We start from the raw sequence: 72089 nt of genomic DNA, 5'->3' as shown, positions 1-72089 counted from the left end.
GTAAAACTTAAGTATCATCATTTATAAATTATTATACAAGTTCTTTGATGTTTGGGCATGTAGTAACCACTCTTGATCTTATTCCGAGACGGAAACCAAACGAAAATGAACTAAACCTATTTCACTCGCTTAAGACACACAAGTGTGTTTCTAGCTATCAACACTTGTATATTTCTTTAAAAATACTTTATAAACAGATTTTAATTATTTTCTTAAAGTACTTCGAATGTTGAATCTAACTTTATCTTATAACAAAGTTTGGACCGACAAAACCGAACACCCGCTTAATGGACGTTAGTTCTAAAACAATCGAACTACATACTTGGTTAAGTCTTCTTAAATTTTATTGAGTTATCTCATAACATTCATTATTTTGGAAAGTTGACTTTGGGTTGACCAATTATCAACAAACAATCAAACTAAATGTTTTATACTTGAGTCTTAAACAACAAACTTTATTGTATACTTTACTTAATTAAATGCTCGCTTTGGTGTTATATGCTTACATGCATAAATGCTAATGTGTTTACCTCTTTTGGTTGGTTGATTCATAAATCCGAGTATATTTGGCATCCCCTTATAGAAAGGTGTCGTTAATGTATTCTTATTAACGATTTCATATAAATCCGAGGCTATTTGACATTCTCTTATAGCAAGGTGTCGTTAATGTATTCTTATTTACGATTTCATTATCTAAATTGTTATTATTTATTTTTTTGTATACAAGTTGTGGAATTTCCTATTATATACATATTGTTAAATACTATGAAATTTCTCACCAACGTTTGTGTTGACAAATTCTATTTTATGCAATATTACAGGTTTGAATTTAGGTTGACTCGAGGCTTGAAGAACAACGTAATCAAGACCATTAGGTTATTAGCAAAATGAACAATATATTATTTACTATATTCGAATTTGGTTATTGTATGAACATGTTATGTGACTCCTTGTGATTTTGTGAAATTAAAGGAGTTGATTAAATATTGTCACTTTAATAGTGTCTTGTGTTTTAGGCAATCGGTTGCACCCTGGCATGTTCTGCCGCCTTTGGTCGGGATGTGACAGATTGGTATCTGAGCTATAAGACTATAAGATATGTGGTTAGACGTAACGACCTAGTAAAGTTTTTGCTTTAGGTTCCTTATACGTGCTACTTATACGTGTTTACTCTACTCGATTGTTCATTACGCTTTTTTATTTTTAAACTTATTTATTTCAACAAAATCATAAATGTACACATACACACACTTTCGTAGTACCTCAAGGTATCCTTACCTTAAAACGTAAAAATATAGATTTTTATTGTGTTTTATGGATTGCAAGCTTAACTTGGATCTCGTTATTTAAGATATCTTAGAGAGTGCATTTATATCGGGTTTGTAGCCATCATAGAGAGCGAAACACTATGAAACGACCATTTGACAAAAATATTCCAAGAATCAAAGGTGATTTACTAACCTGGGATGGTTGAATTGTAGTGATCGTTTTCTAGGCCAACGAACCGTGTTATACAAATTTATGGTGTTGAAAGAATAGAGCCACTGTGATACGTGGACTAGTATTTCGACATGACGTTGTATTCCGATTTATTATGTCATTATCGCTATTTGAGGCGAAAACATGAAAAAGACGCGGTGATACGTGCACATGTTTAGACTCCAACATGATGTTTTATAAAAATTTTAGTGTTGGAATATCAAATCATGGTGGTTCATGTACAACTTTCCGACTCAACAAATCTCAAAATTTTCAAGCTAAAACCTCTCAAAATCATTTACGTTTTGTTTACGAATTGCTATTTATATACAATGTTTTATATTTTTTTAACACTAACATCTCCTCCTCACTAACTTTAGGAATTCACAATCAAACTTAAAATTTTATTTTTATACACCCTCATATTCATTCTTATTTACCTCAAACTTATATCATTTCTTTATAACACTAAGATGCCAACCGGGCAAGAACTCCAACCGACGAATGGCTGCTTTTGTCGTCAAACAAATGGCCGCGATGATTCCCAAACTTTTAACCAAATACAAGCTACTCAACCCGTTGTCGCGCACGTTGAACCTAACCCCGCATTCTACTCTTATAAACAATTTACTAGTGCTTACCCAACTGAGTTCTTTGGAACAAACTGTGCGACTACCTTGTTGCAATGGTATGAAACGATGGAGAGTGTGTTTCAACATAGCCAGTGCCCCGATGCCAAAAAGACAAATTTCTCTTCGAGCATTTTTAAGAAAACTTCTCTTACATGGTGGGGTAGTGTTATGCACCTCCAAGGGACGGATACGGATACGGCGCTCCCATGGTCTGAACTAAAGGAACTCGTGACGAAAACGTTTTGTCCCAAACACGAGCTCCAAAAGCTCGAGGAGGAATTTTGGAACTTGAAACTAGAAAGTGGTGATAATGCCGCCTACTCGCTCCGTTTTCATGAATTGAGCATCCTCGTCCCTCACTTGGTTACCCCGTCTGAACGGGAACTTGACAAATACATCGGGGGTTTACCTATGCAAATATGGGACTCGGTAATGAGTAGCAAACCCGCGAACCTTGAGGACACTATTACTCTGGCCGGTGCGCTATCTGAGAAAGATGTCAAGGCGGGTACCCTAACCCTCAAGAAAAAAAGTGAGACAAGCAAAGCTGAACCCGCACCACAAGACAAAATTGACCCACCACCTCAAGCCATCAACTATTCAAACTCTTCCCACTACAACAACAAAAAGAAACCCAAAGCTAATCACCGAAACTATGACATGACCCAACCACAACCCCAATAACAACCCCAAGCTCCCCCACAAAATCGAAAACCCTATACCGGTACCTTCCCACTATGCAACAATTATCAACTTCACCACCCGTCTCACTTGCCTTGTCGCCATTTCACTCTTTGCAACCGTTTCGGTCATCTGAACACCACATGTCGATCCGCACAACCTAATCAACCCAATCAACCAAGAACCACTCCCATAATTCCCAAAATCCTTTTGCACCGTACCCACAAAACCCTCCTCAACAACCCCGAGCTTGATTCATCTATGGATATCCCAATCATTTCCGCAACAATTTCCCTCGCCTTGCTAATGCTAACCAAGCTCAAACCTTAGCCATACCCTACTATCAAACCCAAGCCTACTAAGTTTAAACCTACCAACCACAACTTCCCCAACTAAATGCACCACTCATCCAACCCATGCAATCCATCCAAGCACCACCTCCTCCTCCCCCTCAAATACCTTAAGGAAACCCCGGTAATCAAGGACGAGCTTTTATGATGAATGCTAATCAAGCTCAAGTGGCAAACGATGTTGTTAACGGTATGTTTTTAGTGAACCAACATTTGGCTTCTATTTTATTTGATACGGGTGCCGATGAAAGTTTTATTTCTTTGAAATTTGAGTCTAAACTTGTCGTGTCTCGAACCAAGCTTTCTCGACCATTTTCCGTCGAAGTCACCAATGGAAATTCCATCATCATCAACTCCGTCGTCCGTGATTGTACGCTCATTCTCTCTAATCATAAATTCTCCATCGATCTCATCCCGATTCAAATGAGAAGCTTTGATGTCATAGTAGGCATGGATTGGTTATCTTTGCACCATGCCGAAGTCGTTTGCTTCGATAAATTCATTCGAATTCCGCTCGTCAAAAATAAAGTTCTCAAAGTCTTCGGCAAAACAACTTCTAAAAGGCTAAATCTCATGTCGTGCTCTCAATCGCAAAAATACGTACGCCAAAAGTATGTTCCATTCCTAGCTCACGCGGTGGTAAAAGACAAAAGGAAAGAATAATTCAAGATATCTCCATTGTTTGTGATTTTCTCGACGTCTTTCCCGATAATGTCACCGGTCTTCCACCCATCCGTCCGATTGAATTTCGAATCGATCTTGTGCATGGCACAATGCCCGTGGCCAAGGCTCCTTATCGTTTAGCCCCATCGGAAATGCAAGAATTATCAAACCAACTCGAAGAACTTTCCAATAAAGGCTTCATTCGTCCAAGCTCTTCTCCTTGGGGCACTCCCGTCCTCTTCGTGAAAAAGAAAGATGGTTCGTTTGGCATGTGCATCGATATTGTTAACCTTGCCACGAATCGACGATCTCTTCGACAAACTTCAACGCGCAACTTGTTTCTCGAAAATTGATCTTCGATCGGGTTATCATCAACTGCGTGTTTGCGAAGAAGACATTCTGAAAACCGCTTTTTGTACTCGATATGGAAACTTTGAATTTTTTGTTATGCCCTTCGGGTTAACCATTGCACCCGCGGTGTTTATGGATCTCATGAACCGCGTTTGCAAAGCATTTCTTGATAAATTCGTTATCGTCTTTATTGATGGCATCCTTATATTTTCCAAAACCAAAGCCAAACATGAACATCACTTGTGTTCCATTCTCGAGCTCCTTAGAAACGAACGACTTTACGCCAAATTCTCCAAGTGTGAATTTTGGCTAGAGGAAGTTCAACTTTTGGGACATATCGTAAACGAAAAAGGTATTCATGTTGATCCCGCTAAAATTGAGGCCATTAAGGATTGGAAAACTCCAACGACTCCCACGATAATTCGATCCTTGCTAGGTTTGGCCGGATATTATCGACGATTCATTCGAAAATTTTCCAAAATCTCTTTACCCCTCACCTCCCTCACTCATAAAGTAAAACCATTCAATTGGGGATCAAAACAAGAAGAAGCCTTTCTTACTCTCAAGGAAATGCTTTGCAATGCTCCCGTTCTAACCCTTCCCGATGGAAACAACGATTTTGTTGTATTTTGCGATGCATCTCATCAAGGTCTTGGTTGTGTTCTCATGCAACGAGGTCAAGTCATCGCTTACGCATCAAGGCAACTTAAGGTCAACGAGAAGAATTATACGAATCATGATCTCGAACTTGGTGCCGTCATTTTCGCTCTCAAAATCTAGAGACATTACCTTTAGGGTACAAAATGTGATGTGTTTACCGGCCATAAAAGCCTTCAACATATATTTGACCAAAAAATATCTCAACATGAGACATCGACGATGGGCCGAATTACTTAGTGATTACGATTGCGAGATTCGCTACCACCCCGATAAAGTAAATGTTGTCTTTGACGCCCTAAGTCGAAAGGTTAATGTTAAATCTGTTTTCCTTTTAAGCGTTGTTGTTCAAGCCGATCTTCAAATCCGTGTCTTTCAAGCTCAACGTACCTCCGTTGAAGAAGGTAACATGTACGACGAAATGTCATGTGGAAACGAGCTTCAACTCGAAACTAAGCCCGATGGTCTTTTGTATTTTCTCAATCGTTTGTGGACTCCAATCCCGATGACCTTCGTACTTGTATACTCGACGAAGCTCAAAAGTCCCGGTATTCCGTTTCTAAATGTCATACTTGCTCAATAGTCAAAGCCAAACATCAAAGACCTTTTGGTCTACTCGAGCAACCACCGATTCCCATTTGGAAATCGGAAGACATTGCTATGGACTTTATCACTAAACTACCCAACACCCAAAAAGGAAACAATAGTATTTGGGTGACCATCGATCGTTTAACCAAGTCCGCTCATTTCGGTATGATCCACGAGAGGTATTCTGTCGAGAAAATTGCTCAAATCTATGTTCGAGAAATCGTGTGCCTACACGGTTTACCATTGACTATCATCTCCGATCGAGATGCTTGTTTTACTTCTCATTTTTGGCGATCACTTCAAGAAACCTTGGGAACACGTCTCGATATTAGCACTTCTTATCATCCTCAAATGGACGGACAATCCGAACGTACAATTCAAACACTCGAGGATATGCTACGTGCATGTGTTCTTGATTTCGGTGGGAATTGGGATTCTCACATTCCTTTCATTGAGTTTTCTTATAATAACATATTCCATTCTAGCATTGGTATGGCTCCTTTCTAAGCTCTTTATGATCGTAAATGTCGTTCTCCGATTAGTTGGAACGAAATCGGTGAAGCTTAAATCACGGGACCTGAAATGGTCCAAGAAGCCACTGAAGTTATCGATCAAATCCGTAAGAACCTCCTAGCCACTAGAAGTCGTTAAAAGAGTTACGCCGACAAACGGAGAAAACCGATCGAATTTGATGTTAATGATCTTTTCCTTCTAAAAGTATCTCCTTGGAAGGGGGTATTCTGTTTTGGAAAGAAGGGAAAACTAGCTCCTCGTTTCGTAGGACCTTTCAAGATCCTTGAAAGGGTTGGGAAAGTAGCTTGTCGACTCGAACCACTGGCGGACCTTACCGGTGTTCATCCGACTTGTGTGTTTCAAATCTTAAAAAGTGCTTAGCCGAGGGTAATCTCCATATACCTGTCGACGAAGTACATATCGATGACTCGATGATCATGGTTGAACGACCCGTTGAGATCATGGATCGCAATGAAAAGAAAACCAAACGTAATCGTATTTGGTTAGTCAAAGTTCGATGGGAATCACGGTGTGGCACGGAGTTCACTTGGGAACGAGAAGACACAATGAAGGACAAGTATCCACACTTGTTTGCACCATCATCTTCATCTTAATTTTGGGACGAAATTTCCTATAGTAGGGGATACTGTGACATTCATCAATTTCGGGTCCTATTTGTATTCGTTTATCATGTAAATCGACCCGTTTAGTAAATCGAAACCTACGATATAATCAAAATGATGGAGTTCATGTTACATAATTGTTTTATAATTGTCGGGTCTCAAAAACATCCTTTTTGGTCGTTAAAATGCCTTAAAAACACTTTAAAACAACTCCAGGGGCCAAAACTGTGTTTTATCAAAGTTTGAATATGTTATCCGCCCACCCCATCACGCTACGCGATGGGTGAAGCCCTATAGGGGTCGCGTATCGCGATACCCTTCAGGTGCAGCAACCATTTGGTTTGTTGTTTGTGCTTTACACTCTATTATCCAAATCCGATTTTTATACATTAGATCACTTGCATAACCCCTTCAATATTATCCTATATATACAAGACCCTCTTCTCCATTAATCCCTGCTCATACAGCATTTTCTTTCTCAAAATTCAAGTTCTACAAGGTTGTTTTTCATTGTTCTTGAAGGTTTGACTTCCAGAAAGTCAAACTGATCAAGTCTTTCTTTTTTAAGTAAATTATTAAGTCTTATTATTAATTGAAGCTTGTTATAAAACATATATATAATATACACCCCTTGTTACCTTTGGTGGTCACTTCTCCAGTCTCCGTCGGTGGAGTGTCGGGCCTCGTAAGGCAAGGCTTCATGGAGGACTTACGTAGTCCTTGATATATATATAATTATATAACGTGTTTATGCTTATTTACCATGCTTAAATTTAGCTCATTTTAGTTTGTATATCATATTTATGAAGTTCCGTGGTTATGGGTTTGTAGAGACTAGCCTTGGTTTAACCGTAAATAGCTCTAAAACGTAAACCGAACTTTGTTTACTGTTTTGTTAAATAATTGTATAAACATTTTTTATGTAAGATTTAAGTTTCTAAAATCATTTTTATGAGTTCCATGGTTATGGGCTTGTAGAATCTAACCTCGGTCTTAACCCGAAACAAGATCCGAACCGAAAACCGAACTTTAGTTTAAAGACTTTATTGTTAACTTTTTGGTTGTAAACCTTAAGTATCATCATTTATAAATTATTATACAAGTTATTTGATGTTTGGGCATGTAGTAACCATTCTTTATCTTATTCCGAGATGGAAACCGAACCAAAACGAACTAAACCGTTTTCACTCGCGTAAGACACACAAGTGTGTTTCTAGTTATCAAGACTTGTGTATTTCTTTAAAAATACTTTATAAACTGATTTTAATTATTTTCTTAAAGTACTTGGAATGTTGAATCCAACTTGATCTTATAACAAAGTTTTGACCGACAAAACCGAACACCCACTTAACGGACGTTGTTAGTTCAAAAACAATCGAACTACATACTTGGTTAAGTCTTCTTAAATTTTATTAAGTTATCTCATAACATTCAGTATTTTGGAAAGCTGACTTTGGGTTAGACCAATTATCAAGTCCTGAACCAACAACCCGAACACTCGTTAAAACCCGTTTTAGTATCTATATTATAAAGGGACTTGCATTCTTGCATTTTTACCCACCTTATTACTTAACATAGGTTGAGTAATATTAAGGGCTAGATACTTTAACCCGGTTTCGAGCAAATTATATTTTAGAAGACTATTATTATAATTACTTAAATATTTACATTTTAAACCTTAAACTTTAAATTGTTTGCATTTCTTATCATTTACTTTATTTTAAGACTTCCACGACAACTTTTCTAATACAAGACTTCTTTTTTTTTAGGATTCATTCGTTAAATCCGTCGTTCCGGTTAATCTCCAAATCATCGATCTTTTAAGTTTATTACTTGAACGTGAGTACTTTCATCCCCCATTTTCCATCTTTCGTTTTGTGGGTGATATTGCATACTTATTCAAACTAAATGTTTTATACTTGAGTCTTAAACAACAAACTTTATTGTATACTTTACTTAAATAAATGCTAGATATGGTGTTATACGCTTACATGCTTAAATGCTAATGTGTTTACCGCTTTTGGTTGGTTGATTCATAAATCCGAGTATATTTGGCATCCCCTTATAGAAAGGTGTCGTTAATGTATTCTTATTAACGATTTCATATAAATCCGAGGCTATTTGGCATTCTCTTATAACAAGGTGTCGTTAATGTATTCTTATTAACGATTTCATTATCTAAATTGTTATTATTCATTTTTTTGTATACAAGTTGTGGAATTTCCTGTTATATACATATTGTTTAAAACTATGAAATTGCTCCCCAACCTTTGTGTTGAAAAATTATATTTTATGCAATGTTACAGGTCTGAATTTAGGTTAACTCGAGGCTTGAAGAATAACGTAATCAAGACCATTAGGTTATTAGCAAAATGAACAATATATTATTTGCTATATTTGAATTTGGTTATTGGATGAACATGTTATGTGACTCCTTATGATTTTTTGAAATTAAATGAGTTGATTAAATATTGTCACTTTAATAGTGTCTTGTGTTTTGGGCAATCAGTTGCACCCCGGCATGTTCCGCCGCCTTTGGTCGGGGTGTGACACACGCTGCTCATCATCTATCCGTATATCGGGTTTTTGTAATTGACATCTGTGATTTCTTGTGGTTGATCCTCACACCACTTGAAGTTGTAAAGGTATAAGTTTGTTCTAGAATGATAGATCTGGAGTGTTTATTGTTGATGAACAGTGCCAAATTGGACCTAATTAGACTTGATTGTGAACTGTGGACAAAGGGTTTTGATTTATAATGTTTAACCATGTTATTCCGAACCCAAGGGACCAAGTTGATTTAATTTACATTTTTTAATCATTACAGATTATTCTTGACCTAGTTTTAAAGTTTGAACGCATCAAGTTTGGAACTTATACGGCGTATAATTCTCCTAACTTATACGGCATATAAGCACTAAAGTCTTATACGTTTAAATTTTACATGTGAACTTATCCGTTGACTGAGCTTACACATTTATATGTACTTATCCGTTTTGAGCTTATACGGATACATAGCTATACATTTCAGTTTACACGTTTATAGACATGCTGATTAGATCTTATACGTAAAATGGACTTATACGTGTATCTGGTTATACGCTGACATGAGTTTATCCGTTTATATAAAATTACACGTATATACTTATACGGTATTAGAATTTTCAAATTTTAATAAAATCTTTCTAACACGATAATTTGTTTGTTGTGTGTGCAGATGGTAAAAATAAAGGATTTTGATGCTAATCATAATATATGTGCTTTGTTGGATGGATCGGATGTCAATATGGAACTGTTTCGTGTTATATCACCGTATTTTGAAAGATTGAGGATCTTTAAAGCAATTACAGAAAACACGCTAATAATCAAGAAGCTTGTTAAGGAGTTCTGATAGAACGCAAAGTTAGAAGGAGAATGCATCTAGTTGGTGGTGAAAAAGAAGGAGATCATTATTTCAGAACAAGTGTTAAGAGATGTGTTAGTATTGGGTGATGAATCTTCTGATCCTACTTCTCTAGACGAGAGAATGGTGAAAGGATGTTTATTGAGAATGGGCTACAAGAATGATTTGGACCGAGGATTCTTGAAAACTGGTTTGTCAAGGCCGTAAAAGTTTTTGGTGCACGTGATTGTACATTGCTTTAGACATCGAAAAGGGGGATATGAAGAGATTCTTGATTATCACATGTGCATGATAACAGCTTTATGCTTGAACCTGAAGTATAACTTTTCTAAAGTTATATTCGAGCATATGAAGCTATACTTTGAAAACAAGTGGCTGATGTATCCGAGGTTTGTGCTGCTGATTATTGATCATCAATTTCCAAATATTGACAAGTTGGGTGAGGAGATGAAACTGGCGCACATGTCTGTTACTGGCTGTGCTAAGCTTAAATCTTACAGGAATAAAACTAAGGAAGATTCCTAAGTTCCGAGTTTTATTTGGACATCTACTTAATCCTGATTATATTGCTCCGACGAATAATCAGTGGAGGTAAGAGGAAAGTGATTCGGATAGAAAGAATGTTAGAATGCAGAGTTATGTGCCTCTGGGTGGTAAATGGTTTGTTAAAGCTGAGAATGAAGAGGCTGAAGGTTCATAGAAAGCAAAAAAAGAAACGAAAACGTGTTATAAAAGCTGAACCTACAACCCCTCTTGCTCCTAAGTTTGTTGAACCAACTGCTGCTGAACCAGATAGAGAGGAAACTGAGTCTGACTCTGAGACTCGTAGGAAAGTCTTAGCTGATTCTCGTGCGATGTATGAGATGAAAAAGAAACAGCGATCCAAGAAAAGGTTTGATGACAAAAATGAAACTTAAGTTTCTGAAATTAGTAAGCCTGAGAGAAGGAGAGTAAAGCACATGGTAAAAATATCTGTGATTGATTCGTTCTTAGTTGATGAACCTGAAGATGTTGAAGTTACTCAAGAAACATCAGTTGATAAGACTCCAGAGGTTTCCTAGGAATCTGAAGCTGAAAAGACACATGTTTTTAGGTGAATTAGGACGATGCTATTGACAAGTTGATGAAAACTCCAAAGGGTCAGACATTTGCTTCAAAGACTACTCCAATTATTAATGATCCTGTGCGTCAAGATACTCCAAAAGCCTCTCAACAATCTTTCTCTGATATTTTTTTACAATTAGATGGACCTAACAAGCGAAGATTTTGATCAGTTGAAAGATAAAGTAACTAATCAAGATGTTAAGATTACAAGTCTTGTCGAAGAAAATGATCGTTTAAATGCTGATAATGTTGAGATGAAAAAGAGGTTGGATGAGAGTGAAAGTAAAAGGAAGTTGGCTGATGATATACTTGTTGAGCATATGAAATACTTTGTTATCAACGAGCAGAAGTTGGGCATTCGATTTAACTCAGAGGTTGACAGAGCTGAAGCCAGTAGCACCGTGTATGAGAGAGTATATGGTGGTGATATTGGTGTGGCTGAAGCTTCTTTTCGTATTGATCATGATGTTGAAAGGGCTGCTGAAAAAGGTAAGTCTAAAATCGAAGAGCCTATTATTAGTGAGGATGCGGTTGAAGCTTCTATGCAAGCTGGTGAATCTAGTCATGATAATATACAGGTTACTGAACCTGTTATAGAACGATGTGATTGAACATGTTCAAGTTGTGGATGATATAAATGTTGTTGAGGAGAAAGTAGAAGAACAAGAAGATGAGGACATGGTAGCTTTTGGTGATTCAGATAATGGTGATTTTGATGATCTTGATGATGATGATACACCTCATGGTGGTGCATGTACGGTTGCTGGCAAGTCTGATAAAAAATTTGATTCCGTTGGTGGTGATGTTCAACAAGATGAACTACAACAGGAATCAGAATCTAAGAGTGCACTGGGCGATAAGCCTTTGGAGGAATTAGAAGAGTTAATTACTTTTAATTTTCGTGTTTCTAACATGGTGGATGATCTGGAGGAAGGAGAGATTCCTATGGATAAGTCTGAATTGGCAAAGATGTTGGATGTCTCTGTTGATGATTTAACATTTGATTTTGAGAAGGATATTCCAAAACCTGAAATTCATGAAGACTGATTAAATTCTGATGTGGAATTTATTGATAAACCATAAGCGTTCAAGTATGTTGGAGAAAACGAAGAATTTGATGTGTTTGACGAGGTCTTTAATGAGGAAATTGAGATGGAACCGAATCCTTATAGACAATCAAAGAAGTTTAGTAAAGATGAAATGAAGGATTGGTTTCAAGATCGAGTTAATATTCCCAAACAAGTTTACCTGAATCCTGTGAAGTATTATCAGAAAACTCAGAAGGATGTTGCATTGGGGAAGTGTTTGAGTATAGCTTATCTGAGTAAGATTCGAATGATCGGGATACATAGACTATTTGGGGTACAATACTTCAATACTTTAATATAATTGAAGAGTTTGCCATGGTTTGATGCATATGATATTTGTATGTACTATGATCTGATGTATAAACCAAGGTACGGTCCTGTGAAGGATATCTGGGAGTTTATGGTTCGTGAGACTAAACATGGTTTCAAGTAATGGACACCTTAGTTGCCTAAGGTGTTCAAGTCAAGAAATCGTAAGAATCCAGAAAGTGAGCTGACAAGGATGTTGAGATATACAAGACCAGATTCGCTACGCGTGATACCGTTGTACCCAATTGAACAAGATTTTCATCCTTACTTCCTTTTTTGGTCGTATTTAGCATTGACTGGTGAAGCGAGTATTTACTTGGATCGGGAGAATGAAAAGTATGATGTTATTTGAGTGTATGATCCAATGTGGTTGGTGAACTGTTCATCGAAAGACATAGAGGTATTACATGTGAACAGGATACAATGCAATGATAAGAAAGTCATGTCACAAACCAACCAGCTCTAGAAAGTTGTGGATTTATGCTTTGATAAGAAGATACATTCTGGTAAGGCTTAGGAAACAAACTGGAAGACGATTAGTGAAGAACAAAAAATATTGGAGGCTGAGTTGGATGCTGAATGTCAGGACCAAGTTACTCAGGCATCGTGGAACAGATTTTAATTAATGCGACTGGAGTATCTCGTCCAACATCACAGCGAAGATCGACAAAGCCGTATTTTGAAGAATCTAAAAAAGAATATCGTAATAGAGTTTTTGGTATGGATTGAAGGTAAAGACCTAGCAATATCCAATGGGGACTTTGTTAGAGCATTAATGTCTAATGCTAGGTCATGTAGGCTAAATATGTCATTTATATAGTTAAAGGGGCTGAATATGTCATTATTAGATACATGTTAAGGGCATATAAGTCAAAACCAGCGTATAAAGCTTATACATGGCGTATAAGTCTTATACGCCAGAGAGACTTACACGTGCCACAGCGTTGTGTATATATAGCTTCATCATGTCATTATTTTGGAACAGTTTTGGACATTTTGTACTCTCATTGTTATATCAATATATTGGAGCTTATGAGTGACTGTGTTGTTATTAATTTATGATATAATTCCGTGATATCGTATAGTATAGCAGATACATGTTAATTGATCCGTATCATAACGTTTACACGTACATGATGTTATGCATGATGAGGATCATGATCTTTCAATGGTCAACAAACTCACCCTTACTGATCTCGTCAGCATTAGAAGTACCCATCACCACACCCTTATTTTAATCCATAAATAATATAGTGTTGGCTTTGATCGACTCGATAGGCTTGAAATTAGTAGTATCTTGATTAACTACTATTTATCTGTCATTGTCCTAACCACAACCATTACTAGTACCTGGAGTAAATGAACCATGAACTTGGTTCGGATAACTGCCAATTGCACCAGTAGCATCAGGATCCTTATCAGTATCATCATTCTTTAGCTTCTTTAACGCGTCTTTTTTACATGTCACTAAATAATGATATCCTCATGTTCTGTTATTTTCTCCCCTTGAGACGTAACAATCTCACGGAATTCCTTCGTCTACTTCTGTCAATAAGAGATAAAACTCATAAGTCTTCATTGTTTCATCAACATCTAAACCTGTTGTTGATGATTAGCTGCCATTTGATTCTCGTAGAAGTGAATTAAGTTGAGAAGCACGTCCATCTGCTGAGCTTGCGTTAAGACATGAAAGTTTTGCGGAACAGGCTACATCGGGCCTTGTGGAAGAGTAACTCTTATAAATAATAAGGCCGAAGGTTTTTTCGGCCTCATTGTAGTAACAGGAGAAGTTACCATTGATGTCATAGGAGGTGTACGCAAAGGAGATAGCATCGATTGAGAAATCGAGCCAAACCGCGGATCTGATGAAGTTGTCGTCATAAGAGTGATTGTCGGGGTGCTAACAGTAAGCGACACCACCGGCCTTTGTAGCACAAACAACTTAGGCAAATGTGGACCTATCTCAACACCCGAACCATGCCATATCTGACGCTTAGGCGGTTGATCTTGAAGCTTTTCCTTGCCCTTGCGTTTACGTTGAGCAGCATATGAACTAGTTGCTTCAGCTTCAGCATGTTGTCCATCACCCTCATTTTCACTGTCTCCACCATCATCATCATTTCCACCATCACCACCGTTCCCAGCTGGTCCCTCTGGGATCCAACGATCATTATAAAGACATACATAATCAGGATTCACCAAATGACCAATTAGGAGTTTGGTCCTTGGACGATCCTCAAGCGACTGTTGCCTATAAGTCTTCATCCTTTTCATTGTATCGGCCTTCATGTGTTCGAGCTTCAACACATCATCTTTCAAAGTCTAATTGATTACAAGATCAAGAAGTAGATCTTGTATAATCAGCTGTACAAATCACGGATACATTAAGAACTCGTTACGGCGATTATTAACCAGACACTTCTCCTTCAAATGGTTGAATATGAGCTCGGAGAAATTGAACGGTTTGTTTAATATAAGAGTTATGAAAGCGGATTGGAGCATTATTCGACATTCATCATAACCACATTTTCGTCCCCAAGGAAATGGATCAAGACGTGTAGTAAGTACTTGTAAGGAGTACACAAGTACGCCTTGTTATATTGGGACCGATCAAGGTCTCTAGTATAAAACAACCTCTGAAATAACCTATGTATCAATGCCTTATCGAATTCAAATGGAAGATCCATGTTATCAGAAAATCTCAGCACCCGACGTTTCACACCAAGATTGATTGTGATAGTCGTCTTGTTGATATCGACAACGATGTGGTTCTCGGACACTACATACTTAGCTAAATCCTATAAAGGATGGATTACGCTAAACTGTATAGGAACATTAGCAGTTATAGCGTCGTAGATCCGGGATCGGCGTAAAAATGCGATAATATCTCCAAAAGCATCTTGATCCACAAAGTTCTTCTGTACGTATGCACAAATGTGCTTCTTGTCATACGATAACGCATAAGCAGCTTGAACTTCTTGTTGTTGTGCTGGAGGCTGCACCTGTTGTATATAAGGTTGTGGATCAACAACTGGTACATCATGGATCATTTCGCCAGCCACTATTGTAGTCACAAAAACACGAGTATTAGTAATATCGAACTTAGTTTTAATTTTAATCAAATTTCAACTTATTCTTAATGATATTGACATCTGTTTAAAATTACAAGCATTATTCGCTATGTCATTCGTTATGACGAATGGTGTCATTCGTTATAAATAATGACTTGAGTCGTTGTCATCACACTACCTAATGAGTGAATAACAATTGTATATGAACGAATGAGTCCATTCGTCAATTATGTATAGCGAATGAGTGTTAGTTCGTTACACAATGACATGAATGTAGCTTATTCGTTATGAGCGTTCAACGAATGTGTTCATTCGTTTCTTTCAAACATGAATGACCATCTATTCGTTGTCCATAACGAATAGGTACCAATAATTATCCAAATTTGACTATATTCGTCAAATTCGAAATTGATTGAACCTCAATGGTCAAACATGAAAACTGATGATCAATTAAACCATAAACAACGATGAATGTACACAAAACTTATATTATTAGACTCGGAATAGTATTGTTGATCACAACCTCAATCAACAAATATTACAATCAATCAAGTTTAATAGGTTCATTGATTAATACATAATACCGGTTAAAGAATCAACTAATTAACCTATCTAAACTTGATGATTTTTGACGAATATCATTGCGGTATACGCGTCAATACCATAAGAATCTTAAACAATCAACAAAAACGTGTCTGGTTATGGTCGAGATCTCCGAAAAACTTTTGCAAGAGTTTCTTTTAGGTGAACATGAAAATCAAGGTGAAATAATGAGCGATTCGTTAACCCGCTGTTTAATATATAGTACAGATTTGCACGCAATCCAAGACACAAATAAACCCATTCGTTAATTCAAACTTAATGAATGGTTCAAAATCGTTGACTCATTTGTTAACAAAGGTAACGAATTAATCACAAGTTAAATTGCATAACGAATCAACCAAGATTCGTTCTTCATTCGTTATCATTATTAATTACGAATGAGGTCATACATTATCAGTGTAGCGGAAGCGGATGATGATAACGAATACGCTTATTCGTTATACAATTAAAAGATGAATGACCTTCATTCATTATCAATGTAGATAGCGAATGGACTCTATTCGTTATGATTACTCATAGAGAATAGGGATTAAATAAACAATTAAAAAATGAACACTTTCTTTTTCAAATTTTTAGAATTAAATAATGCATCGAAAACTCATGTCCCGATGAACTTTACCTTAAGATTCTTACCACTCGGAGTAAGATGCAATACCTTAACGTTCTACGCGTTCAAAACACATAAGCTAAACCAATTACCTTAAAGCCGATTTACTTAAAACAATTAAATAAAAGAATTAAATAAAAACGTGGGAAAATCTTTTTGGTATTTTCTTTTTCAAATTTGTATCATTTAGCTCGAAAATCAAAATAAAGCAGAAAATAAAATAAAAACACAATATTTTTACATTTTTGAATATTTTTGAATAAAAACAAATAAAACAAAAACAAATATGAAAACTATTCTAAGAAAGCAATACATATTTTTGTGAGTTAAGCAGAGAATCATATTGACGAAATCGCTCTTCCGTCTCATTTTTATATTTTGGTGCTATTATGACTGGCGTTAAGTCAATCATTGTAATTGTTGTCCACTTAAATCTTATAACAAACCTTTTAATATTATTGTGATATGATTTAATTTTCAATTAAGGGACAGAATATTAGAAACTATCAGCCACTAATCTCGGTTCAAGCCTAATTTGACTTTTACCATATCACCCCAACTTGACTTAAACTATTATGTTGCTGCTCAAAATATAGGTTTTATAGATTTATAAGCATTCTAAGTTCATAATCCCCACTACAAGATATACCCCCGTTATCAAGCAATACACCAAGCTTCCTTTACAGTGAGTGAGTATGCACGATCCATTTGTATGCTTACAGACATTGTATCCCCTGTGTCCGTTTCTTACTGGTATTAAGACGCACGCAAGGGAGGAACAATGTATGACTAACAACGGATTTTGATCAAGTCAGTAATGAGTTTGTATGATGTAAAACAGTGATCAAGTTTAATGACTTTGGTTTGCTCTAAAAGCATTTGAAATATTCATGTTCATGAATACCCAGATAATAAGCCGCATAAAAACTCACATTGTCCAGAAACCGGATGCATCCCATTAATACAGGATTTGAGTTCATAAGACCATACACCATTGAAGTGTTAACCATAAACTAGATGCATTTTATTTAGAATTTTGTTTTTGGTGATCAAACAAACAATAAGCCTTGAGTATAACAGGCTATTACATTTCTGCCTTCATTACCAAAACTTTTGGAAGAGACTAACACCTCTTTCAGTTTGGTAGTTCTTTATGTTTATAACACATATTTTACCTTAATAGTTTGTTTAAGACCTATCAATGCACTAATGCAATTAAGCACTTAGCCTTTTAAGCTTATTTCTTTCAAGATATGGGATTAGATGATAATGTACTATCATTTTCTCTTTTTGCTTCAAAACTCACTTTTTAGGAGCATTTTTTAATGTTTTTGAATTTTTGAGATATTTGAATGTTTTATGTTTTTCTTTATGCGAAACAGAAAATCACAATATTTTTGTATTTTTCCAATTTTCTCCCCCCAAAACCAAAATATTAAAATAACCCAAATAATATAACTTTACAAACAGAAAAATATTATCCAAGCTTAAGGATATTGGCAAGATTTTTCAATCGATTTAAACCAAGCAAAAAAGTTAAAGAGAGTTTTATCAAAAGATTTGGTAAACAGACCAGCTTTCTGAAAATCCGTGTGCACCTTCTCTAGATCGATTAATTTCTTTTCAAAACTATCACGGATAAAATGATATCAAATTTCGATATGCTTTGGCTTAGAGGGGTGCACGGGGTTCTTCGTGATACATATAGCAGCTGAGTTATCAATAAATATGCCGGATCCAAAGAACCTGTGAACAGCAACTCGAGGCTGCCACATACGCTACTTCGGCGGTTGAAGTGGAGACCGTTATCTACTTCTTACACTGCCAGGAAACAAGCTGGCTTCCTAGAAATTGACAACCGGTTGTAGTTGACTTGAAATTGATCTTGCATCCTCCATAGTTCGAATCGGAAAACGCAGTGAGATCAAACCTATCATCCTTGGGATACCCTAACCCGGTGTCAGGATTACCCCTCAGATAGTGAAGTACAAGCTTAACCACCGCCAGATGAGTCACTTGGGGACCCGATTAATAACTAGCACAAAAACAAACAGCAAACATGATATCAGGACGAGAAGCTGTTAGATACATAAAGAACCTAACATTTCTCGGTACAGGGTCGGATCTACGGTATCCTCCAATTCATCCGGTGACAAATTGTGACCCATGGGAAGAGGCGTCGAATGGATTTTTCCGGCAGTTATCTTGAATCGGCTCAAGATGTCGTTCACATAGTTCGTCGTATGAATGAAAATTCTAGCATCAGACTGATGAACCTACAACCCTAAGAAGAAATTCATCTCACCCATCGAGATCATTTTGAATTTCATCTGCATAGACTTCTCAAAATTCTTACACAGCTTGTCGTTCGTAGAACCAAATATGATGTCCTCGATATATATCTGGACGAGGAGCAAATCTTCTCCATAGTCTTATAAAATAGAGTACAATCCACAGTCCCTCGTTTGAAGCCACTATCAGTCATATGGTTAGCAGGTGTGTCGTACCAAGCTCTCGGGGCTTGGTGTAGACCATAAAGTGCCTTGTTCAATCGGTAAACACGGTCAGGATAGTCTGGATCTTCAAAACCAGGAGGTTGCTTCAAGAACACCTCTTCATGAAGTTCCCAATTGAGAAATGTACTCTTGACATCCATTTGATAAACTTTAATATTCTTGAAAGCTGCATCGGCCAAAAATATTTGTATAGCCTCCACTTGTGCAACCGGAGCATATATTTTCGTGTAGTCTATGCCTTCTTGCTGATAAAATTCTTGCACTACCAAACGTGCTTTATTTCTGAAGATGATCCTGTAACACCCCGCAACCGCAGCGGAAACGTAAACGGGATGCGACAGACACCTCTGATATCAACCACATTGTTTATAAAGAAAACTGAATGCATTAATATACTTCAAAATTACATTATCTCATCTTTCATTACCGTCTAGGTGATACACACATCATACAATACGATTCATAATTCTATCTGTTATAATGTATTCTAACATCCCGCACACAAATCTTACACACATCAAGCACTTAGCACGTAAGCAAACCCTTCATCTAAATTGTACCTGAAAAGCATGTGAGAAAACGGGTCAACTACGAATAGTTGGTGAGTTTCACAATTTTAGTAAACCATGATAAATCCATATCATAATATAATATTATCTGGGGACACTGTTAACCCAGTACTGTACTCACTCCGGGGACACTGTTAACCCAGAAACACATCCAATAACCTCTGGGGACACTGTTAACCCATAGACACATCAAATAACCTCTGGGGACACTGTTAACCCAGAACACTGTTTCGGGCCTTACAATGTTAGCAACTCAGACAATTACCATCTTAATACATTACCGTACGATTCCCGTACAATAAACATTATATAAATACATTCATCTTCATGCGATCAGCATGTACTTAAACATTTTGATAGAAACATGCTTTCCGCCCCGTGAAAATATTTAAAACAGTTCAGTAAAAAGGGGCTCGTGAAACTCACCTTAGCACATGCAAGCAGGTAACAACAATCATTATCAGTTAACACGTCCAATCTGTAATATGATCCCTACGATCGTTACTATACGCTTATTATTAATATAACTTTAACCAAGTTAACCGGTACATCTGGGGGCACTGTTAACCCAGCACTGTACCCGTTCTAGGGGCAAGGTTAACCCATAAACACTTCTCCGGACTCAGATTGTGATATCGTTTAGAGTTCCATGGTCATAATTACTATTAGTTGTTTTTCTCGTTTTGCGTGCCTAGCACGGTTATTTGTTTTTACGTTCCAAAAATGAGTTTGGTCACACACGACCCGAAAATAGTCGTTGACTGATCATTTAATTAAAGTGGTGAAATTAGAGCTCGGTTTAGACGCCCCGTTTGGCCGCGGGACCCGTTTCCGTCTTTAGCGTACCAGAAACTTGTTAAAATAGGTTAAAATTACTCAAATCATCCGAATTATTTTCGGATGATTTATTTTTACTTGTTTAACTCATTTATATGAAAATAGTTCATTTTTTAAGGTTTTTATTCACCAGTCAGCTCGCTTAAGCGAACTTCACTGGTTTACGCGTTTTAACTTTAAAAGTTTGATAATTAGCACAAATAATTATCCGTTTACTCTCGGATCTTGAAATTTTGCGCAAATCACTTTTTAACAGTGGGGAATTTTATAAAAATATTTCCAGAATTAATTTCTATATTAAAATTTATTTATCTATTTTTAAACACCATTTAAACACTAAATATGTCGTAAATACCAAACGATCTTAGAAAAATCCCAAATTTTTCCTGGATGTCCCCTGCCATCAACATAGTCCCCTGTAATTTTTCCAGAACCAAAATCTTCTTTTACATGCTCTTTTTACTAAGACCGAGCTAGAAATCCCTTGAACTCGTTTAACCAAAAAGCCTACTTAGACTTCTCCAACGGACCTCAAATTTTGTGTGTGACTTATACATGATATGAAAAGCTTATCTGCAATTTTCCAGAATTTTTCATGATATTTAACTATTTTCACCATTTTTGGCCAAAACCAAGCATTAAATTCACCAAATATTCATTCTTTATCCAAAAATTACCAAAAATTCATAGAACTCATATTTTCATGTGTTTAACACCTCTGTAAAATTTCATGACCTAACTCTAAACGACCAACAATCTGTCCAAAAACACATACACCGACATAAACCGAATATACCTTTCGTTTTCCGCCACTACAAGCTACAAACTCGTCTTTCCGCCTTATCTACCACTAAACACAGAGCCTGCAAACAACATACCACAATACCAAGCAAGTTACACTCACGATCAAGCCTCTTACACTATAGTTTCGGTTATTGCTTTAAAAACAAAGATTTAACCGTAAAAATTCGTTTTTGGTTCGTTTAACTCCTTTCTTGGACCAAGATCCCTTGTATAACCCGTATACATCACTTGATCATGCAAGAATCGGTTTTCATCATTGAAACCTCATTTTCTTGCAAATAACTCGAGAAAGGTAGATGAAAACGACTATAATTCGATCTTTACCTCGTTGTTCTTGCTTCAAACCTCGGGTTTTAGCTCAAGAGATTGAGAGAGAATGATGAAGGTTGAATGTGGTGTTTAAAAAAAATGATAAAGCAAAAGGGGGGTTACACCTTATTGCGACCGGAGTGAGAGGGAGGTGGGGTGGGACCCACCTCTCCATTTCTAACCACACATTTGGATATCGGAGATCTGGATAATGTTTTGGATAATCTGGTTCAGTTCGTTTTTCGGTTAAACGTTTAATTCGGCTTAAAACGAGGCTAAAACGGTAGTTTTTCGGCTTAAAAATGAAATTTATATAAAACCGATTTAAAAACTTCAAAAACTTAAACCATGACTTTCACATCATATTATTAATGATTGTGCATCTTTTTCGGCTTGATCGATCGTCTCTTGCTCGGTTTGGTATTAAAGGTTTCGTTTAACGTACCGACGTATCATTAAATCGAAATCCTTTTTCTGTGCTTTAATTCACTCATCCCGAAGCTTTAATACTTCGTAAACATCAATAAATATCATATATCCCGTCTATAATGTATCCCTGATACGTTCGGGCTTCAATAACCGTTAATCAGTTAATCGTATTTCTAATACGATTAACTGTATAATCGAGTATAATTCATACTGTGAATCATACATACTCGTATAAACACATTATAATTCATATATTCAGTATTAAATAACTCATAAATAGTATATACCGGTTAGGGTATACCTGATTTGCCGGAATCGTTACATTCTCCCCCCGTAAAAGAAATTTCGTCCTCGAAATTTTTACGCGTCGACTACCCCCTTTCGAGAGAAAGGTGGGGGGTTTTTTCTTCAGAATTCACCCTCGCGTTACTAGGTATAATCTTGTCCTCGCTGTGAATTCCACTTAATCTTAATCAATAAAGCTTGGTATGTCCAAACTGTTTAGTTTTCCCGTCTACTATCTCTACGGAATTAGTTATGATATCAAGCATGTCTTCTATGAATACCTCTATTACTAGTACTTTCGTTGCCTCATCGCTTAGGCACTTTTCAATCCGTAAACATGGAAAAATATCATGTATAGTACTTTGCCCCTAGAGTACTTTAACCGATAAACTAAATGACCAACCATGGAGATAGTTCTCACGGGGTCCAATTTATTAAGAAGCTATTTTCGGTTTTGCCAAACCTCATATCACCTTTCTCTAAGGTGATGCCTTAAAATGCCTTGTCACCTCTATTCTGGGACAATGGTTTCCTTTGAACGTTGGCATAAACCCTTTGCCAATCACGCGCTGGTTTCAACTTGTCTTAAATATTATAAATCCGATTGGTTGTTTCTCGAATCAATTCAAATTTTATGTCCTGACTGACGCCCATTTTCGATTTGACAAATTGGTGATAACTACTTCACCCATAGAAAACTTCAAGCTCTCGATGCTTCCTTCCCCTCCTTCCAATAATGGAAGTATGATGACTATTTCGATCTGAGGTCATTGAAAATGGTACTCCACGACGAGATACCATTTCATCATCATGAATTTGGGCGAGAATTCATTGTGGTAATCGTCATAGATTGGGATGAAATGCGAGGATTGGTTAATCGATCCGCGATTACCTAATTTACCTCATGCTTTTGATATATCATGGGAATTTGCGTCCCGAAATCCATTGTAATTTATTCCCACTATCATTGGCGAATTTTCTGTCATTGTGGCGTTCCCTAGGGTTTTCGGTGTGCAGCCTTATCTCTTGCATAACTCAATATTCACCAACACACGTAACCATATCTTTCTCCAAACTCGACCATTAATAAAAATCCTTTCAGGTATCCGTATCATCAATAGTCAAATCCGATCCCGGATGTATGGATTATTTCGATCTATGCGCTTCGTCAATGATTAATTCACGAAGGTCATGGAGGGTCGGGATCCAACCCGATTTTTGAAGTAGAGAATTTAGTCCACGCGCTGTTCGAAATTCACCTCATTGCCGTAAGATTCCTTCTTTTCCAATTGTTCCTCTTTCAACGCCTCACGTTGAGCGACTCGAATCAGGTTCGAAGGTTCGACTGGACTATCATCCCTAGCGCTCGCACTCGCAATGGCTTAACCCGACCTTTCCTACTCAAAGCATCGGCTACGACGTTGGCCTTGCCGGGGTGATAACGGATGTCACAGTCATAATCGTTTAACAACTCGACCCATCTTCATCGCCTTATATTCAGTTCTTTCTGATCGAATATGTGCTGCAAACTTTTATGATCGGCGAAGATGGTGCCCTTCGTACCGTAGAGATAATGTCTCCAGATTTTAAGTGCGAAGATAACCGCTCCCAGTTCTAAGTCGTGAGTAGTGTAATTTTTCTCGTGTACTTTTAACTGTCTGGAAGCATAGGCTATAACCTTATTATACTGCGTCAACACGCATCCTAACCCCTTACGCTATGCGTCACAATACGCGACAAAACCATCGTCTCCATCGGGGAGACTTAAAATCGGCGCTTGGCACAATTTTAATGGTTTCTATCTTATTTGGATCTTTGTGAAATCTTTGTTGCTTTACAACATGACCAAGGGATTATACCTTCTTTATTCAAAATCACATTTCGAAAACTTCACGTACAACTCCTCTTGCTTTAACACTTCCACAATTTTCCTTAACCGTCGTTCGTGCTCTTCTTTACGTTGCGAATATATCAAAATATCATCAATGAATGCCATGACACGTTTGTCAAAATAAAGTTTACAGACTCGGTTCATGAGGTCCATGAATACTGCCGGCGCATTTGTTAGCCCGAAAGGCATAACTAAGAATTCATAATGGCCGTAACGAGTCCGAAACGCTGTTGTTGCAACGTCCTCCTCTTGGATTTTTCATTTGGTGATAACTATATCTAAGATCAATTTTCTAAAAATAAATCGCCCCTTGCAGTTGGTTAAATAGATCATTTACTTCGAAGAAGTGAATACCTATTCTTGATCGTCATTTTATTCAATTCTCCCTAATCAATACATATCCTAACACTTCAGTCCTTCATTTCCCAAATAACACTGGTGCACCCCATGGTGACTAACTAGGTCGTATGAAACCTTATCCAATAATTCTTGCATTTCAGTTGGTGCAAGTCGGTAAGATGCTTTAGCAACAGGGCCAGCTTGAGGTATTAAATCGATTCTAAATTCGACCTGTCGGGTTGGCGGTAATCCAGGAAGTTCTTCTGGGAAAACTTGTGGAAATTCGCGTACCATTGGGATATCTTCTATATGTTTTCTTTTAAATACTTTGGCAATCGCGTTTGTTAAATACACCACGTCTTCTTGTCGTAAATATTATAACATCTCAAGATGAGATTAGAGTGGTAACATAATACCGTACACTTTTCTCTGTATTTAATCGCTTCATCGTCCGAAAGAGAGCTTCTAATCATCTTCTTTTCATATTTGATTTCAGCTTCATGTTGAGTTAGCCAATCCATGTTAACTATTACGTCAAAACTTCTTAACTTTACTGGTCGTAGATCAATAAGGAAATGATTAATCGTTCAGAGTAATAGGACAATTCCGAACAATTTAATTAACCATTAGGGATTTACCGTTAGCGATTCTACCGTACGGGGTTCTATAGTTTCACTAATCGGTATCTTTCCAAATGATAGGAGGTTAGCAGGAACTAACTTCTATCGACGACCGTAAAAATATCGCTGAAGCCCATTGATTTAAAACTACAACGTACTTAATACCACCTTTGGATCATGACGTACTTTATTCAAATTACTCCCATAAGTACGGCTCCTTGCTTGATCAGAGGTTGATGCTTGTCATGAGGTTCGTCTTCCAACGACACCTTGGTTCAACCTTGGGCAATTTCTCTTGGAACGTTCTGTATTGCCACATTCATAGCAAGTACCACTGTTTGGCATCCTTTGATTTCTTTGGATGGATTGTTATTGAAGCTGTTGGGTTCGGAGTGGTTGTACACGAATGGGTTGGGGTCGCCGGTTCACATGGCTTCAATTGGTTCTACAATTGGGGTATTACGTCCATCTTTACCACACCTGTGGCCTACTATCACTCGACATTCTTCTTCCTGCCGATAACCATATTTTCCACATTTAGGGAAGGACCTTTCATGCGGTTCATGTTTTCACACCAGAACTAGTCTTAGTATAATTCTGGGTTGTAGGACATACTTACTTATTCAAAATCCCATCTTGCACTATACCTTTATCATTTCTCTTTTTCAACACTCGACGTCTCACCTAACGTCCTTCCAGTCCGCTGCCCATAGAGTCAAATATATCAATGCTGGCTTGTGACACAACCCTTCCGAAGGTTGTATGTTTTACAGGATTGACTATACTCGTTATCGATGGAGTTAGTCCCCGATATAGTGCTCACTTTGCTTAGTTTCAGGAGTAATTAGCCATGTTATCCGACATGACAATTTCTTCAAACGATTAGCGTGTTCTAAGTGATCAGCACACAACATTTCTATCTTCCATAGCTCAGTTTCCAACTCTGAACTCAATTACTCGAATAAAAGTGCTCTAGCACAAGAATTTTAAATTCTGACCATATCATCTGAGTAAAAATTTTCTAACTATAATTTTGTACCATCGTGTTCCATCACGACACAACATAATCTACCAACATATCTGTAGCATATTTCACTACACAATGTTTTAGACTCTTACCAATATCCTTAACCATTTCGATCTTTTCTATCCACTCGCTAATCTATTCCTCCCTTTACCATCAATAACTATTAATGATTTCCTTACCACAAACAACAACATATCCTTCATACCGGATCTAATTCATTACGACTACTATTCATGTTTAGTTTATAACTAATACTTGTAGTCACAATAGTATCCGGTGGGACATTATCACTCTTAGTAATAACACTAAGAATTGAAATATTCATAATCATGTGATTGCTCGATCTATAAGTCTGCGATCACATTTGCATCAACACTAGCAGTGATCTGTGATACAACATTCGGTATCATCATCTGCTATCTTTGAGCAATCAACTGAATCATATCAAGCTCCATCATTGGAGTTACTCTTTTTATGTCATTCTGCCGTACTCATCCCGTACGCAGTAATCAATACTAATCTCACCATATAACTCGTTACCAGCTCAATCATAACAACAGGTACACATACACACCAAATATTATCATATATATTACACATACCGGTATCTAGTATATATGTCCCACAAATATAATAACATATAGACTTAACCTGACGTCGGTTAACGTCTAAATATGGTTCATAACCCTTGTCACCACCTGACATATAGATCTTTCTCAACAAAAATCAATGTTTAATATTCATGATTTCAATATCCTTCTGCATGTCAGCATAACCGATACATGCTCACCGTGAGCACCAAATGATTACGTACCACGGAGTTATAATATCCGTGTCTATTTGTATATCCGGCATACACGGTATACCATCTACGAACGAACAGCCAACTATGCTATAATGACTCCAACACCTCTTTGTGTATGGGTAATCATTCTATTCGAGCATACATGGGCGTAGGCATCTAACGGATATAAAGATAACATAGGGAGTTGCAAGGTTCAAGGTAATCGCGCAACATGGGTTGCCTTCAAATATTATTAATTACTATTATGGGAAATTCTATCACTTGCTCAGTCAATGTCCTCAGGCGTTCTAGGTTCGTTAAAATCGGTAATTCTCGATTTGGAAGTGGTATGACTCATATGTTTAAGAGTGAGAAATACATATATATTTCTATATATTATTTTTATTTGCTGATTTATTATCAAATTTATTATTACTATTATTTTATGTATTTATCTACCTTAATGGAATAAGAATGGGTTCAGGTACGGATTCATCCGTACGTGAGGGTCGACGGTTCGGGTGAACATCTGGGGTTATTAGGATATACGGTACCGGTGTTGGTAGGGTAAGGGATTCATCAATTTTGGTTGGGAGTGACGGTTACTAGATATTTCTGGTTAATGTCAAACGGGAGATCTAACTTGGTACTATCATAATTATGACCCGATAAGTCAGACTCATCATCAACCGATGCTCTTAGAAATTTCGGCATCCTCGGTACTTTTATTATTTCATCCCCCGGTTCCTTATCCGAGTCCCATTTCTCAATACATGTACCCACAAGATATGCACGTATATATATATATATATACACATTAGCACACATAAATAGTATTATATACTTTACACATATGTTGCCATTTTTACCTATCAATGTACCCCGTGACTTCCTCTGAATTCGCTCGTGCGGACAAGTCGGTTATTATGTTCCGGACCATAACAACTCACTTGTCCATCCAAGTTCATCCAGACCTCGTCACTATAAATTATTAGTTGATATTCAGATCCTATAATACTTGAGCTACTGGTTATATTTTAGGTATCTTTTAAAGACATCCTAATTCTTTTATAACCAATGGCTCTGATACCAAGTTCTGTAACACCCCGCAACCGCAGCGGAAACGTAAACGGAATGCGACAGACACCTCTGATATCAACCACATTGTTTATAAAGAAAACTGAATGCATTAATATACTTCAAAATTACATTATCTCATCTTTCATTACCGTCTAGGTGATACACACATCATACAATACGATTCATAATTCTATCTGTTATAATGTATTCTAACATCCCGCACACAAATCTTACACACATCAAGCACTTAGCACGTAAGCAAACCCTTCATCTAAATTGTACCTGAAAAGCATGTGAGAAAACGGGTCAACTACGAATAGTTGGTGAGTTTCACAATTTTAGTAAACCATGATAAATCCATATCATAATATAATATTATCTGGGGACACTGTTAACCCAGTACTGTACTCACTCCGGGGACACTGTTAACCCAGAAACACATCCAATAACCTCTGGGGACACTGTTAACCCATAGACACATCAAATAACCTCTGGGGACACTGTTAACCCAGAACACTGTTTCGGGCCTTACAATGTTAGCAACTCAGACAATTACCATCTTAATACATTACCGTACGATTCCCGTACAATAAACATTATATAAATACATTCATCTTCATGCGATCAGCATGTACTTAAACATTTTGATAGAAACATGCTTTCCGCCCCGTGAAAATATTTAAAACAGTTCAGTAAAAAGGGGCTCGTGAAACTCACCTTAGCACATGCAAGCAGGTAACAACAATCATTATCAGTTAACACGTCCAATCTGTAATATGATCCCTACGATCGTTACTATACGCTTATTATTAATATAACTTTAACCAAGTTAACCGGTACATCTGGGGGCACTGTTAACCCAGCACTGTACCCGTTCTAGGGGCAAGGTTAACCCATAAACACTTCTCCGGACTCAGATTGTGATATCGTTTAGAGTTCCATGGTCATAATTACTATTAGTTGTTTTTCTCGTTTTGCGTGCCTAGCACGGTTATTTGTTTTTACGTTCCAAAAATGAGTTTGGTCACACACGACCCGAAAATAGTCGTTGACTGATCATTTAATTAAAGTGGTGAAATTAGAGCTCGGTTTAGACGCCCCGTTTGGCCGCGGGACCCGTTTCCGTCTTTAGCGTACCAGAAACTTGTTAAAATAGGTTAAAATTACTCAAATCATCCGAATTATTTTCGGATGATTTATTTTTACTTGTTTAACTCATTTATATGAAAATAGTTCATTTTTTAAGGTTTTTATTCACCAGTCAGCTCGCTTAAGCGAACTTCACTGGTTTACGCGTTTTAACTTTAAAAGTTTGATAATTAGCACAAATAATTATCCGTTTACTCTCGGATCTTGAAATTTTGCGCAAATCACTTTTTAACAGTGGGGAATTTTATAAAAATATTTCCAGAATTAATTTCTATATTAAAATTTATTTATCTATTTTTAAACACCATTTAAACACTAAATATGTCGTAAATACCAAACGATCTTAGAAAAATCCCAAATTTTTCCTGGATGTCCCCTGCCATCAACATAGTCCCCTGTAATTTTTCCAGAACCAAAATCTTCTTTTACATGCTCTTTTTACTAAGACCGAGCTAGAAATCCCTTGAACTCGTTTAACCAAAAAGCCTACTTAGACTTCTCCAACGGACCTCAAATTTTGTGTGTGACTTATACATGATATGAAAAGCTTATCTGCAATTTTCCAGAATTTTTCATGATATTTAACTATTTTTCACCATTTTTGGCCAAAACCAAGCATTAAATTCACCAAATATTCATTCTTTATCCAAAAATTACCAAAAATTCATAGAACTCATATTTTCATGTGTTTAACACCTCTGTAAAATTTCATGACCTAACTCTAAACGACCAACAATCTGTCCAAAAACACATACACCGACATAAACCGAATATACCTTTCGTTTTCCGCCACTACAAGCTACAAACTCGTCTTTCCGCCTTATCTACCACTAAACACAGAGCCTGCAAACAACATACCACAATACCAAGCAAGTTACACTCACGATCAAGCCTCTTACACTATAGTTTCGGTTATTGCTTTAAAAACAAAGATTTAACCGTAAAAATTCGTTTTTGGTTCGTTTAACTCCTTTCTTGGACCAAGATCCCTTGTATAACCCGTATACATCACTTGATCATGCAAGAATCGGTTTTCATCATTGAAACCTCATTTTCTTGCAAATAACTCGAGAAAGGTAGATGAAAACGACTATAATTCGATCTTTACCTCGTTGTTCTTGCTTCAAAACTCGGGTTTTAGCTCAAGAGATTGAGAGAGAATGATGAAGGTTGAATGTGGTGTTTAAAAAAAATGATAAAGCAAAAGGGGGGTTACCCCTTATTGCGACCGGAGTGAGAGGGAGGTGGGGTGGGACCCACCTCTCCATTTCTAACCACACATTCGGATATCGGAGATCTGGATAATGTTTTGGATAATCTGGTTCAGTTCGTTTTTCGGTTAAACGTTTAATTCGGCTTAAAACGAGGCTAAAACGGTAGTTTTTCGGCTTAAAAATGAAATTTATATAAAACCGATTTAAAAACTTCAAAAACTTAAACCATGACTTTCATTAACTTAATACATCATATTATTAATGATTGTGCATCTTTTTCGGCTTGATTGATCGTCTCTTGCTCGGTTTGGTATTAAAGGTTTCGTTTAACGTACCGACGTATCATTAAATCGAAATCCTTTTTATGTGCTTTAATTCACTCATCCCGAATCTTTAATACTTCGTAAACATCACTAAATATCATATATCCCGTCTATAATGTATCCCTGATACGTTCGGGCTTCAATAACCGTTAATCGGTTAATCGTATTTCTAATACGATTAACTGTATAATCGAGTATAATTCGTACTGTGAATCATACATACTCGTATAAACACATTATAATTCATATATTCAGTATTAAATAACTCATAAATAGTATATACCGGTTAGGGTATACCTGATTTGCCGGAATCGTTACAGATCCCACGATCATCCTTCTTACATTTAAAGACCCATCTGGTCAGAATTGGCTTCTTAACTCTATCAGGCTTATCAATGAGATCCCAAACACCCAGTCGATTAAACTGTTGCAGTTCCTCTTGCATTGCTTCTGCCCATGAAGAATCTTCAAGCACCATACGAACACTCGTTGGTTCCATTTGAGACAAAAAGCATGTGTATTTAGCGAGATTCATGATTCCGGAATAATGCATATTGGTATACGCACACAATACATTAATGTCACTCGCATTAACAATCTGATGACGTTCAACTCAATCGATCACACCTATCCAATTTCTTTTGTTTTGTTATTTCTGAAACTCTTTTGTTTTACTTCAATTAATGTTATTATAGTTGCACGAAACAACTTTTAACATGTTTGAATTGTTAGGGATTCGGGTATTGCAACACACACACAAACACAATATAATCTGCAAGAGAAAATATAAACGGAGATGAACACACGAAATTTACGTGGTTCGGTCGGCTGACCTACGTCCACGGGCTGCAACCAGGATACTTTTATTATTGCTCTCTGCCTCACTCGTGATGAGAAATTACAAGTACAACGAATATATATAGAAAATCATACTAGGGTTTACAACTTATTACCCAAGAAAACAAATAATGGGCTTTAATTAAATAAGCGGGCCAGCCTACCGTCGGTTTTCAATTTAATTAATCTGCTACTAAAGATGTCTTCTAACTCGGGCCCAATTTAGCCTCCATAAACCCAACAATCTCCCACTTGGAGGCTTGATAATCTTCAAACTGCCTACCGATGATCGCTTGTACCTCTTGTAATCTCCCTCGCCTTCCTGGTTGCATCTGCCTTCTCACCAGTTAACCTGAATGCCCGTTGAAGCTCCCCCGAGCTCCAACACATCAGTCATGGCTAGAACTGCCACCGACTCATGCTCTGTCCCTACCGGATCCCACTTACACGAACTGCCGAATCCTGGAATACCATGAGAACAAATAACACTCTCCATATTGAGCAGGTAATCTTCTGGAGAGACTTTTACCGCTAAAATACTGGTTCTCTTAAACCACTGTCTGGTAACTTCGGCTAAAGCTTTGACTGACTGACTGACTGCGCTCCCATTGCCACGAAAACCTCTGACTGATTTTCCTGAACCTCTTCTAGCACGTTCAACCTGAATCTGACTTGTGGTTATGGATTTTTCTCATACAAAACAAACATTCTTTTGCCCACTAGACTCTGTGAACCGGACTTTGGTCTTATTCTGAACTGGGTCGGTTACTCCCTCGGACGATAAACTAACCATATACAATGAACCCCTCTTTCTTCCACGAGCGATGACAAGATTTCCCTTCACAACTTTCCATTGCCCGTTCCCAAATTTAACCTCATGTCCCTGTTCATCCAACTGCCCGACATAAATCAACTTTTTCTTTAAGCTTGGAATCACTCTGACATCCTTCAAGGTCCATGAACTGGTTGAAGTAACTAAATTCATGTCACCCATGCCCGTAACATCAAGAACATCATTGTTTGCCAGTCTAACCTTACCAAAATTACCTTCCTTCAAATTCTGCAATGCTTCACTGCTATGGGTAGCATGAAATGAAGCTCCATAATCCATGACCCAGGAATCAACATTATTCTCAACATTAAGAAGTAAAAACTCATCCTCTGAGTGTTCTTCTGCAGTGCTGACTTCTTTCTTTTCATTCTTATCATTCGGACACTGATTCCTAAAATGTCACGCTTCATTGCAGTTCCAACATACCACATCATTCTGAGTCCTAGGTTGACTCCTTTTCCTATTCCCACTCCCCTACCTATGTTATTTTTCATTCCTCTGCCAACATACATTAAATCACTTGTTGATTCACCTGAATTTCTTCGCCTAACGTCTTCGCCTAAAATAAGATACCGAATCCCATCAAAAGTTAACTCACTGGTTGAACTAGTAATCGTTGTAAGAGTTCCTGACCAACTATCTGGCAAGGACGATAACAGTTGTAGAGCCTAAACCTCATCCTCGAATTTGATACTAACTAACCCAAGTCTTGACAAAATCGAGTTTAATTTGTTGATGTGTATTGTAACTGAACTTCCATCTTTTCATACATATTAGACAATGCATTCATTATCCCACGCGCAATGGTTTCCTTCAAGATCTTGAACGCAACATCCTTCGATAACGAATGCCTTGGCTTTCTTATCCAAAGTCTCCCACTCATCTGGATTTATTTTCACCAGTCTTTCACCCAATACCATGTCCAAATCTTTCTGAACTAGCAAATCATCCATTTGCATTTTCCACCAACCAAAGTCTTTACCATCAAACTTCTCAATCTGAAGTTTCCCACTCTCAGCCATTATCTCAAACTAAAAACTCCCAACTTTGGATCTCGATAACACAATCGGAAAAATAATCTCGGACAAACAAAATAACACCTGACAACCACAACAAAACCACCCAGCTGAACTGCCTGACAAATACGCCAAAAACGCCGATAATCAAACCCGAAGCCAAAACCGAAACTAAAACCCTATGCAAAACCAATAACCAAACCTTAATCAAGAAGCAAAAAAAGAAGAACAGAGAAAGAATGAACCTGATCGATTTCTTTTTGATAAAAATTAGAATTGCAACCGTGGTATTATTTGTTGACTTCACGTTCACGTATAAGACGAATAAAATTTGTGATTCAACACACAAATCATAGTGGTGGCAGTAGTGTTTTTTCCACAAAAGACAAAAATGGAAAAGAACACAATAATTTATATGGTGGATGTGGCTTACAAAAGAAAAGGCACGACAATCTCCAAACTTTTCTTTTCTTTTTGTTGTGATGTAAGCTTAATGAGACCAAAATCTTACAATCGAACACTGAGTTGATGGCCGACTGCCAAAACACTAAACCCTAGTTCGACCCCAGATATCGTCTCGCTATCGTGTTTCTCCCCTGTGTAACCGTAACCTGGATTTGATACCACTTGTTAGGGATTCGGGTATTGCAACGCACACGCAAACACAATTTAATCTGGAAGAGAAAATATAAGCGGAGATGAACACGCGAGATTTATGTGGTTCGGTCGGCTGACCTACGTCCACGGGCTGCAACCAGGATACTTTTATTATTGCTATCTGCCTCACTCGTGATAAGGAATTACAAGTACAATGAATATATATAGAAAATCATACTATGGTTTACAACTTACTACCCAAGAAAACTAATAATGGGCTTTAATTAAATAAACGGGCCAGCCTGCCATCGGTCTTCAAGTTAATTAATCTGCCACTAAAGATGTCTTCTAACCCGGGCCCAATTAAGCCTCCATAAACCCAACATGCATGAATATATAGTGAAAGCAAACTAGCTAGTTTCTGCTTTGAGGTTGGCTAAGCAGTTTACAATGATTTTCTAATAATCTCCCCTACATTACAAAATAACAATTCACGCATTGTTTATCTTGGTATCATAAATCTGAAAATTGGTACGAAGTTGCACTTAAATCTGTCTTTCTAAACGAATGTAATCATACATTATCCCTCCGGGAAATATGATTCCTTCATTTATTTTCGTTAAATAAATTGCGTTTTCTCGATTAGAGTTTAGAATGTTTCCAGGTATATCCACGTTGAATAACCAGTACAGCCCATGTATCCCATGCCTTGCAATTGCATTGTCTCCCCCGATTATTCCAGTCGAAAATAACGGTGATACAGTGTTTGGATCATTAACTCGAACCTGAGAAATGAGAAATCTGGTCACAACCTTTTAGAAGCAAAGTGAGAGGTCGAATATTATAAAATACCTGCAAATCTGATAATTGAGCTGACGCTAGAGCCAATCTTAGTTTATACGTTGCACTTTTGTTCACTTTGTTTAACTTGAACTTGATTGTCCATGTCGTTTTCTCGTACATAATGTCATAACTCAACCTGTAAAGCAAACAAAAACAGAAACATACTAAAAGGCCTAGAGCAAGTTTTCTAATTCAGGTTCTATAAAATTTGTACCACTTTTATTTCTATATAAAATTTGTTATTTCCTAGATTTCTTAAATATAAATTATTGAGTTCAAAATCTTATTTGGAGTTTGTTAACTTTTACGACTATTGTCTAAATAGTTCTCTCTTTTATTTTCTTTTTTCTTTTTATATTTTTTGCAGTTCGGCCATTCCGATTTCTTAGTTGTTTCAAGTGTAGTCTAAATTGATAACTATGTCATTCTATTTTATTCAATTATCTAAAACAATACAAACATGTACTAGTAACTTAGAGCATTCGCAACAAGTACTTTAAATTATATTAGGAAGATCTCTATTTTGTTTAAAATAGTTGTGAGTGGTTATGAATGAAAGAAAGTGAAAATGTTACTATTTATAAGTAATTTGAAAAACATTGTTCACACATTATAACTTATTAATGGGTTTTGAAATGGTTATAAGTGAATGAATGAGAAAAGGTTAATAATAAAAGATAAAAATTTAATTGAACAGAAGAGAAAAATATAATGTTTTTTAATGTGATTATAGAGACGGAGATAGTGGACGGTTTGGACATGCTCTTAAAGCACCCCGCTCTTAGAGCATTCCCAATCCATTATCTCTTCAAATCTCAATTACAATAAGAAAATCACTATATTTTATCTCTAATTTTCAATTAAATAATACATTTTATACATTTATCTTTACATTTTCTTTTTTTTTTCACTCACAACCATTTTCAGAAAACACATTAACAAATTATGGAGAACGAACAATGTTTCTCCAAATTTACTCATGAAAAATACATTTTATTTCTCCTCAACTCACAACCAAGCACTAAAATGAAAAACACATACACATAATTTGAAGACCAATAATGAAGGAGCATGTACACTGCGAAATGGCTTATTCCCCCTACAACTTACCTAAAACCAATATTCGTCCAAAAATCTTTTGGCCACCAGATATGTCAAAGAAGGAGCATGTACACTGCGAAATGGCTTATTCCCCTAAATCATCCTATAGCCGCGATTATTCCACCACGATTATAAAAGGGAACCAGCAAATCGGTGGCTAAAGGCATGGTAGTAAAAATCACGTCCAGGCGTCGATTACTTAATGAGTAATCCCCGAGTATTCCGCCGCCTTGTCTGAGTACTCGGTGAGTCATATACGAGTACCCCAACTATGGTCAAGTACTCGCAAATCTCCAGTTGACAGAATTGGCTGTACCTACGGCTTCTACAACCATGGCTAAAGGTGGAGATAACGATGGGGATATTCATAGTCAACATTTCTTAGCTTTCACTTCGTCGATCTCTGACATCGCATGCAACATCGTAATCAGATTTGTAACCACGTACTGTTAAACGCACAACCCGGTTTGGGTATATGCATAACGGGGCATCGAACGCTTAACGGTGTCAGTACGCGCATAATGTGACATTAGACATTTACCTAGTAACGGTACGCAAGTAACGCAACACTAGAGACATGACTATAAAGAAAATGATCAGCCATAGTATTTGAAAGAAGAATAATTAAAGACAACATCGGAAGAAGAATATAAACAACCACATTTATATTGATAACTCATACAATATTTATATACAACGAACTAGAAACATAACTAACCTACATGTAATTAATACTAGTAATATTATTTTGACTATGACTTTGATAAAGACTTTTGATTAGAGTAATACATATTTTGAATATATACAAATAATGTGTCTCTAATATGCCATTGCAAGATGAACGACCATAGGACAAGTCTAGTCTTGGATGAAAGTAGATTATTGCTATTTTTGAGCTAGAGAAGAAGTTGATGATGAAGTTGATGAAGCAAAAGAAGATATATTATGTGGGTTTTTTAAGAGGGTGAATGAAACATAAGATAGAAGATCAAAGGTAGAGTTCGCCGGAAAAATGATGATTGTGGCGGTGATAGGATTATAGGTTTAGCAAAATTTAATCGATATAGACAGAGAAGTAGTTGTGTTTGAAGAAGTAACCATTGCCATGCCGATGTAGGTGTATTTTTTTCAAAATAAGAAGATGGCTGGATAATTGATTGTAGGTAGCAGAGAGTGATGGTGTTTGAATGAGTAATATTGTGATAATAGGGGATATTACTAGAATATAGAAAGAAGATACGATATTGATGGTTGGAGGATCAAGAGTTTCTCGATGGAGAAGCTTTAATACCATTTTAAGAAGAAAATCAAGCATATTACTGGAATAGAGAATGAAGAAAGGAGATTGATGGTTACATGATCATGAGCTACTCGTTAAAAATATACGCTTTGATACCATATAAAGAAAATGATCAACCATGGTAGTTGGAAGAAGAATAATCAAATACAATATTGGAAGATTATAAACAACCACATTTTATATTGATAACTTATACAATATTTATATACAGTGAACTAACTAGACACATAACCTACCTGTAATTAATATTAGCAAGAAAGAGGCACCTGTTAATTTTTTGACGTGTCAGGATCTCAGCCAAGAAACAGGCACCTGTTAACTTTTTGACTGATCCGCGTGAGGGAAGATCTACCCTGCGTCCTGCGGATGTTCTTGTGTTTGGCTGGGCAGGGGGTAAGCATGCGTGTGTTGAATTCACTGGGGTGTCCCCGTTGGTGGGGCTGAGAGACAGTGGCTTCGTACCGGGACAGGCGGTTTTGAGAGCGGAGTCTAGGAAGGTTGCTAAGCATGAGACATCGTGTTTGGAGAATCAGCACGTGTTCATTCCATTTGCCTTCGACACTTTTGGATCCCTAGCTCCCTAGGCGGTTTGCTTCTTCGAGCGGGTGCAGAAGGTGGTCCACAGTGACTCGCAGAGCCCGAGGAACCAAGGATTTATATTTAGTAGAATAGGCTTTGCGATTCAAAAGGGGATAGCGGCGCAGCTTGTTGCTCGCTTACCCATTATCCAGATGTAGTTCGGTTTGTGTTATATATAAAAGGATCAATATTTTCTCATTAAAAAAATGTTAGCAATAATATTTTGACTATGACTTTGACTGAGACTTTTAGTAACTATAGTAATACATATTAAAAATGTCTTTCAAAAAAATACATATTAAAAATATAAAAATAATGTGTCTCTAATAATAACTAGTGGAGTGCGTGTAACGCAACATCAAACGCGTAACCAATAATAGTACCCCGAATAACTAATAATAGTACCCGCATAACTTGACACCAGACGTGTAACCAATGTGGGTATGCACGTAACACCTGTCGGAGCGCGCGTAACCTGGGTTGATGTTGATACGCGCACTAAGCTACATCGAACGTGTAACAGGTGCTGATGCTTGCGTAACCCGGACTAGTGTTCGTACGCGCATAAATTCATTTTTATGTATCTCCTTTTATGACTTTTGTGCTTATTTTTTTAATCCAACCCGAATCCGTTTTTACCTGGACCCGTCCCAACCCGAACCTGTTACGACTCGGATCTGTTTTGACCCGAACTCATACCGACCCGAACCAAAACAACCCTTTTCTTAGTTGACATGTTTCGACCCTAACCCTTTCTAAACCGTGATCCGAACCAATCGGACCCGTTTGACAGTTGAGTGAACTTACGTTCACAAAACAAATTGTAACTTGTTTTTATAGGATCCTGAAAACAAATTGTAACTTGTTTTTATAGGATCCTGAGACAATGTGTTTTTAACTAAATAAAACAGACAATCCTATGGTAAAATGAGAATTCAGTTTTGAAGAGAAGAGGAGAGAACATAATACTTGCCTGTTTACGTGTGCAAAGAACCAGTCATTTTTATAATCACTTTGACCAATTGTAAAAATCAAATCACCATCAGGATATAGCTTTGCATATCTTTCCCACAATCCGTATTGTCTAAACCTACTCAAGAAACAGATCTCTCTTATTATCTTGGATCAAGTTTCAAAGCTAAAACCGAATTTGAATAACATTTACCTGTTAAGATCATTGTCTAGAAACGGGTTAGTATACGTCTGGTCAGAATCAGGAATGTAATATTCAGCTGCCGAGCGATCAGGTATCCCGATCTCCCATAACGTTGGACCGTCTCTTGGTGGCTCGAAAACAAGATCACCAAGTTCCATTTGACAACCTGCTATGATAGTGATGGTGCTAACGCTTTTGTAGTCGCCGATGAATCCAGGGACCCATGCGTATGCATTATATGTCCCAGCCAAGACGTTTTCAATCGAAAATCGGCCATCAATATTTGTTTTACTCCAAAACTGATAGCCCTGCAGATATGTGACTGTGGATTTGTTATATATATTAGAAGACTTTTTAAAATTGAGAACTTTAAAAACCATTTTGAAATACGGAAAAAACTTTTTAAAAAACTATTATAAAACAAAAATTTTATAAAAGTAAAACCAAAACGTTTATCTAGCATCCTGGTTTCATAAAAAAAACTCGGGTTAGCTAAATTATACATATATGTATACTATCATATAATCTCCAGTTACATAGTATACACTATCATGTATCTTAATTGTACATATGTGTATAAAAATAACATGTATATATATATATATACATACTAGTTTTAGAGCTCGTGTAACAAACTTGGAATATTCGTTTGTGTTCATTTATGTTCGTTTATGTTTGTTTGTTTTCATCAACAAACTTGACTTCTCGGGCAGTTTGACTTTTGTGGTCTATTTTAACCAATAAAAGTCAATGGTCTAAAGGCTGATGCAAGATGTGATAATCAGATGCACATAATATTACTGTGCATTTGGATCGATTATAAATAAGGGATTGGGTTATATGCTCATAAGATTTTTTTTATTATTATATGATTTAGCTTATTGATGATCCAAAGTTTGAAGATTAAGCAGATATTGGGCTGGGAACTTCGAGAGTGGAATGCATTGCAGACAATCCTAATACTACCATACAAATTGCTTTGTCAGGTAAATTTTTTCCATAGGTAGACCATAACTTATAATTTGAAGTTTACCTACTTGAAATATTCTGGATGGTTTAGACTTTAGAAATGATTTTATCTAATAACATGCCTGCTTGGATGTTGAGGTTTTCACAATTTACTTGCTGGAAATGTGTAGATCCACAAGATTAACTTATATAAGGTGATATTAAAACGAAATAGATAAATAACCGAACCACTAACCGAAATTAAACAAAAATTGATTAACCGAATATTGGTTATCGGTTTTTTTTACCCTTGGTTAATTGAACCAAACTATTCATATAACTCTAATCTAAAATTCAAGCTTAAGTTTGGTTTTGGTTATTAACCGAACCGAATCAAAAACCGACAAACTAACTCACTAAACCAAAACAAAATAAGCATATAGTGATTGGTTATTGATTTGAACTGGTGTATGGATTGTGGTAAACTGATGTCACAAGGGGTTCACACTTCAGGTCATTACGGGTCGACTAAAAAATGTGTTATTTTGTTCGGGTTGGTAGGGGTTTCGGCCGGAATTGTTTCTGGTTGGGATGTCTTAGGGTCGGAACAACTTTGCGCAGGATTTTGTTACACCTGGTATCAATGTAGTGTTTCCCTTCATTCACATTAAATGCATAATATATAATTATTAATTAGTAATACTCATATTTTAGAAACATAAATATAAATAGGTTAATGGTGGAAGAGAGGTAGTCCGATAGGAGCTTATGAGCTTGGAAAAGGTGTTGAAGAATTAGGAGCTGGAGAATATTGATTAAAAAGTTGCTCTACTACTTCAAATTGTTGAATATACGGTAGTCTTATCTTCATAGTGATTGTAATATTTCAAATACAACATCAAATTTTATATAATGTAATAAGTTTAATTTTGACGTATTTTTTTTCATCTTTTATGTCATATTTAATTTACTATGCTACATATATATTTGATTTATAAAACTTCATAGATTATATTATTAATATGGTTTAGAAATAAAACTTTTAACATGTGTCACATGGGCATACATATATACTAGAGTTTGTAAAAGGGGAGACGTGGACTTGTGTTTGCTAAATATGTGTGTAAAAGGTGAGACGCGGACTTATGTTTGATGAACATGATAGTATATTAAATTTGGTGTTAACTTAATCGCAAATGGAAACTAGAAGCGACACATGTCTAAGCCCGTTCATTTGAGTAACTTGGTTAAATGTTAATTTGATTTTTAAACTTTTATTTATTAATATGCTTCGAATTTTATTTTTTTCAACCCGTGTGTCACACGGGCGTATAAGCTAGTGTGTGTATATATATTGCGATGGTGCTTTGATCTCATATGATGCTAACTAACCTTGTTTTCGCGTTGCCATGATCCGGGGTCTCCTGGCGGAGCTAGTCCAATAGAAGCATTGATTGCAGGCGAGTGTTGGTGGCTTATGAACCTATCATATACAAATAATCTACCACTTATCCTACCCCGTTCGTGAGCTTGATGGAAATCGCGTGAAGTTGGAAAGTAATAAGGCCATTTTCCAACTTCTTCTAGCATCTGAAACCGAACAATATGAAATTAGAATTTCATATAACTGAAAATGTTGTATTGGTGAATAATAATATTTTATGTGTGCAGCTTGAATAACTGAGAAGTAAATCTTTTATAGAGAGAGATTAATATGAAAATGATTACGATAAAATTAACTAAGTTATGATAATAAAAGAAAGTATATGATAATTCAAATAATAATAATCACTAAAATAGATAATTTATTTGATTTTAATTTGCTGATTCAGGATTCTAATGATATAATCTCTACTAAATACCTGATTTTTGGCATCCTCCCAAAGCGTAAGAGGTTCTTCTCCTGCCGAGGTTGAACAAAGATACATGAAAACAGGGCCAAAAACTTTCTTCCATTTCTCATTGTCTTTAAATTTAATAACTAAATCGCTTCCTCCATAATGAGTGCTAACAAACATCTGCAAGTTCTTGAAATAAGATGCATAAATGTGCATAAAATTGTTATTGGGATCTGATGATCAATCTTGTTATTCGTACAGCTAAATTTGTCGGTCCCACATGGGAAGTAAGCTCTTGTTTCGTGGGACCGCCTGTTCGAAACTCATTACTGGGAGTAATTTGCCAAAATCCGACCGGAGGATCGGTGGATATCCATCCATGGACCTTTAGATCCTCCGTTTCACGTGAATATTGATATTTATCATCTACCTACATACCAAAAACAAAAACCTTTATGAGGAAAAGGAAAGCATTAGGCATGCATACAACACACACAAGCATACGAGGGTGTGTGAGAGTCTTGTGCACCAGGTTTGCTAGCATAATACTAATATTTATCAACTTGCTTCGAAACGTTAAAGATATACCTCTCCTTTGAACTCGGGTTCCACTGGATCAACGAGAAGTACTGCTTCCGGATAAGCCAAGGGTTTACCTCTTTTAGGTGATCGATCATCAGGCAAAGGCATATACCTTTGTCTATAATCAGACATCGCCATATAGTGAAACCTGTATTTAAAACAGACGTCCTTATTATTAATATAATGTTATATGTAGTGAATGGACACTTAGATAAACATGCAAGACACTGGAAAAGTGTTTACTTGTCTTTCCTAAGCTTAAAAACTATCCGAGTTTCAGCAAGATTGAAACCGGGCCATCCCTCCAAATGCTCATAGATAGCATACGAGTAGAAACCCGAAGAACCACGAAGCAACACAAACCTATTAAAATGGTAAAATAATTATCTTTTTTTTTCTCTATAAAATTAATTAGAAAGTTGCATGTATCCATCACCTTTTGTCTATCTTCAGCGGGGCATGCTTTCCCTCTAGTGATGAATTCCATGTGCTCGAAAATGAGAGTTCCACTTGTTCTTTTGTTTCAGCTATAACCTCACAGCTTGTTCCTACGATCCTATATATGTATTGTGATTGATAATGAACGTCATAGCCTTCAAGAACAAGATGTGAATGATTGGATCGATGTCGATGATTGATTCATAATATTACCTTTCAAAAGTCCCTGTTGTTCCAGGACTTCCTGGTGGACTCCAAACGAGGTCCCAGTACCTATTGATATTGCATTTAACACCACTATTAAGGGGGGAAACTTGGAAAACCCAAGATGTTTATCTACTGTTCATTTTGTTTTGTATTCTCTCTCTTTTTTGTTAACAGCCAGCGAATAGAAGCCCAGCTACATGGGTAACCCAATGACAAAAGATGAGTCAATACGTCTGCGGACATAGACAATGTTGGGTAACCCAAACCGATCACCTGTTTCGGGGAAAACCCTCCGCCAGATGGTAAGAGCCAGATGAAATTTAGCACCAAAAAAAAAGGTTGTGTTACTTGTGATTGCTTTATTTATGTTACATGTGAATAACATTTAAACAAATAAAGGACTAAGATTTTTTACCCTCGATTTGATTCATCATTGTTTACTTCCAACAAATTGTCGATTCCTTTGTATTGTATGCCTATAATATAACCTTCCGGATTCGAAAAAGTCATCCGGACAATGCCATTATTCACTACTACCTACAACGAACATTTTTTTAGATCAATTGATAACTATAATAATAATAACAATAATAATGATAATAATAAAACACTTGTTTGTTTACCGTTACATATCCGTTAAAAAAACCTATCTATTTATCTATCTATACTAATAAAATACTATCAATTTTTGTCACTTGTCAATCTTATAGCCCTCCTCACCTTTTTTCAACATATTTCAATATGGCCCTTATCTTTTATTAAACAATTTCAATATATTAATTCAAGTTTGTTTTTATTAAACGTAAATTCTAACCGATTTGTGAAATAGGAAAATAAGAAAATATCAAATTTGAAGTTGCAAGCCTGTTAGAACAAAATTTTAAATTCATGGGTAATTGCAAATTAAAAAAAATAAATGTGCATCATTGTCCAAGAATTTGGATTTGTATAGGTAATAAACTAAAAATTGTTTTTAAACTGAGATTTCAGCAACAATGCATAATTTTCTATATAAGTTTGGTTTCAAAGTTATGCTTAAAATTTTCTTATACACATTTAAACTCAGAAAAATGTGTATTTTCTTAATTTTCTCCAAACATCATCATCATCAGCATACTCAATAAATCACGTCAATAGCAAAGCTATGATATGGTCTGAGGATGGTAAGATATAGACAGCCTTACCTCTACCCCGTAGGAATAGAGAGACTTCTTTCGATGAGACCCACCCGACTCGATAGTAGTTTTGCATCAAGCCTTGGTCATAAGGTACATGGCAATCAACTATTGGGACACCAGCCGATTGATGCATGTACCATTGTCTTTTGGCTATCAACGCCACCACATAATACCTGATTAACCTTCCGTCACTTTTAACATTATTTTCACGAGATTAGTAAAATGATGTCAAAATTAGTGCAATTTCACTTTTGCCCACCCGAGGGTTCACGCATATATACATTATATGTGCGCACCGCAAGCAGGACGTTCTTAATTTTCTCCAAACATTTTGTATAAAAATTATAAACAAGGAGATTACCTATTATATATATATCTTGAATTCTTGATGTTTAGCATTAAATTATTGAAGTTAAATATTATAATTATAATCCATATGTATAAAGATTTACTATATGTCATGTATTTATATGACTTTTTGTGTAGTATAAATGGTTTTAGCAATAAAAAATGAACATTATTTTTAAATACTCAGGCCAAAATGCTTTAAAAACATATATTTTATGACTTGATATATAGTTTTTTATATATTTAAATATATTTAATTTAATATGTCTTTTAAGACATTATTTAATTAAAAGCGTTCAAAATTTTAAACCAAAAAATGTGTTTCAATCTCATCCCACTATTTTCGTTTTCCAAAAATCATTTAGGATATTGAATCTATAATATCGTCTTCATTAGTTAATTACATAATTTTAATATTACATTAACTGATTTGTTTTATTTTTATACAAATACAATGAACTTGGTTTATGTTAGTGTTACATGTTGGTTAATACATAATTAAAGTGTTTATTATGATTTATATTCAAAATAATAAAATTATACACAAAATTTTCTAAAAAAAATAAAGTTATAATATTTATTATTAGAATATGTTATAAATATTTATTAAGATTCACACCTTAATTATAATGTAATTTAATAAAAATATTTATTATATTTATTTTTTTATTATTTGTAATTTAATCATGCTCCTTGTTACATTTCAATTATATTCCATTTTCACATTAATTTACAAAAAGGTTAATCATGTTAAAAGTCATTTACCATGCTTTTATAAAATATGAAATCTTTGTTTTTTTTTTCTCTTTATAAGTTGTTAATATATATATATATATATATATATATATATATATATATATATATATATCGATGAATTAATTATTTCAACAACTTCCCATAATATCAACTAATAACATGAGAATAGTATTCAACATTTAAACATATCTTATCCAATACTTTCAACTATTATATATAAGAATCACTACATTCACTTTATGCAATTTTAAATTTTCTAATATTCTACGAACTCAGAATAATCACTGTTAATTGAACAATGACTTTAAGGTTAATATATCTTTGTTATTTTCCTAGCAATTACATTCATATGACTAAGGTTAATATTTAACAACAATATAACATGTAGGGTTGGTATGTACCTGAAAGAACCTTATTTGTCACACGGACAATTATACGTGGCTATATCAAGAGTTATAATTAGAAATTTATGTTATCTTACCAATAGTTAAAAACAGACATGAACTAAAGATTTTTATTTTTTTGATAAACAATGTATACCGACCAATACAATCATAAATGTAGTGTACAATGAAGTTTTTACTTATTTGTAACATAGTGTAATCTTAGCTATGCAATTTATGTAATTTTCATATAAATTGTAATTGTATTAACAATATATGATCATTTTGTTGATTGTATATCATATAATGGTTAAAGTTTAAAATTTTTATTAATTACCCGTATAATACACGGGCCTCAAACTAGTATTACATATAATGCTCATGCTTATTGATGTGTAACTAATTTAGAGTACATTATATATAATACACTTAATGTAATATGAGTTACAAGCTCTTTCTTTTCCTTCATATTAGAAGGTTTAATTCATACACCTTGATGTATCAAGTCCCGGATAGATAATGTTCACTAATACGTAAATATACAATAATTGGTATTGAATAACTCTCAATATTATATAGAGGAAATATAAATCAAAAACCCCTATTAAACATAACTCGTGTTTCTCTAGATGAACCCTAACTCGGTTGCATCTCATGTGTATGTTTCTAATGTCTAACTATAACTTGGTTTATATAGACTATCCTAACTTGCTAGCCAAGACATTACCAAAAATAATAAAACCCTAATTGAAACCCTATAAACCCATTATATCATTAGTGAATCACACTGGCCCAATAGGTCCAACATGGTCACCTACACATGATGAGCCTATTAAGATGGAAATTACGTCCAACAATATACTCTCTATCTATCGATTGAGAGGTTCTAAAAAACAAAAGTCAAAATCCTTCAGCCACACAGCCACTCCAATTGAAGCCAGAAACCGGATTGCCCATATTGAGAAGATCTTTGAAGTGCTGGGAGTTGCAGACCAGTAAAAAGTTAAATTGACCACCTACAAATTACAGGACGGCGCACAAACTTGTTGGGAGGGATACAAGCAAGTTAAAGGAGGAGACACATATGCTGCTACACTTCACTTGGTTGATTTACGCATGATCTTTTGTGATAAATATTTTTCTACAGCTGATGGGGAAGCTTAGATTAGGGAGTATATTGTTATTTGACAGGGCAATGATGAACTAGCGTCATATTTTATGACACATTTGCAAGGTTAGCTAGCATTGTTGGGGATGCAGTAGGGTCAGAACAGGTGCAAGCAGAAAAGTGTAAATGGGCGGTCTGTGATCGAATCTGAAAATCAATTATGTATAAGTTCAAAGAACTTACCGAAGTATCTGATGCAATCACGACTTTTAAGTCCGAGAGGAAGGAGTGCCTATCTTGTGCGGGAGGCAATAAGAAAAGGGAAAGAGATGAAGTACCCACCCAGACCACGAACCAGCCATTCACTGCACCACGCCAGCAAGACCGCAGAGTTCAGCCAAAACGAAGCCCTGGAAACCAGATGCAACCATCGCAACCTAGACCCCAAAACACAAGACCGACACAAAATCAGATTTAACCGTATCAAGCACCCCTCATAGCAAAACCACCAATCAACAAGAAAACTCAAACCAAACTTTGATTCAGCCATGCAACACTTGTGGGAAGGGTCGTCGAGGAATATGCCACCAAGCTTCCAGAAATTGGTTCGGGTGTGGCCAAGCCGGACATAAGATCGAGGATTGTCTAAATCAAGGAGATAAAAAGAATACCGTTGGAACCATTGAATCACCCTAGAGGACAAGTTTTCGCACTTACCGCTACTGAGGCTGCTAGTAACCCAGGTATTGTATCCATAATACTTCAACTTGGTGAACGTGACGTATGTGTGTTGTTCGATACGGGGGAGACGCATTCCATAGTTTCTCACTTATTTACTAAATATCTTAATATTGAACCGTCATTGTTAGACCATACCCTATCCGTCTCAACTCCCATGGGAAATTCGATGATTATTACACATGTATATCGTGATTCTCCTATTAGTATTAACTCCCTCGTGCGTAAAGAGAATCTTTTACCCATACAAATGAATGATTTAGATATTATTCTCTGAATGGATTGGTAACTCAATATAGAGTTTCTATCGATTGTCATTCTCGACGAGTCATATTCGGTGATCTTCATAGTCCTGATTATGTCTATCAAGGGATCCACCCTCATAAATCTCTTAAGATCATTTTTGTTCTTAAAGCTCAAAAGTTATTATCACATGGTTGCGTCGAATTCTTAGCATCAATTTTGGATGCACCGGCAAACAAAGGTAGCATAGATGACCACCCTATGGTTCGAGAGTTTCCTGATGTTTTTCCGGATGAATTACCGGGATTGCCTCCCGATCGTGAAGTAGAGTTTACTATCGACATGATTCCCGTTGCGAGCCAATCTCCAAGGCAACGCATCGTATGGCCCCGTTGGAACTGAAAGAGTTGAAAGAGCAACGACAAGAGGTTATTTATAATATCGAGTGTTTCACTTTGGGGTGAACCAGTCCTATTTGTAAAGAAGAAGGATAGTAGTATGTGGTTATGCATCGACTATAGGGAGCTAAAAAAGTTTACCATTCGGAATCGTTATCCTCTTCCTCATATTGATGATCTTTTTGACCAGCTTCAGGGTGCCAAGTTCTTTTCATAAATATATATAAGGTTTGGTTATCACCAATTGAATATTAGAGAGGAGGACGTGCCTGAGAGGCTAAGACTGCCTTTCGTACTCACCGTGGCCTGAGAAATCCCCAAATTGAGAATATCTCGAATAACATCTTTCTAGAGATTTTTTTTGGTGTTTTGACATGTCATTAGTTTTTGTCTATCGTAGGAGCCATTATTAGTGCTCATTTTCAAAGATGTACTTGGACAAAAACTAAAAAAAAATTAGTTGAGGTGTGCATGTAGTGGGCCAGAAGAATGAGAGTGGGGGAGATGTTTTTAAGATTCCTTATTATCTGAGTTTTATATGTTTTTAAACAACAATGTTTTTATGATGTGGTAGATGAATAGACATATTTTTTTGGTGTTTTTGTGCGTCTTTGTTGTGGATGCTATGATGTTAGGTTGTTTTGATTCTTCTTTGTACATATTTGTGTCGTGCTGCAAATTTATCTATACCACACTAAATGTTAAATTTTGAAGAAATAGTATTTTGGTGTTGCGGTTTTGCACGTATCAATCCATATTATGAGTTTGTTTGGATACATATTTGCTGATATTATTTATGCTGTTGGTTGATCGGTTGAATACATGTTTATGAGTATCGTGTTATAAATTTTCGTCACCGCTACCGCATCGCCAAGGTTTTTACTAGTAATAATAATAATAATAATAATAATAATAATATAGTACAATCTGTGTTATTTTGTAAGATTGCATATCGAAATGCCCAGGTCTCTAACGGTTGGGCAAATGAAGACCTAACGGCATGTCATAAAGTGGAGGATTTTGCATAAGTCATAGTTGCAAGTGGACTACTTTTCAAACCAAGTTTTCTTGGTACCTGGAGTAATCGTTGGGGATGGTGGTATGGACGGTCGAGGTAGTGATAGTTTGGTATCTAAGGATGAGAATTCGTTTTAGAGGTCTAATGAGAGAGATAAAGATTGTTTTTTATATATAAAAAATTGTATTTAGTATTTTTATTTCTTATTAGGAGTATTTTAGTCATTTTACATTAACTTAAAAAAAATAACTAATGGCGTTAGCAAGCTAGACTGAAACGAGAAAAACACATGAACACAAATGACAATTTACGAAAAAAGGTTATATAGGTGATATGATCATAAAGACTATTTAAGTTTAATATATTAATTAAGTTTATTTTTTATTTAGTTTCATTATTGTATTATTGTTTGATTTCCTTATTGGTTTATCTTTTCCTATTTTTATGTCCTTATTTTCCTGTATATTGTAATCTTCGTTAGAGAAAGAAAAAATAAATCAGAAAATTGTCTCAAGTTTGTTTTCCCTTGTTCTTTTTTGTTCTTGGAGCCTAACCCACTCTACGGGTCTATCGGGAGTTTGACCATCTCTAATTGGGTCTCTATCAATTTGGTGCTTTCATCAATCGTCCTCATCCCTCTTTCGTCGCGTGACGACCTAATCATGGGCTTGGTGGAGCGACTCGACCGGTTGCTGCAGCATAATGCCGCCATGGCCGCTCAACGAGCCGCAAACATCGAAGCGCTATACACCTACACCACATCCCTCGCGGCCGCCATCACCAACTTTATCGTCTCAGATCAACCAGAGCCAACGCACCGACCCCAACAATTGCAACAAGTATAATACCACCACCAATAACCTTCCTGAAACTAGCTGAACAAACCATGGCCTATATTTGCACAGTTAACAACAACCTAGCCGAACCAGCAACCCCACAACCACCATGACCCAAAAAGACCATCCATTTGGCTCTCTTTGTTAACAATAAAAACCAAATGTCTTCAAAAATAAAACCTACCACCCAATTTAATTCACATGCAACATATGTCCACGTTGAGCAAATTCAAGCTTAAAACCTCAAAACCAATTTCTGCAAATCATGCACCACTTCAAGCTGGTAACATCCCATTAAAACCGAAACCGGCGCACAAACCAGAGCCAACATTAAAACTTTTCCCAACCTTCCATCACATCGCACGAAACTCCGTATCATTGCTCGAATGTGAATTTGGGAGAAGGGGGTGGTGCCCACCATGGTATCACGTCGCAATTGAGCCGAATGCCACGGGAATACGCAAGTGCCGATCATTTTGGCGGGCCGTTATGACTGCACCGAATGCGGATAGAAGAGTCGAATGGCGACCATGGAAAGCACTTTCCGTTCTTGAGGACAAGAATGTTTTGAAGGGGCGGTAAAATTGATATGATCTGAAGAAACACTAACCCAACGACCCCGGACAGATTACTGGTAACCTGGGGGTTGGAAAGATGTTTCCCACGAGGGGTTAGACCCTTGGAAGATGGTTCTTCTGATAACCTGCAAAACAGACACCGTGAGCTCGTCACTGAGAAGGGGGGGGTTCCTCCTTGTGACCACCCTCCGGCGTGAGAATCAGACTAGATTGCTCTTTAAATATAAAAGTATATTAAGAGATTGCTAGAGCAGATATCAGGTATATTATGATGATATAAGATAAGATATGATAAGATCAGATGGTCATACCATTTGTGGTATTTATAGCCGAAGGTAGGTTTCCAAGGAGGTATGGCCGGCTGCAACAGTGTTCCTGTTCCACCAACAATAGCCTACGCACGTGCCCTGCTGGTAGTTGGTGGGTAGGTAGCGGCTGATAGCGACCAGGCCTGCTGTATACTATTCCTGTTCCACCAACTGACGGCTACGCACGTGGTATGGCAGTAGTTGGTGAGTAGGCAGCGGCTAATAGTGACATACAGTGCAGGAGCATGCTGCTCGCCATACTGTTGTCAATAAGCTGTCGTATCTTTAGTCAGATCTTTTTCCCATACCTCGTCAGGTACAGTACAGAAGATCTTCCTGTATCGTACGGACTGGCTTATTTGGGCGGGAGTATTCCCCCTCCCGCCCTTGTGCGGGATTGTTCCCGGCTTCGCTCATTCCTTCAGGTGACACTGAGTGAGAGCTAAGTGCCTTGTGCGTGTAGCCTTGCTGCGCGGGTGGCCTTCCCTGATGGCTTGTATCCGAGGCTGCGGGAACAGGCGGAGTCCTTCACCATCGGGAGGCATTTCCTGCGGGACCAGCTTGCGTACTGCGCGTAAGGACGTCACGTCTCTGAGCATGGTTGGTCCTGCGGATCCAGTTGGTTTCTGCGCAGACGTCCCTCTTTTAGGTGAGTCTTGCGGGTCCAACTGGGCTTTGCTGGGACCTACCTCTTCAAGTCCCCCCAGTCCAATGTTCTTCTCATGAGTGTTTAATAAAGTGAGGTGAACTTTTGGACTTAAGCAGAGGGTTTTGAAAAGGGTTTTTCTAAGGTTTTCCATGGGGATTCTTCCCGCGGAAGTCCTTGTCACTTGCAGAAATGCCCGAGTTTCCTGCTTGGTCTTTGGGTATGATGCGGGCAGGTCTGTAACCTCCTCGCAAGTCAGGAGCGTTGAGTCCCACTTGTGTGGATTCTCCATGAGGTTTTGGTAGTTTTGAACATAGTGATCAATTATGTTAAAACCACCAATTCCATCCTGGAGCTTCAAACAACGTAGTTCTCGACGTTCCCGCTATGCGGGGATGTTATTTCCGTTTCCGCAAGCATTGCCCAGAAGATCCTTCTTGGTTTCAATTCCCAGCGGAGCGCTAGGTATGTGAAGGGTTTTGCCTTAACACTGTACCTGCGCTCGTCTTACGGTTACTTTACTTCCAAGGTATTCCTGGCGTCAATTCCCTGCGGGTGCTAGGTATGTGAAGGGTTTTGCCTTTACACTGTACCCGCACCCGTCTTATAGTTACTTGGTTGCCGAGGTACTTGGCTTCAATTCCCTGCGGGTGCTAGGTATGTGAAGGGTTTTGCCTTAACACTGTACCCGCATCCGTCTTACGGTTACTTGTTCGCCAAGGTTTTCTTGGCTTCAATTCCCTGCGGGTGCTAGGTATGTGGGGTTTTGCCTTAATACTGTACTCGCACCCGTCTTATAGTTACTTGGTTGCCGAGGTAAGGGGGTATTTTCCCGCTTACTTTTTAATATTTTTAAATTTTGAATTTTGAAATTCGAAAGGTTGGTGGAAAGATAGGAACAGTCCAAACCTCTGAAACGTCGTGCGACAGTTTCTTCTGACTGTGTCAGGACGTGCAGGAAGTTATGGTGACGTGACGTTATATGGTCATTCCAGACGCTTTTTCAGGCGCGTGGGCGCGATTTTTTGGGCGCGTGGCCGCGAAATTACTGGCACACGTCCTTTCAACAGCTGTTGCCAGCCTGCTTTTTGCCACGTGTCATAGTTTCATTGCACCTTCGATTTCTCTCTCCTCCGCATTAAATTCACCGCATTAATTGCGATTAGTATATAAAGGGGGAGAGTCCTCTTTGTAATCCACACTTTCACCTTTCTTCTTCTTCTTAGTGATTTCCGGCAAATGCTCCCCTTTTCAGGCAAGCATTTTCCCGAAATCACTTTCTTCTTTCTGCAAAATGTCTTCTCATGATGCTGAAGCTGTAGCCGACGATAGGAGTACTGCTGGCGAGTGCCAGTGTGCTCTACCTGTCGATCAGTACCAGTACATCGTCAGGAAGTTCATGCTTGAGTCTCTTGAGCCTGAGTTTCCTGAATCCCACCAGACTGTGTACGATGCCCCCAGTGGCAAGATCGGGGTATATGCTGCATTCTTTGTCTATGGGAACCTTAGGTTTCCTTTGACAAAGTTTGTGTACCGTGTCCTGGAGAGGCACGGTGTGCACCTGACCGAGGTGCATCCGATGGCGATTGCCAAGGTCCGGCACTTCGAGTGGGTTTGCCGGATTCTGGGTATTGAGCCCTACGTGGACCGCCTGATGACCTTCTATACTTGGAGGTGCGTCCAGGGGTGGTACACCCTGACAACCCGTATTAAGGGTTTGAAGATCTGCGTGACCGAGCGCAGTCTCCGATCGTGGAAGCGGGAGTTCTTCTACATTTCTGCCTGCGCCATTCCCATTGCCATGAAGTTTAAGAAGGGGCAAGCGCTTCCGAGCCTTCACGCTTCCAGGAGGCGGAGTGGTTCGCGAAGATATCCCGGGTCCAATCTCCGGTTTACCGGTTTGCGGAGTCCGGGATGGTGATGCTGGGGATGAGCCGGGTATGGAAGGATGCGTCCCGGTTTCCCATCCTTCTCGAATACGGTTTGAACTCTATTCCTTATGGTATGTCTTGTCTTTCTTGCTGATATTAGTTTGTCTTCTAACTGTTTCTTTTCTTTCAGAGGGGAATGACTTGGAGTCGCTCCTGTACCCGCGGGAAGCTGATGGTCCCGTGCGGGTGGGCACTCGTGCTTTAGACGAGAATGAGTTGCCCATCCTGGAGCAAACGGCGGATCGGTTTGTGGAGGTCTATCCGCCGGGCCAAGAGATCCTGAGCCACCGGCGGCCAGGTAAGGCGATATTCTATCCTCAACCCCTCAATGCTGTACCCGCTGCTGGATTTCCTTACATCCTGTCTTCTTCTGAGGAATCCGCAGATGGTCCTCCGCTAGTGCGGAAGAAGAAGGCTGCCGGCGGGAAAGGGAAGGAGAAGGTGGCCTCCACAGCTGATCCGGTGCTTCTATCTGACACCGAGTCAGATAGTGAAGAGGTGGCGGGGAACCCCGGTGGTGAGAAGACCACTGCTCCGGAGGCTACGACTGTTACCTCCGGAGAACCAACGACGACGACGGTGACCGGCGTCAAGAGACCGGCCCCATCTGGCTTGTCCCCGCCCGTCCGTACGTTCAGGCTCAAGAAAACCCGTAAGTAGAAACATCCTTATCTTTGTAGATTTCACTAAATTTATTTAAACACTTATCTTCTTGTGCAGGCGTGGATGTTGACGCATTCCAGGGTGAAGTGCCGAGTAGTATCTCTCCGCCGATGACGGTAGGCTTGGTCAGCCTACCTGAGGCGTCGACCCAGGCGCCTGCGCCTGGTCCCGCTGGTTCAGTTGCTCACTCTGAGTCGACTGTTCCAGCCGAGTTGACGTCACCGCCGGCCGTGAGTGCCATTTTTACAGCGTCCTTTACCGAGCCGGTGGTTACGATTGCTGCGGATTCTGCGGCAGCGACTGCGGCGGCTGCCACCATGCCCCCGCCACCGGCACCGACGGCCGGCCCATCAGGTACGCATGGGAGTACTCGCCAATCTTTGCCACCTTCCCATCTGCCTGACCTTTTGGATGGGTTTCCTTTGGGTTCAGGTGATGGGTTCGGCGGCTATCGGCCTGTTATAGACCCTACAGGTGCGTAGGGTTCCTTTGGCCCTTTTTCACTTTTATTTTTATCATCTTTTCCTAACTGCTTTTTTGTTTTTTGCAGTGTCGGATTCCAATGAAGTGTATGTTCCGCGATGGAACATACGCCGAGGAACAACCCTTCGTACCCCTGTGGAGTGCGTGGAATGGGCTCGCCACGCTGCTCCCCATGGTGCGTTGGGGGAAGCCATGGCTAGCTACCAGGAGGGTAGGCTAACCAATGAGCTTCGGGTTCTCCAAGCCCGGATGCAGCCGCGCGTCGAGCTGCTTTGTCGTGAAAACGACAAGTTGAAAGCAGCTCGCGCCAAGGACGTATCTCAGGCGCGGGCTCTTCGGGAGGAGAACCAACGGTTGGCCGCAGCTGCTGCGGAGAAGGAGAAGGCCTTCAAGGCCCTCGAGGTTGAAGTTCAAGCGCGACTCGAGGCCCGCTCCAAGGCTGCCCAAGCTGTTAACGAACAGCTTCGGCTGGCTAAGGAGACTGCGAGGAACGCAACTGAGAGGGCCACCAAGGCTGAGGCCGTTGCTGAGCCTTTACGCGTGGAGAACGAGGAGCTCAAGGCCAAATTAGAGGCTCTCCAACGTGCTCATGATGCCTTGGCCATGGAAGATGCCAAGAAGCTCCAAGAGATCCTGGACCAGAGGGGCGTGCTTGACCACACCGAGCGGAAGCTTAAGGGCGTTGAAGAGGCTGCTGCAAAGGAAGTGCAACTTGCCAACCTCAATAAAAGCGAAGCCGAACGCGCCTGCACCCAAGCCCTGGTTGCCAAGGAATGGCTTCTTCGAGAAGCGTTGCCTCAGGTATTTTAGCTTTACGTCTTCACGCTTTCCTTTGTACATAGAAAAGGTGTTTGACACTTGTATTTTCTTTGTAGGTTGTGCATCGGGTCTTCTCAGAGACATCCTACGACGATGCTATGAGTGCAGCCCTCAATGCTTCTCACGAGGATGGGGAACGGGCTGGCTTCCTGCTTGGTCTAGGGTTCGTTGAGAAAGGCTTCCCGCCTTCCAACTTCCCTTTGTACAATGTTGATACTGAAGCCATATATGACCAGGCAGTAAATCAATACGCCGCCTTCCCGCATCCAGTGGTGGAGAAGGTGAACCAAGTAGCTGCTGCTGATGATGGGTTAGCTGTCCTTAAAGCCTTCCTCGAACCGCCTCGTTCTTCTGATGGAGCGGGTCCAAGTGGAGGCGGCCCTGAGGCTTGATCCTGAAGATCCCTTCCCATTGCTAGGATAGTCTTGTACGGATGTATTTATTTTTCTTTTCGTAGGCGGGTAGTTACCCGGCCATTCTTGTAATAATTCATTTGTGAAATATAAATCTTTTTGCGTATAAGATTGTTATTTCCTTCTTTGGGTTCCTTGCTTTATAAACTTATGACTTGCATACTTAGTTTAAATTAGCAATTTTCCAAGTGTTTAGAATAAGTTAACCTGTTGAACGTGGTTGATAATGGGTTAAAGTTTTGCTTCCTCTTTCGTGATTGTGCGGGTAGAACCGTCACTTGCACTTAGTAGGATGGCTAAACTTTAACCTTCATCTGACCTGCGTGTAGGTTTTCCTCATCTTTTGAGGATAAGTTAACCTTTGAACGTGGTTGATAATAGGTGTGAAGTTTTGCTTCCTCTTTCGTGATTGTGCGGGTAGAACCGTCACTTGCACTTAGTAGGATGGCAAAACTTTACCCTTATCTGACCTGCGTGTAGGTTTTCCTCATCTTTTGAGGATAAGTTAACCTTTGAACGTGGTTGATAATAGGTGTGAAGTTTTGCTTCCTCTTTCGTGATTGTGCGGGTAGAACCGTCACTTGCACTTAGTAGGATGGCAAAACTTTACCCTTATCTGACCTGCGTGTAGGTTTTCCTCATCCTTTGAGGATAAGTTAACCTTTGAACGTGGTTGATAATAGGTGTGAAGTTTTGCTTCCTCTTTCGTGATTGTGCAGGTAGAACCGTCACTTGCACTTAGTAGGATGGCAAAACTTTACCCTTATCTGACCTGCGTGTAGGTTTTCCTCATCCTTTTTAAGAATTGTTTTGAACCGTTCGACGCGCGGTTGTCAATAGGTTTTTATTCAGTTTCCTCGTTATGATTCATGCGGATAGACCGGCACTTTCATTTAATGGGATAATTGAACTCTTCCCCTTCAACTGACCTGCGTGAAGGTTTGTCACGTTATTGGGTTCGTGCGGGTAGGACCGCCTTCCCACGCAATGACTTCACTTAATTATGCGGTGAAAACCGGCATATTAGTGTTCAGAAAAGTATAAATGTAAAATCATCAGCTTCGATGTTCTTAAAGAGAATCATTTCCATTAGAAGTGGCTCTTGGCCTTTTCTTTACAAATTGGAATTGATTTACATGCAAACTGTGTAAATGAGCTCCCTTCCATCATATTGGGATGGGAGTGCCATCGAGCCGATACGCACCTGGTTCGGGATCTCGTTCTTTACGCAGCATGTAGTCTCGATATTGAAGCTGGAATTTTGATTCGTGTTTTCCCCAGCTGGGGTTCTACACGCACCCGCCTGCTCAGCTTTTATTGCGCCACTAGGTGCGCGAGCGTCCCATCTCTGACAAATGCTTCAACCATGTCTTTTACGTCTGTGCATTCTTCAGTGTTGTGGCCTTTTGTCTTGTGAAAGTCACAGTATTTGCTCCGATCAGCATCGTGACGATGTCGGATTATTGGAGGCTTTGGCCACGGGAGCTCTTCAGTAGCGAATATCTCAGTGACGCTCTTGGTGAGTGGCGTCCATCTGGAGTTCCGGTGCTGATGCACATTATCCCTTCCGCCCAATCGATGTTGCAAGCCGGATGAGGTGTCAAAGTTTACCCTTGACTGCCAAATGCCTAGCTTCCGCTTTTTATTTAATCGGGCGGTGAGGACGTTGTCTTCTCTCGTTTTCTGAGTGTAGAGGTTTGTGCTCTGGGGGAGATCTCTACCCAGTTGCTTCTCCGTTTCCGCATAGCGTTTTGCTGCTGTCATGATGGCATCCCATGTGGATGGCATGCCATCTTTACCCGTTAGGGTGCGGATGAGCTCTGGGTCATGCGAGCCCTGGATGAAGGCAGCGCGAACAAGATCTTCGCTGATATTGCCCAAACTTAGCTTCTTTGAGTTGAAGCGAGTGATGAAGTTTGGCAGAGATTCATCTTCTTCTCGTATGCATTTGAGGATTGTCCATTGCTCCTCGGTATACTTCCGTTGCTGGCTGAAGTGTTGGCTAAACTTCTGCTGGAAGTCTGCCCAGTCGTAGATGTGGTTGACCGGTAGACGATCAAACCAAGCTCTAGCAGCCCCAACAAGGGTCATTTGGAACATGTAGCACCACGTGGGTTCCGTCCAATTGCTGACGGTTGCCCCAGCTATGAATCTGTTCAAATGATCGTCTGGATCAGATATACCGTCATATGTGCCTATGTTAGGCATTTGTTTGGCACTCCTTGGGGCGATTGCTTCCGCAATGTCCCTTGCAAATTTGGACGTTCCCGCATTTGCTACGTTTGGTCTGAACGTTTGGGAGAAGTCTCGTGGACTTCCACCTGTGTTTTTTGGTTTGAAGGTTTGTCCAAAATGCCTTTTCGGTTGGGATTCCATTTCCTTACGCTTCCCTTTTGCCTTATGGCGAGGGTTCGCGTCGGAGTCGGATTCCTCCGAGTCATCCTCCCAATATTCGAGTTCGTCGGCCTGTTGTACGAAACGCAAGCGTTCGTCCAACTCAGCCTGGAATTCTTTTTGTCGTGCCTCCGCCCATGCCTTAACTTCATCGAGAGTTTGGCGGGGGAGTCTTCGTTTCTCAAGCTGGGTATCAGTGGATCCCAGTAGGCGATCATTTACTGCACTTGCCCCAGCTTGAGTAACTGGGGTAGTGTTCGTAAAATTTACTTCACTTGTCCCGGCTTGGGTAACCGGGGTAGTGTTTGTAAAAACTGTGTTACCGGTATTCACCCCAGTAGCTGGGGTTGTGGTTACCGGAATTTCTCTAACCATCTTTTGTAGAAAGTTTGAAAAAACTGGAGAATAAAGTTCTAGCTTTATGCACGGATGGCGCCAATGAAGAAACACTAACCCAACGACCCCGGACAGATTACTGGTAACCTGGGGGTTGGAGAGATGTTTCCCACGAGGGGTTAGACCCTTGGAAGATGGTTCTTCTGATAACCTGCAAAACAGACACCGTGAGCTCGTCACTGAGAAGGGGGGGGTTCCTCCTTGTGACCACCCTCCGGCGTGAGAATCAGACTAGATTGCTCTTTAAATATAAAAGTATATTAAGAGATTGCTAGAGCAGATATCAGGTATATTATGATGATATAAGATAAGATATGATAAGATCAGATGGTCATACCATTTGTGGTATTTATAGCCGAAGGTAGGTTTCCAAGGAGGTATGGCCGGCTGCAACAGTGTTCCTGTTCCACCAACAGTAGCCTACGCACGTGCCCTGCTGGTAGTTGGTGGGTAGGTAGCGGCTGATAGCGACCAGGCCTGCTGTATACTATTCCTGTTCCACCAACTGACGGCTACGCACGTGGTATGGCAGTAGTTGGTGAGTAGGCAGCGGCTAATAGTGACATACAGTGCAGGAGCATGCTGCTCGCCATACTGTTGTCAATAAGCTGTCGTATCTTTAGTCAGATCTTTTTCCCTTACCTCGTCAGGTACAGTACAGAAGATCTTCCTGTATCGTACGGACTGGCTTATTTGGGCGGGAGTATTCCCCCTCCCGCCCTTGTGCGGGATTGTTCCCGGCTTCGCTCATTCCTTCAGGTGACACTGAGAGCTAAGTGCCTTGTGCGTGTAGCCTTGCTGCGCGGGTGGCCTTCCCTGATGGCTTGTATCCGAGGCTGCGGGAACAGGCGGAGTCCTTCACCATCGGGAGGCATTTCCTGCGGGACCAGCTTGCGTACTGCGCGTAAGGACGTCACGTCTCTGAGCATGGTTGGTCCTGCGGATCCAGTTGGTTTCTGCGCAGACGTCCCTCTTTTAGGTGAGTCTTGCGGGTCCAACTGGGCTTTGCTGGGACCTACCTCTTCATGATCATAAATATTATTTAAGTTTAATATATTAATTAAGTTATCTTTTATTTAGTTTCCTTATTGATTTATCTTTTCCTATTTTATGTCTTTGTTTTCCTACATATTGTAAACTTCGTTTGAGAAAAAAAAATCAGAAAATTGTCTCAAGTTTGGTTTCTCTTCTTCTATTTTGTTATTGGGGTCTAACCCACTCTACGGGTCTATTAGGAGTTTGACTATCTCGAATCGGGTCTTAATCAACAGGTGCAAGGATCAACTATACTAAGATGAAATTCTTGGAAACTTGTGAGTATGAGTGAATTGCAAAACATTGTTTGTTTGGCTTTATGATTAACGTAAAGATAGGACCCTAGAACTCAGCTACGATTTTCACGTTTTATATTACGTACGTGTTGTATTTGTTATATTATTATTCTTACTAACAAGGCCCAATGGGCCGGAGTATTGTGGAGGTAATCTCTACCCGGGCTTGGCCCACTAAAATTAGGGTTTCATATAGTGACTACTGAGTTAACATACTTTTTGTGTATGTGAATAGATGGAACTCTTGACGGTCACCTCCACTCTCCCACTTTTCCTTTCTTCCATGACCACATGTGCTTCACCGGGTTCGGCCGAACACGGTCAATTTCTGTTTCATGTATAACATATAGGTACGATTTAACGAGTGAACCCGTTCAATTCTAGCAAACGAACCCATTCTTTTCTGGCGAGAGAACCCAACATCATTTTAAAAAAATATTCAAACCCATTGATTATGACTAATTCAGTTAAAAAGTTTTCTTTAGTAATGAATAATTGTTTTTAAAGTATAAAAACTTAAAAAAAACTAAAAAAATTAGTAACAAATGTTATTAATTGGCCAATAATAACCCATATATGTTATGTAGATTGGAAAAAAGTCCAAAATTATTAATAATATGAGTTAATAAGCCCTACCTAATTAACATTAAGCATGATACTAAAATAAAAATTAAATAGAAAAATAGCCAAAAACAACGATTTGTTAATTTCTTTTTTATCAACCATATCCAAACTATAGCCTCTTTCACTAGTTCAAGCCGAAAACAACGACGATGTAAATTTTTTATGATAGAGATATTGAGTTTTATTTAGTTGGCCAAATGACTGACCCAAACCATCCGGCACGAAAACTTTGACGCCGGAAAAATATCAAGCACCGAAAAATTCTGAACCCATAAAAAAAAATTTTTGGCTCCGCCATTGTCCATGGCAGATCCGGAGCAATCCCGAGAAGCATATCAATGTGTGGCTTCGTTTATGTTCAAAACCGGAAAACATTTATCTCGACCCGACCCGGGTTGAATCCATGTTTCTTCAATTACTATCAAGAAGTGGAATTTACAAAAGTGAAGCAAATTATTTATAAGCGAAGTTACTTACATGATTATCTTCAAAACTTAGGTTCACTCCTGTGAAAGCCGTTGATGATCGTTGAGCTCCTGTTATTAATAAATCACTACTTTAAGTAAATCTCGAGTTGCAGAAAAATATTAATATAATAACGATAAACCTGATGAATGTATGAAGAAGCAGCTCAAAGCACACAGAAAAACAATGAGAGTATACATGGCAATTTTTCTTGTTTTTGTTACATTAGTCAAAGCCATATAAATTATAAACAGTCTATATATATATATATATATATATATATATATATATGAATATTCAATACAAAATTACAAATACATATTTAAAGAGAAATAAAAAAACTATATACAAACTTTTGTCCACATTCTTTTCTCTCTCTTACTTTATGAGACAACAATTATAGAGACATTTAGCAATCCATAAATCCTACAAATGCCAATTGACTAAACTTATTGCATGTGAATACACGATTGTCTTTTGATTTAGAGAAAACCTATACATAAAGCTAACGTTCATAAACACTCGTCTTAAATCACAACAATACGATGATATAAAACTTGTTTAGTTCAAGAATCTATCTGTTAAAAGTTATATGCTCGCTTGGTCTTCTATCTTCACCCGTGTCACCGAAACTAATTTTTAAATTTATTACTTTTATAGTTGGCCTTTAAAGTCAGTTATATTTCTTTTATAGTCAGTTATATTTCTTTTATGGCTGGTTTTGATTGTTTATAAAATTTCATAATTCGAAAAAAATATTTCTTTTATTTTAAAATAAGTAAATACATAATTTGTTATTTGTTTTGCAGATGCTTAAAAGAGAAGACAAAGAGTCCCCGACAAAAATTGGTCACGGACAAATCGGCGGAAAATAAAAGCATCCGCGTGAGGCTCACTTTACATTCTGTGAAGGTAAATTTTAAAACAATAACCCTTAATTAAAAAATAGACATAAAAACAAAATTTTGTGTTTAGTATGTTTTAAATAAATAGTTATCTATTTAAATATATTATTCTGTTTTATTTGGGCATTGACATATTTATTTTTTATTTAGTTATAGTGTCGTAATTTAATACTAACCGATTTCGTATTGATTTTTTTTATATTAGTTAACGCCGTCACATGTTAAATTGTTTTTTTTAGCGTTAACTAATTTAATATTTGGTTTCGTTCCACTACTAACCTGCAGTTTGTTGGTAGAACCGTGTGGTATGGCTATACGTTTCCTTTTTAGGTTTATTGATGTTATCATTATAAACCTATATTGACTGAGTTACCATCCGAATATGCGTCGTCATAATGCAACGAATTTTGAAACCTAATTGTTTTTACATACTCTAGTTACACATAAACGTTGTGTATTAAAAATATATTCTATTATGATACCTAAATTCAGTGGATGACTTGAAACAGGCGTATGGGATGGCTTATAATCCTTTCATGCCTTTTGTATTCTTCATAATATCAGTGGAATTATGGGGCTTTACGGTGTGTGTATGTGAACAAATTCTACTTGTTATTAAACTAGTATTTGGGACTGTGCTTCATAACAGGATTGCTAAACCAAACAACAGAAAATATGTAAAAAGTTAAATCATGAGGGCGTTGCATGTCAACGGGAATTCGGTCGGTGTCGGGAATTGACGGAATCAGAACTAAATCCGTCAATGATAAAATACAACAAATTAGCATACGTGAAACCAAAAAAGTTACAATTACGAACCAAAGTGATTTCGGTTGGTATCGACGGTACCGACACTAATTCGTAAACATATATTAGTATATATATATATGTATGTATGTATGAAACACAGATAAAAACATATGTGACGACATGATATTTGTAAATCATGAAAAAAGTTTCAGTTATTAGAAAGACGAACTATAAAAAAATACGAAAGCAAATTTTAAAACAGTAGTTTAAACAACAAATAATACATGTAAAATCGACACTCATTCAAATTAAAGGGTTAAAATATAGTTTTAAAATATTATAATTAGTTGAAAAGAAAAATAAATAAATAAAATAAAAACCATTTGATAGTGTAAAAGAAATATATAATAACAAATAATAAACTAAAGATTAGGTAATAAGAAAACAGTGATTATAGAAATCTACCTATTCTAATAAAATAAAATAACTGTGACACGTGTCAGTTTGAGGTTAAACCTTACAACATTTTTCCCTTCAAAACTAAGATTTTAATTGACCATAATATATGTCATATATACTTTCCTTTTACATTATATTTATATTATATGTATACATTTTTATATAAAAAAAATTAGTAACATATTATTTTACTATATATTCCAAAATACTTGGTGAAATCCAAAAATTAACAGCAAACCATGTTTGTTAAACATTGAAAAAATATAATTTCAGATGTTATCATAACATATTATACTATGTATACTATTGAAGATTATAAGGAAAAACAATACACGAATATGATTTCATTTCACAAAGCAATTTTTTATTCATTAAATTATAAATCTATGCTTAATTTTATCCATTTTTTTAAAACCAATCCATTTATTATTATTGTTATGTCATATAAATTTATAAACTATAAATATATGCTTTGAATCTATCAATATCTTTTTTCGGTTAATTTAATAAACTATATATTTTTTTGGTTATTTCGTAAATATATACCAATCACTTTTATATATAACAAAGTTTATCATATTTAATTTATTGATTTTTTTATGAAGGATTGTTTCGGATTTTATGAAACTTAAATTTGATTTATACAGGTAAAAGTTGGTAGATATATTGTTTGGTACAAGTTAAACACATTTGTGTCAAAATTTTTTGCGGGTCAAAAATGAGAAATCTGATTATTTTTGAAAGTTTGAAAATACAAATAGATTTATCGTCAAATTTGTTACGGGTTCAAAATGTTGACTTGAAAATGTCAAATTGTTGAAAGTTAGAATTTTAAACATGATTTGAGTTTCAAATTTATTTTTAAATACATTTTTGGAAATAATCAAAAGGTTCGAGAATTGGGAAATTAATTATTTTTCCCTCGACTATTAAAATTTAAGAAAAGATAGTGAGCACTTCATTCATGTCACCCCCATGCATATCAATGCTTCTGACTTTTATCAAATTTGAAACATTTGTGTCAGCATTATCTTTCTCTTCAATGGTGATCAGAATATTGTATGGTAATCATGTCATGGAAAACTATGCTCAAATAAAGCAAAATATTCACAAAATTGAATGAGTTAACATGTTATTTTTTATATTGTCATTATGGAAAAATTGAGAAATCCATTGAAACTTATCAAAATCTTTTTCATTGTGTAACTCAGAAAAACATAGTTCTTGAAGAACATTCATCATTATAATTTAATGTTTTCATTTCCTTTAGTGGGTTGTAAATTGATAAATATATCAATAAAGGTAATGCTCCTTTGGTATTTAGGCCGGGTGATCAGAACTACTATTGTATGTGAAGTCTTTTTCTTGAATTCTTTTAGTTATACATATATGATATTGATAATGAAAGTTTCAATAAAAAGAGCGTTCTCAGGTATGTTTTTGCACGTGCATTTTTTTATTAAGTTCATTTAAAAAATCATTTTGTGATATAAATAAAATATTTATGTACACATAATATAGATACAAACATAGATGTAATGTATGTTTTATATACTTTATGTAATTCTTTGTTTTACATGTAATTTTATAATTTGGATAACCCCATGTGCTACACAGGCTCTAAATCTAGTGTACAATAAATTAAACAAAGGTTATGTGAGAAGTAAATCTTCCTTTTAATATATATAATAAGTAGTTTTTATGCCCCGTATTAAGGGGGTTATGTTTCTTTTTCTTGTCTAGTATTCATATTTTTTTGCATTTTAATTTTATTTATTATTAAAAAGTTAATAATATATTTAGGGTTTGATGATGAAATAGTTTCACAAATAAATGACATGTTATAACCCGTTTAAAAGCTATGGGTTTGGTGAGACCCATGACCCGCTTATTTTTTACTATAAAATTGTTCCTTATTATAAATATATATTTTTCTTAAAAAATTGGATATTAATATTTAATATATCCCTATTTTATAAGATTTGCATATCAAATACTTGATGAGATTTATTTTTAAAATAATGAGATGTTATAATCCGTTTAAGGTTATCGGGGGATTGCGAGACCCATACCGTGAATTCGGGTCAAATTCATGAGAAATCTTCATTTACAAATAAAAAAATATGGTGACTTGAGTAAATGCAGAAAACAACCATAGAGCTTTTAAATGTTTCGTTAATTTACGGGGTTGTTTATATTATTTGTTTCTAATATTTATTTAGTTTTTGAATTTTATTTTTTTTATTGTATGAAAGTTAATAATATACTTATGGTTTGATAATAAATTGTTTCACAAATAAATAAGATGTTATAACATGGTTTAAAAGCTATATGAGTTTAATGAGACCCAAGACCCGTTGATCTTTTTTTAATATAAAATTGGTTTTTTTAATTATAAATAATATATATATAAATTTTTTGAAATAAATCAGATATTAATGTTTAGTATATCCCTACTTTAATATGATTTTTATGTCAATATTTTGTGAGATTAGTTTATAATTTAATGATATGTTATAACCCGCTTAAGAAATATCTGGGTTTGATTAGACACATACCCATGAATTCGGTTCAAATGCATGAGAATGCTCCATTTAAAAATCAAGGAAATCTAGTGACTCCAAAAAAAGGGGGAGCGACCACATCGTGACACGCAGGATTTTTATGTTTTCGTTTATATATATTCTAGATTATATATAAAGACGTATATTTACAGATATTCAAATCCTCATAAGCTATCATATTAATCTTTTATTTATATATTTATTTCTTATATAAACGGCGAAGTTCTTGTTCTTAACAATTACTATTAGAAATGATTAGAACAGATGGAATACAATAATACCTTATCATACGAGAGGTAGCCGGCAACAGGGAGCATCGATTTCAACTTTCGATTCAGTTGCATCCAGTTGAGAAGATTCAGTTTATTTTAAACAAGAAGGGTACGATTGTATTTTATTACTTAATCTAAATTAAGTAATTTTCGTATAAACGGTTACGTGTATGCTGATATATAGGTTAATCAAATCAATTTCTTTTTTTACGAACCAATTTTTTAACCGAAATCAAATCAATTGAGTTTACGAACTTGGTTTGAGCTGATTTTTGATCTAGGGTTTTGAAATGGAAGACGATCGTGAATGTAAGTTTTTTGCTCTGTATGAAATAATTGACATTAGTTATATAGTATGGTTTAATCGGACATGCTTCTGCATGTTAGTGTTCTATGATTTTAGTTTTTTTGAGCGTTTACAAACGTATATAACAATCACATGATAATATATTAGTATAGTTTGTGAGCGTATTACGAGCGTGTTAACATGATAATTTTGAAGTTTAGAATATGATAGTATTACGAGGGTGTTAACATGATAGCTTTTGAAGTTTAGAATGTGAGTGTTTTACGAGCGCATCGTGATAGTGTCGAGGTTGATATTCATTTTATGAGCATTTTTAACATGATAGTAAGTGAAGTTTAGTAATTGAGCGTTTTACGAGCGTAACATGATAGTTTATTTTAGTTTATATAGTGAGCATTTTACGAGCGTAGTTAACATGATAGTAGTATAAGTTTGGTATGAGTGTTTTACGAACGTAGTTAACATGTTACTATTTTGTATGAGCGTTTCATGAGCGTCTAATATATATATTTATTTTGTATTTTTTTTTGCAGATGATGCAAGTATTTTAGTTGAAGATAAAGGAAATATACTATTATTCCTGGAGTTGCTTCTTGTTACAAACATGTTAAAGGAAAGATGTTTTCATCATCAGATAAAGCATATAATTTTTATTGTGTATATGCAAAGAAGGCTGGATTTGGTGTTCAGAAAGATTGATCGTACATGCATGATGGGGTACTAAAGACCAAGTATTTTACATGTTGTAAAGAAGGTCACAAGCCAGCCAAAATTTATGATTCGAAAGGTGATTATAATGAATCAAACAAGCCATATTATAAAAGGAGGAGAGGCCTACTATTAGATGTGGTTGTAAAGCACAAATTCTGTTAAAATCTATGGACGGTTTGATTTTCAAAGTTCATGATTTTGTTGAATGCCATAATCATGATGTGGTAGCAGAATGTGATATGCAGTTTGTTCGATCAGCAAGGAAGTTAACACAAGTCCAAGAGGAAACTATTTATGAGTTATCTAATTTGAACTTGGGACATGTTAAAGCGTTCAATTTTATGAGAGCACATTATGGTGGCTTTAAAAAAGTGGGTGCAACTAAAGATGATTGTAAGAATTTTAAACAAGGTTTGAATTGTTTTATTGGAATGTATGATGTTGAGATGATTGTTCAGAGATTATGTGCGAAGAAAACATTTTCATCTGATTATTCATTTGAATATGATGTGAATGACAATGGTGAGTTAATTCGTGTTTTTTGGGCTGATGAGATTTCAAAGAGTAATTATTTTGTATTTGGTGATATTATATCTTTTGATGCTACATTTAATGGCCAGATTTGTCACCTACCTGGCCACAATATTAGAACTTTCAAAGCATTGCAGGAACAAGAATGAATGTTTATTAAAGCGTATTTCGAGCGTTTTAGCTAGAATGAATGTTTAGCTAGAATTAAGCGTATTTCGAGCGTTTAGCTAGAAAGAGATAGCCATTGGTTTTGTTGTTTTACTGTATTCTTGAATAATGTGCGTTATACAATATCCTTTTTTTAGATAAGTGTATTACAAGCGTTTTAGATAAGCATATAATTGTGAACGTACTAAAAGCGTTTTACAAAACGTTATTTGTTTATTTATAAAACACTAGATAACACACCATCAGACCATACCAAAAGGAGCCCATAGCAAAGTACCATTACAAGATCAGATAAAACAAAAGAAGAGAAAAAGTAACATCATCAGACCCACCCTATCAGGCACGTATTCAGACCCCATCACTCCTTCTTCTTCATAATCTCACCCCCAACTTCTTTGAAATCCATGTTGTTTGACACCGTTGAAACCGTGTCAACCAAAATACCATACACCGAATCGTAGCATGAAGATTGTTATTTCAGATACTCAACAGCTTTCGTCTTGAACTCACTCTCTGGTTGCAGCAGAACTTCTTTATATGCATCAAGCATTTTCGATTTCTCCTCATGAACATATTTTTTTGATTCTTCAATGGCATTGAGAAACTTTTTGTCTTTAGGCTTCTCAAGCTCCAACCTTGCTTTCACAATGCTCTTCACGGTTCTATCAGTTGAATACATTTTTGTGTGTTTTAGGTTTTTAGGGTTCGTGTGACTGAATAACAAAACAGATGTTAAATATATAGATATAAATTTTAATTTTTGGTAGTTGAGATAGAGATATTTATTGAATTTAAGTTGATTGTAGGCTATCATCATCACAAAATTATTTTTCAAGTAAGTTAAGTATCCATAAATGAAATTTAATTTTTGAATATCATCATCACAGTAAGTCCTAAGCGTTTTTAAGCGCTGGATATATATTTTTGAATTTTTGGTAGTTGTGTAATTTAATGTAATTAAATTGGATGCATGCTATCATCACAAAAATATTTTCCCAATTTTTGGCAGCTGAGTAGTAATAAATGTAATTAAGTTCTGAATAAACTAGATTAACAATATAGTTTTAACCAGCTACAGTTGTGAGCATATTACAAGCGTGTCAGTGAGTCTAAATGTGTTTTGTCTGTTTTGTCCCTAGCGTATTACAAGCGTGGGGAGACCTTATGGTCCCGTGAACTTATATTCTGAATAAAATTTAAAATATAGTTGTGAGCGTATAGCAAGCGTGTCGTACTTATGTTCTCACACTTACGTTTTTTTGTCCGTGAGTCTACAGTTGTTAGCATTTTTCAAGTGTTTTGTCTTTTTATTCTGTTTTTACTATTTGGTCCGTGAACCTACATGTGATTTGTCTTTTTATTATGTTTTTACTATTGGTCCGTGAACCTTTTGTTATATATACACCATATTTTGTTACACTTATGTCCACACATTTCAAATTTTGTTTTCAGTTCACAATGGATGGCTCATCATCATTATCATCATCTTCACCATCTTATAAGGATGTTTTGAAGAAGCAATTTGAGGACCAGATCGTAGCAGATAAAGCTTGTCGTTAAAGTCTAACACATGAACTAGTAATTCTTAGCAATAATATGGATACGAGGGATGTTATTGCAAAAGTTCTCATCCGAATGTCTGCTAGTACTATCCGAGATCTTGTTGTTTTGTTTATGGTTGATTTAGGAAAGAAAGAGTTTGATCAGTATAAAGAATTAGGCAAGGAAATTCTTGAACTAAACTGCCCAATGAAATTGAAGTTGGCATTTCTCATGTCACTAATAGATTAGTGTGTGAGTGTTTTTATGCGGTGAGCGTTTTATAAACATTTTTATGTTTTTATCATGTAGTGATGTGCGTTTTTTCTGTGTCTTTTGGTAATAATAATATATCATCAAGTTTGTTGTTGCAAAATATACATAAATGCTAACATAAGACTGTATTAAAATACATAAAAAAGTTGCATAAAAATCTCGGTTAGTTTGAAATCAGTCAAATTAGTTGTTAACTTTTTCGAAGTTCAGCAATGATTGAATAATAATTTGTGAATCCTTGAGCTTCTCATTCTCATTCATTCATTATAAATACAATGCAACCTAATCTCCATATTTGGAGATAATATTTTGTAGATCTGGAATAATAATTATATACAATCTATGCTATATATATCTAAGTCTATTACACCCCCGCAGTCGAAGCGGGAGGTGATCGAATGCTGAGACTGGAACGAAAATATTCAAATAAGGCACGAGGAAGTCCCTTTATAAAGATGTCTGCTATCTAATAAGGAGAGGGCATGTGATGAATGCTTACATGACCCCGCTAAACCTGTTGGCGAACAAAATGGATGTCAAGTTTAATGTTTTTTGTACACTGATGATTCATAGGATTCCCGAAAAGGTATATGGTACTCACGTTATCACAATACACAAGTGTGGCACGTGTTAAGGGGCGATGAAGTTCTAGAAGTAAGTTGCGAAGCCAACAAATTTCAGCAACCACGTTTTCAACCCCTCGATATTCGGCTTCGGAACTAGGTCGGGAGATAGTCGGTTGTCGTTTGGAAGACCATGAAATAAGATTGGTCCCGTAATAAAAACAATATGTGGATGTGGAACGACGCGTATCAGGATAACCAGCCCAATCGACATTTGTATAAGCAAGCAAAGATGGGGCATCGGACTTACCAAGAGTGAGACCAAATGAATTCATTCCTTGAATGTAGCGTAAGATGCGCTTCAAAGCATCCCAATGTGTTGTCCGGGGGGCATGCATGCGCATGTAAACCTGTTGAACTGCATAGCTAATATCGGGCCGAGTGAAGGTGAGATATTGTAATGCACCATCCATACTACGATAAAGAGTCGGATCCTTAAAAGGGATACCCGAATCAGCACCAAGCTTGCCATTAGTATCACAAGGTTTTGGCGCCGCTTTGCAAGTTTGCATGCCAGCACGTTTAATGATGTCGAGGGCATATGAACTTTGCAATAAAAACATAGTATCCCCCGTCCGTGCAACTGAAATTCCAAGGAAAAAACTTAGTTGACCAAGATCTTTCATGGATATTCATCGGCCAAACTTGACATTAGGCGTTGACGAAGCATCTCAGAAGAGAAAGCGAGAAGGATATCATCAACATAAAGTAATAAATATGTTGTGTGATGCCCAGAATGTAGTATAAACAAAGAGTTATCACATTGACTTTGTCGAAAACCCAAGTGCAAAACATAATTGGTGAACCATTGATACCATGCTCGCGGTGCCGGTTTAAGTCCATATAAAGACTTGTTGAGTCGACACACATGATCTGGGTGAGTCTTGCTACGAAAGGCCATTGGTTGATACATATAGACTGTTTCATTTAAATTTCCATATAAAAACACATTAGTGACATCAAGTTGATGTACCGGACAAGACCACGATAAGGCAATGGATAAATCGGTCCGCATCGTAGCTGGTTTCACCACTGGACTAAATGTTTCCCCACAATCTATACCAAGTTGTTGAGACCTGCCATCACAAACTAATCACGCTTTATACCGCTCTAAAGTACCATCAGATTTTGTTTAAAAAGCCACATACTTCTTATTTCATTCATTTGTGGGTGGCGAAGGACAAGTTCCCAAGTCTCATTTTTAATAAGTGCGTTATACTCATCATTCATGGCATTATACCACTCCGTGGTGGACAAGGCATGGGATGAGTTCTTTGGGAGTAGGAGCAACAATGGTGGTAGATAGGTTAAGGAATTTATTTGGTTAGAAATTTTGTCCATACCGCGGGTCCGCATGGTATAAGTGGGAGGGGGAGGTGGGGTTACTGTTGGAGTGGTTGTAGGGGAGTGGTGGGAGGCTATAGTGGAATTTGTATTTATGGGTTGGGGTAGTGAATCTGGCAGAGGGGTGTGAGGAAACGGGGAGGTAGGGTGGGTCGTGGATGAGGTGGGTTGAGTGGAAGGGAAGTAGGTCGTAGATGGTGAATAGTTTGGTGATGTAGGGTGGGGCATATATGGAGAATTATGCATGGGTGAGGATGGAGCAGTAGTGGGGGACGTAGGTGGGGTGGCTTGGGTTTGTGGAGGTGGGACCGAAGTGGGAGTTCGTGTGGTAGGCATTTGAGTCCAAAGGTGGGGATGGGGGGGTGACAAAACCCGAGCCCTAGTGCGGAAGTGTGAATATTCGTTTATTAA

At 37.2% G+C, this 72089-nt stretch overlaps 2 protein-coding genes across 2 annotated transcripts; one reads left to right on the top strand and one right to left on the bottom strand.

Moving 5' to 3' along the window:
- Positions 1-34692: 34692 nt before the first annotated feature.
- LOC143625213 (uncharacterized) lies at positions 34693-61262 on the bottom strand. The gene is made up of 12 exons (XM_077095628.1): positions 61242-61262; positions 43588-43709; positions 43179-43238; positions 42964-43083; positions 42771-42890; positions 42534-42675; positions 42205-42375; positions 41970-42125; positions 41500-41697; positions 39169-39467; positions 35033-35159; positions 34693-34965 (listed from the first exon to the last, which is right to left on the bottom strand). The coding sequence occupies exons 2-12, from the start codon at positions 43680-43682 to the stop codon at positions 34726-34728; spliced, it is 1728 nt and encodes a 575-aa protein (XP_076951743.1). The 5' UTR covers positions 43683-43709; positions 61242-61262; the 3' UTR covers positions 34693-34725.
- Positions 61263-67364: 6102 nt separating this feature from the next.
- On the top strand, positions 67365-67877 carry LOC143625222 (protein FAR1-RELATED SEQUENCE 5-like). The gene has a single exon (XM_077095637.1). It carries the CDS (start codon positions 67365-67367, stop codon positions 67875-67877), a length of 513 nt encoding a protein of 170 aa, XP_076951752.1.
- Positions 67878-72089: the final 4212 nt, after the last annotated feature.

Source organism: Bidens hawaiensis, unplaced genomic scaffold, assembly GCF_021521415.1.
Source record: "Bidens hawaiensis isolate Kalapana, Puna unplaced genomic scaffold, B.hawaiensis_p1.1 tig00004021_1, whole genome shotgun sequence".
Lineage (NCBI taxonomy): Eukaryota > Viridiplantae > Streptophyta > Magnoliopsida > Asterales > Asteraceae > Bidens > Bidens hawaiensis.
Note: the sequence above shows the minus strand (reverse complement) of the source record. Positions and strands in the feature narration are given on the sequence as shown.

Bases quoted from the DNA above. Each gene is read 5' to 3' on its own strand.
- LOC143625213 (XM_077095628.1), bottom strand. From the start codon at position 43,682: ATGACTTTTTCGAATCCGGAAGGTTATATTATAGGCATACAATACAAA. The intron at 42,676-42,770 runs GTAAACACTTTT...TTTTAAATACAG, and splicing joins TTTAAGCTTAGGAAAGACAA to GTTTCACTATATGGCGATGT. The intron at 35,160-39,168 runs GTAAATGTTATT...TTTGCTTTACAG, and splicing joins CTAGACAATGATCTTAACAG to GTTGAGTTATGACATTATGT.
- LOC143625222 (XM_077095637.1), top strand. From the start codon at position 67,365: ATGGACGGTTTGATTTTCAAAGTTCATGATTTTGTTGAATGCCATAAT.